At 36.3% G+C, this 72089-nt stretch overlaps 2 protein-coding genes and 1 pseudogene across 2 annotated transcripts; all 3 read left to right on the top strand.

Moving 5' to 3' along the window:
• The first annotated feature begins 5602 nt into the window (after positions 1–5602).
• On the top strand, positions 5603–6837 carry LOC145964826 (uncharacterized; annotated as a pseudogene).
• A 26168-nt stretch (positions 6838–33005) lies between these two features.
• Positions 33006–34394, top strand: LOC145964825 (uncharacterized). Its single transcript, XM_083087986.1, has 2 exons — positions 33006–33533; positions 33630–34394. The coding sequence occupies exons 1-2, from the start codon at positions 33006–33008 to the stop codon at positions 34392–34394; spliced, it is 1293 nt and encodes a 430-aa protein (XP_082944112.1).
• Positions 34395–48368: 13974 nt separating this feature from the next.
• On the top strand, positions 48369–56642 carry LOC145964824 (uncharacterized). The gene is made up of 2 exons (XM_083087985.1): positions 48369–48904; positions 56579–56642. The coding sequence occupies exons 1-2, from the start codon at positions 48369–48371 to the stop codon at positions 56640–56642; spliced, it is 600 nt and encodes a 199-aa protein (XP_082944111.1).
• Positions 56643–72089: the final 15447 nt, after the last annotated feature.

Here is a 72089-nt window from a genome sequence, read left to right as displayed (position 1 = left end):
GACATCTAAATAAATTACGCGAATTTAGAATAAAGAGAAATAACAAATTTATTCAGGAAAAGAAACATAAAAAAAAGAATATAAAATAAAAGAAATAACGAATTCAAGAAAAAAATAATAATAATATAAATTAACAAATCTGAATTAACGAAATATAACTGCGGTTAACATAACTTCGAAAATTTGAAATCACGAAATATATAACGGATAATTCCTCGATAGAGGTGATAAGAATAACAACACGAAATCGAGATCCTAAGAAAGCGCTGATATATGTAGTTCTCCCGGCTCGTTTTTATGGCCGGACTTTGCGAGGCCGAACGGCGTTTCGAAAACGTAACGGAAATTTCGATGATCTCATCGACGACTCAATTTTCCAGATCTTTTTACATTATTCCTTCACTCGCTCTTTTAGTCAACGACAATATGTTCGAAAAGAGGCTTAATAATTGAGCGCGAATAACTCAACAATTTGCGAAGACAGGAAATCTCGCTTGCGACGAACACGGTCGATGCGATCGATATTCGATAGCCGTCGGACGCTGCTTACTTTCCTTTCGGCGTAACGCCTTTTTACTCACGCGCAGTTCTCGAATTTCGGCGATTTCTTAATTTATCGTAATTTATCTCACACCGCGGCACATTCACACGCACGACAAATATCTTGACATAAGCGCAAATCATACACGTAACGAGCGCGACAAGGACAGCACGACATTCGCAACGTCACGATACGCACACAGTCACACACTCACGTACACGCTAATTAATAATACCGAAAGTCGCACGCAGACCGATTGCGGGGATGTCTTACGCGGCGTCGACAATTCCTTTCGACCGCACGGAAAGCGAATGCAATCCCCCGCGATTTACCGCGCACTGGTCGATATACGAGAGCCGGTCGCTACGCGTTTTACAACACCCCGAATTCCGAAGAGAGACGAATCGACTACGGCCGACGTTACGATCGTCCTTGATGCCTCGGTCACTTGTCTCCGGTCGCTCGAAATCCACGAAAATTGAAAGCTCGGTACAAAGACCGAGCGACAACAAAACACGAAAATGGCGACGGCGACAGAGCGGCCGGTCCGAGGACGGAATCGCGTACGTGGCTCACAAATTAGCAATGGGCAACTCTTAGAACATATAGATATGGAAGGAGAATGCCTTTTTTCTCGACCAGAAAAAGATGTCCGCAGGAAGTGAGAAAGAAAATCATCGTTGCCTCTCTCTCATGAGTTACTGCTCGAAAGTGCGCACACGCGGCTTACGTTTGCGCCGGTCCCTTGCCGGTCCGGGTCTGAGAAAAATAAGGTTATATTATTAACCGCATGTTGAAACGTATTCATTTCGTAGATAGATTTTACAGTTTATTTAAAAACGTGCTCATTCGCGAACATACATACATACAGTGTCAAAATTCAAGCAAGATGGGCTTATATTGTATTTTATGTGGTAAAAAGGACAAATCAGTTTCCTATTTACGGTGAGTAAAAATATACTTAATTTATTGATGTCAGTAATCTCAGCAATGGATATAATTATTGAACTATTTAAACTAATTACTATTGAAACTATTTTTTTCTATATTTTAATTACTTAAATGTATTTTATTTGTCAACAGATTTCCATCAAATAAGCACATCAGGAAGCAGTGGCTGAAATTCTGTAAGAAAAGTGAGAAAAATTTGTATGTCTCACACAGATTGTGTACAGATCACTTCAAACCCGAAGATCTGAGGAAGCATTTAAAATGTGTTGTTGTACATGAAAAAGCTATTCCTTGTATACAGGGTGATCCAGAACAAACGTTTGTCTTTAAAAAAGTAAATTGTCGAGTCTATTCTAAGACGATTTTCCCTTTACCAAAATTGTCTACGAGGCTTAGTTTTTAAATTATTAAATAAAATAGTTTGCGAATTACGGAACGAGTACAAGAGGTAGACAGGGACGGCGCAACTCACCGTCCGATACAGGCGATCATGTGGGGCGCTCGACGCGATCAGCTGATTGCTATACACGATGAGTGTAACAATCAGTGTGTGCATGTGTGTGTGTGTGTGTGTGTGTGGTGTATTTATGCACGCGTATCCACACATGCACCGTACTCTCTCTCTTTCTCTCTCTCTCTCCCTCTTTCTCTCTCACTCTCTCACTCATTCACTCACTCACTTATTCTTACCTTAATAATTAGATTCTTCATATTGCTGATAAATAGCAGTGCCCAGTGTGTTGCACGATAATAATCGTCGTCGACGAGACGTCGTTTCTTCAACACGCAGTCTGACACATCGTCAAATAAGCGAAGTTTTTTCTTTCATCACTTTCGACACTTTTACAAATTTACTCGCGCACTTAATCACTCACGATTGATAAAAGGAGGAATTTACCAACGGTTACGGTACGAATTTAATAAACGGTTAACGCATTTAATTATTAATTACACACTCGATTAAAGAAACGCGTTAACAGAACGCGATACTCGATGCAAAGCGCGCGACGCGACGACCGACGACAAGCAGGTCAGGTTAGTACTAGCGCCTTTAGCCGCTAGAGGCGCTAGTACTAACCTGACCTGCTTGTCGTCGGTCGTCGCGTCGCGCGCTTTGCATCGAGTATCGCGTTCTGTTAACGCGTTTCTTTAATCGAGTGTGTAATTAATAATTAAATGCGTTAACCGTTTATTAAATTCGTACCGTAACCGTTGGTAAATTCCTCCTTTTATCAATCGTGAGTGATTAAGTGCGCGAGTAAATTTGTAAAAGTGTCGAAAGTGATGAAAGAAGAAACTTCGCTTATTTGACGATGTGTCAGACTGCGTATTGAAGAAACGACGTCTCGTCGACGACAATTATTATCGTGCAACACACTGGGCACTGCTATTTATCAGCAATATGAAGAATCTAATTATTAAGGTAAGAATAAGTGAGTGAGTGAATGAGTGAGAGAGTGAGAGAGAAAGAGGGAGAGAGAGAGAGAAAGAGAGAGAGTACGGTGCATGTGTGGATACGCGTGCATAAATACACCACACACACACACACACACACACATGCACACACTGATTGTTACACTCATCGTGTACAGCAATCAGCTGATCGCGTCGAGCGCCCCACATGATCGCCTGTATCGGACGGTGAGTTGCGCCGTCCCTGTCTACCTCTTGTACTCGTTCCGTAATTCGCAAACTATTTTATTTAATAATTTAAAAACTAAGCCTCGTAGACAATTTTGGTAAAGGGAAAATCGTCTTAGAATAGACTCGACAATTTACTTTTTTAAAGATAAACGTTTGTTCTGGATCACCCTGTGTATATATATATATATGTATATATATATATATATATATATATATATATATATATATAAAATTATATATTTATATTTAAGAGAGTTGTACTATTACAAATATTATATTAATATAATGTATAATATTGTAAACACTGCAAGAAATCCTTTTTAGTTACCTCATTGAATTTGATTATAAAATATTTTGTTGCAAATCTAACAAAGTAGAATAAATAGTAGAGAAGATTTGTCTTTAGAAATTGCTAATATTTCTATTACTTGCAAATATATAGTATATGCAATATTGTTCTTGATGTTACAAATGATCAATAATAGAATATTACAAAATTATCAATAATAATAGAACTTATATTTTAATTTACATACATTACGCGCACACGCGTGGGTGTGTGTGTGTGTGAGATTTGGATAGTAAGAGGAGATATCAATAATCATTGAATTCATCAACTGAAGACATCAAAGAAGACAGAAATTATTGTCTGATTTATATTTGCTTAATGATTTATATTTGCTTATTCAAATTACATTACAAAGTATGTAATAAATTATATAGGAGAAGGATCTAAACCAATATTCGATAGAGAAGAAATAAAAATAGCTGCTAAGATTAATGAAGTAGAGGAACGGTCTACAGTTGCAGTTATAGATGAAGAATATCAATCAGGTATGCATTATAGAGATAATTTTGCTACATTATTTGAATTGTTATTTAAATTTAAAATGTTATTGTTTTTATAAATTTGTAAATTTGTAAAATTGCGATTGCAACTTTTCTCAGATTCCAAATTTTCTAGAAAAATATTGAAAAACCAGAGTATGTTACATGTTGTGCATAGAATGCCAGACCAAACTGGATGCATATCTCATTTATAAATCTTTATTTAATTTGAGCAAAATAATAGTTGTGTATCGATTTTAGTGTTCAACTTTGATATTTTTTAAGTCTTCGATATATTAATATGTAACATATTTGAAAAATTCTTGTATTTTAACAATATTACAGATTCAACCGATAAATCGCAAACTTCCAAGGAACGTTCTTCATCATCGAGTCCTATTATATTTTATGGTTCTGAATATCTATCTTCCCACCAGTCTTCACGTAAGTCACATACCAGGTATGGAATTAAATTATTGATATTTGTTACTATTAACAAATTTTATAGTTCGTTATCATTAATACACTTCGATCGTCATCATTAACATTTTTATTATTGCAAAAATATTATTATTAACACTTACAAAAATATTTAACATTAAATATATTATTAGATTAATTGAATTATACTTGCAAGAGAAATGTGCAAAAACACTATATTTTCTTTAAAAATATGTGGTCATTATTTATTTTATTATAATTATTATTTCTATTACTATTGTGTTATGGTCCACCATAACTATGTAAGTATATATAAATATGTAGGACATATATAAAATAAAGCACTAGCGTCAGCAGATTGTAATATGTAAAATGCAACCTGTACGCAAAACGTAGAACACTATTGTCAGCAAATTGCGAAATAAGTAAGACGCGTACGACAAAATGTTAACGTCGACGCATTACTCCATACCTCGATACGAAGTATAAAAAGGACTCGCCGACATCGAGAGTCAGTCTCAATGATAGACAGTGTGTGATTACAACGAAACTCTGTAACCCGGACCCTGGGACCACAACAAAACTGGTGGCAGCGGTGGGATCCGGCAAGCTCTCAAAGGGATCCAGCAAAATCTCAGACGAGATTGAGAAGACTCTTAGGAAGATTCAAGACCAGGAAGGTCGAAAAGGATTTCAGGAGAATCCGGGAGAAACGAGTGGAACACACCGTCATTGGACTCACAACAAGCCAAGGCGCTACAGGAAGAAAACCAAGGCAACAGCCGCCACAACCAACGAGTGCAGAAACAACACCTCCCCGTTGACAACGACCCGTTACATTGACAGCAGCAGCGACTGAGCGACCCAATCATGCGAACCGTCTTAGTACTGTAGTAAGTTAACTTTTCTCAATGTCGGAACCGCTGAAAGGTGTAAAATTTAATAGCCCGCGATTTTGGAGCGTGCCAGCGCGATTGACAAGTAGGTTCGGTTTAGTAACGCCCGTACAGGTGGTAGAAGAAGCCGCCAACGATATTCGCGAAAGTGTACGAAGAAATTTAGAGGCAGACTACTCAGATTCATCCGAAACATAAGAGCGACCCGTTAGCGATAATTTAAATCAAAATAGGTCAGGCATTAGTCGAGTCACATTCAAGAGAAATTATTCACCTTTGTCAGTTGATAATAGTATGTTCGATGCCAAATACCGGCAGAAATATGGAAAATATTCCGCCCGAACTCGTAAATAGGGAAATCGAGCGTTTACGTACACATACCGGAAATAACACCGCCGCGCAATACGAGGACGCAGGACAACCAGTGGAAAGCACGAGCAATGCATTATTAGCCGAAGTCGTACACAGTTTCCGCGAAATACAAGAAGAGTTAAAGCATCTACGCGAGCAAGTGCACGATTTACAGTTTAATCAAGGAAACATAAACCCCGACAATGCGCCACTACGTTACGGACGAACGATAAATGATGTACGTAATCAATCGGCACACTTAGGTGGTTATTTAAGGCTAAAGGAAGTTCGAGACATGATACCCGAGTTCGACGGGAACTCACAAACTAAACTTAAGGGGTTTTTGTGTGCATGTTCATATGCTATAAAAAATATTAATCCTGCCGACGAAAGAACACTGTTAGAAGCGATACTATGTACAAAGCTAAAAGGGAAGTCTATGACAGACTTCGAAACTCGAGATATAAATAGCTTTGGACAACTAAAACGAGAATTAGAAACTTGTTATTTAAGCAAGAAAAGTATTACGCATCTACAAATCGAGTTTAACTCATTAAAACAAAAGTCTGGCGAAAGCGCTAGGACGTACGAACTTCGCGTCGACAATCCAGCAATGGAATTATATGAATCCATGATCGAAGGTCAAGATTATAGTAGCGAACGAAGACGCATTATACTTGATACCATACAGCAGCAAGCTCTGCAAAATTTTCAAATCGGACTCCACGATGATATTAAATTGTTAGTACAAGCATAGCATTATGCAATGCTGCAAGAAGCCATCGCAGGAGCTAGCGCCGAGGAGAAGGTTAAGGGACCAACGGAATATACCCCGCGACACAAGTCCAATCAAAATTTTGCACAATCAACACGAAATAAACCATTGCAGTGCCACAAATGTGGGAAAGTAGGACATCTGGGCCGAGAATGCCGAACAAGCAGATATGCAACTCGATTTCCATTGCCCAAACCCCAAGGAAATTCTAGAGTTAACATTCTCCAAAAACATTGCACCCATTGCAAAAATCAGGTCATGACCACAAGGAGTGCTGGTCACTAAATGGCCGACCGACAACTTCGGACCGCAACAGAAGGGACGAAGAAAAGAAACCGCGAAATAAATATAAAGGCGACGACAGAAGAAAAGATAAAACACGAAAAAAAAATTCTGACAGAAGGCAGTAGCGAAGAAGAAGGTCAATCAGAAGAAGGAGGTAGGACTACTCATGCGCGCCATTATCAGGTAACACACGTCCCCCCCGAGGGCACCACCTTGTCGTGGTGGAGGGGCTTAAGCCGTTCCCGGTCCCCTGGGGCGATTCAGTCTGCCTTTGGCGGCTGTCTCGGCCTGGGGGGGCGGGGCGGTGAACTAAAAGTGCCCAATGCGTGCGACGGGCGTCGAGCCCTATCGAGGCGCACGCAACAACACGCGCGGTGGGTGTTGCCCAGCCATGAGGAGCGCGTGTTTGGAGAGAGCGTTACGCTCATAGCGGGAGTGGCGGCCCCTCGCTCCTCCCCGTGGGGGTGGGGGTGGAGACATTCCTTCTCCCTGCGGAGGGTGCGGGGGGGTTGCCTCGTGTGATAGCGGTACAATATCGCGAAGGGTGAGAGGGTGCCCTCTCGCCGCCCCCTGCTGCTAGGGGGGGCGTGGTGTCCCTGGTCCTGGTCTTCTTGAGAGGAGGGGGGTGAGCGGCCGTTAAGGGCCGGCGATTTTCCCGGTAGTAACCCCAGCCTTGGGCTCTGTCGCGGGGGTGGTGGACTGGGGGAGACACAGGACACCGCCCATTAACCGCGACATTCCTTGGCGAGTCTCCGTCGGGGGACGTACCACCCCTGACGTCTTAAGGCGTCCAGGGGCGAACCCGGGTTAATTCACGGAGGGACGCCGGCCTGGTCGTAAGCTCCTTTCGGGGGGGCTGGGTCTGGGGACCCTGCGTCCCGCCTGCGGTGGTGGGCGGGGGGCGGGCTCGCTCTCTGGGAGCGAGGGATTTGCTTGGGGGGGAGGGAGGATTTTCCTCCCTCTCGGGCACTCCCCGTCGCTGTAGTCGCGGGGCCCCGTGTGAGAAGCGGGGCCCATTTGCGCGGCCTGTGGTTTGGGGGTGGCAGGGTTAAGTGACTCGCCCTGTCACCCGTCTAACACCAGCCCCAACTCGGAGGGGACATCTCTCTTCATTTATGAAGGGAGGTCTCGCGTGCCCGGGGGGGGGTCGCGGCCGAATGCGAAAGCGATCCCGTGGCCCCCTCCCTTGTGCGCTAAGGAGACAACCAAAGGGTTTTAGCGGGTAGTCGGGTACTTATACCCGGAGTCCCGCATACCCCCTGTCAGACCCAAACTGGCGGAGGGATGCGTAAATGCATTTCCCCTTGTAAAAGAAAAAAAAGGTAACACACGTCAGACATAAGCAACATAAAACAATCGGACTAGACCAAGTGAGGTTACCGATACGCGAAACTAAAGAAGGCAAGTTCAACATGCTTTACGACTCAGGAGCTACTATCTCACTTATAAAGGTAAAACATCTAAAGGGAGAAACAGTAATTCATAAAGACAGGATTACATTGGTAGGAATAACCGGGCACCAGGCACGAACGATAGGGAAAATATATGCAACAATTAATCTAGCGGACCGAAAAATAGAACATGAGATACACGTTGTTAAGGACGACTTCCCCATGGAAAGCGAGAACCTCATAGGCCTCGATTTTATTCGCAAGCATCGAGTTCTATGCGATCAGGAAAAACGCATAATTAAGATAGGAAAAAACGTACTAAAACTCCAGCCATATGATAGAATCGTGCTAAAATCGCGCAGCGAAACCATCGTGCAAGCCGCCACAAATCGGAATAAAACAGGAGTAATACGAGCGGTAGAAATGACGCCAGGAATAGGTATTGGAAGATATCTCGTAAAACCGAAAAATAATCTTTGCCCTGTCAGCGTAATTAATACTACAGACGAAGCAGTTGAAATACGCACACCATTAGTAACCGTGGAAAAAATAAACGAAAATAACATGTACGGAATATATACAGTACAAGAAAGTCACCTTCGAAAACATCCAACAAAATGTACTAGGCAAATTTGACAGTTATTGCGAACACAGCATCTTAATGCCGAAGAAAAACAAGCACTTATGAGGGTATGCACTGACATATTTCATCTGGAGGAAGAACCACTGACTTGCACCGCAACAGTGGAACACGAGATAATCACTCGTGCTGACACAGCGCCGGTAAATATAAAACCATATCGTCTGCCAGAAAAACATAAGACGGAAGTAAATAGACAAGTTCAAGACATGCTGAAACATAAAATAATAAGAACAAGCACAAAGCCAATGGAATGCACCCTTGTTAGTGGTACCTAAAAAGGCCGACGCATCCGGAACACCAAAGCTTAGGGTAGTTGTAGACTTTCGAAAATTAAACGAATTAACAATAGGCGACTCATTCCCACTACCCAACATAACGGATATACTGGACCAGTTGGGAAATGCCAAATATTTTTCCATCCTAGACTTAGCATCCGGATATCATCAGATACCAATAGCCGAACAGAGCAAACAAAAAGCAGCATTCTCAACGCCTTACGGACATTATGAATTTAATAGAATACCGTTTGGATTGAAGAACGCCCCCGCAACATTCCAGCGACTGATGAATTCAGTACTAACTGGATTACAAGGGATCAAATTTCTAGTTTACTTAGATGACATTGTCATATATGGAGCAAGCCTGGAAGACCATAACCAGCGACTTAAGGAAGTTTTTCAACGATTTCGAGAACATAATTTAAAATTACAGCCAGATAAGTATGAATTTCTACGCAAAGAGGTTATTTATCTAGGGCACATAATCTCGGAGAACGGAATATCTCCGGATCCGTCTAAATTGACTGCCGTAAAAGAATTTCCTCCGACACCTAAAAGGATTAAGGATATTCAATCCTTCATAGGATTAGCCGGGTATTATCGCAAGTTCATAAAAGACTTCTCGAAAATTGCAAAACCATTAACGAAACTAACAAGAAAAATGGTAAAGTTCGAATGGACAGCGGAACAGCAAATAGCATTTGATACATTAAAATTAATAACTACGCCAGTGTTAGCATATCCAGATTTTACACAAAAATTTATAGTAACCACGGATGCCTCCGACTATGCAATCGGAGCGGTATTGTCGCAAGGCGAAGTAGGCAATAACCGACCCATTGCTTACGCCAGCAGAATTTTATCGCGAGCGGAACAAAATTACAACACGACAGAGAAGGAATTATTAGCGATCGTATGGGCCGTAAAACATTTTAGGTCATATGTATACGGTACGAAATTCAAAATCGTAACCGATCACAAGCTGCTAATATGGTTATTTAATATTAACGACCCCGGATCTAGATTAATCCGATGGAGACTGAAATTAGAGGAATACGACTACGAGGTAGTACACAAAGCAGGCAGAACTAATGCCAACGCCGACGCATTAAGCCGTAATGCAATACGAGAGAAACACGATATCACCGAAGAACGAGAAGTCTTCACGATAGAAGAAGAAGAACAAAATTCGAAAAGCGAAAAAACATACACGGAGGAAGAAAAGAAACAAATACTATACGAATATCACGACGCACCCACAGGAGGACATCAGGGGGTAGAGCGGACAATCAAAAGAATCCGTTTAACTCACAATTGGCCCGGCATAACAAGAGATGTAGAAAATTATGTAGCAAGATGCGAGTCTTGCCAGAGAAATAAATTGTCACGAAAAAATAAAGCGCCATTAATAATTACTGACACACCTACAAAACCTTTCGAAAAATGCGCATTAGATATAGTAGGACCACTCACAGTAACTAACAACGGAAACAAATACCTATTAACCTTCCAGGACAGCCTTACAAAATTTAGTAAAGCGATACCAATCGCTAACCAGGAAGCTAATACTGTAAGTAAGGAATTTGTCACAAAAATTGTTTTAGAACACGGAATACCCGATAAAATTTTAACTGATCAAGGCACTAACTTTATAAATGAAGTATTCAGAAACACATGTAAACTATTAAAAATAAATAAGATACAGACCACGGCTTATCATCCTGAAAGTAACGGTGCATTGGAACGGTCACACAGAATTTTGGCAGAATATTTACGCCACTATATTAACAAAGACCAAACAGACTGGGATGAATGGATACCATTCGCCATGTTCACATACAATACCACACCACACACAGCCACAGGGTACACCATTTGAATTAGTATATGGACATCAACTTGAACTGCCAACTGCTTTAACAAAACCACCTAGGCCAACATATAGTTATGACAACTACGCGCAGGAATTGAGAGAAAGATTACGAGCAACCAATCAGCTCGTAAATGAACACATAAAACCAGAAAAAATTAAAGCCAAGCAACAGTACGATAAAAATACAAAAATGACACAATTCAGAGTAGGCGACAAAGTCCTCATGTATGACGATACTTTACGCCGAGGTCGAGCCAAAAAACTGGAATCCTTATGGACCGAACCGTATTCCATTCTTGAAAGAAATTCTAATGTAAATTATACAATTAAAAAGGGCAGAAAAATAGCGCGTGTGCATATAAATAAGTTAAAGCCTTTCATAGAAGCTTAAAAAATAAAAATAATAAGAGGAGACTGTTAAATTACAGGATGACCATCTACTGGACGTATGCGGTCCCAAAGACATAAACTCCTCTTTTGAGATCACGGAATTCCAATATAATCCAGGGTTACATTTCGAAAAAATTGGAAGCCTCCATTACACAAAGGAAACATGGAGGTTGGTAATAAAGCTGGATTTAACCGTACTAAACCAGAGGTACGAGCAATTAGATAACTACTTACGAATCACCGAAACAATGTGCGAAGCCATGAGCTTCCAAAGCAAATATCATAGACAGATATGCGACAACCTGGACAGAATTGCTAAAAAGGAAGCTACATATTTGGAAAATATGAATCAAATACGAACAATTTATCTACCGCCAATTAACAAACGTCGAGGATTAGTAGACGGAATAGGTTCATTAGTAAAATCGCTGTTTGGAACAATGGACGCAAATGACGAGAAGCACATTAACGAACAATTAAAACTATTAAGTAATAAACAGCAAGTATTGCAACATGCCGTGCAAAACCAAATAAAAGTATTAAATACAACGATAGCGCACATAGATAACGTAGAAAATATCATTAGGCATAATGAAAATCTTTTACAAAATCGATTAACGAATTATCTTAACCGTGAAGGAGTAAAGGAACACTTCATAATAATAATCGCCGTAATGACTGATTTAATACGCGATGCGGAAAATACGATAGAATATCTAACATATATTCGAAAGGGAGCGATGCACCCTAAATTAATGCCTATTGATAATATAATCGCACAATTAAAGGAAGCGACACAACAATTACCACAGGGATCATACTTTCCATTTAAAATCCATGCGGAGGACTGGTTAACAATTAAAGAATATACCACGATAAGTGCGTTTTGCGATAAAACGTCTATCTACACAATCCTACGCTTCCCTTTAACTACACAACCCATCTATGATCTAATAAAAATACTTGCATTCCCTGTACCCGATCACAATAACATATTTTCTATAACCGAAACAGATAATCAGATGATCGCGATAGATAAGGAGCAGCTTACATACCTTAAAATCATGGAAAATGATTTAAAAAATTGTAATAATATTGATTCACATTATATTTGTTAAATATCGGACATTCCCACCTATCGCATAAATACAAATGCACCATGTGAGGTACAACTATACACACAGCGACGACAAAAATATGATGGCTGTAATACTAAACACATTATTTCCAAACATGTAATATGGATCGCGTTACAGCAGCCATATACTTAGTTACATTCAACCGCCGACGAATAACAGATAGCAATATGATGCGACGAACGGTGAGAACACAGAATCACAATAAAAAACAAGGGAAAAATTACATTTAAGGGTAAGTGCAAATTAACGACATCCAACATGACGATACAAACAAAAGGAACAGCTTACGAGACGGAATTAGAAATATATTTACCTGAAATCAACATGACACTCTTACGAGACCGAAAAATGCTGACCAACAATAATAACGAAACATTAGAAGACATGATAATACATCGGACAGAACTCGTAGAGTTAAGAGCTAAATTACAAAAAATTAACACTAACTTACAAAATAGCGAAGAAAGATTTTTTACACAAAAACACTTTGTATACCCAACAATAACTAGCGGAATAGTTATAGTAATTGTAATAATCATCGCGATATATATAATAATAAAACACAAGCGCAGCCGTAGCATATGACTCTTATAAAATATTCGTTATCAAAAACTTTGTATATAATTTTGTTATCATTTTTATATGGAATGTAAATATTCAATTGATGTAATGCGAAAAACTGCGTTTTTCTTCCCCAGCGGGGTAGGGATGTTATGGTCCACCATAACTATGTAAGTATATGTAAGTATATATAAGTATATATAAGTATGTAGGACATATATAAATAAAACACTAGCGCGTCAGCAGATTGTAATATGTAAAATGCAACCTGTACGCAAAACGTAGAACACTATTGTCAGTAAATTGCGAAATAAGTAAGACGCGTATGACAAAATGTTAACGTCGACTCCATACCTCGATACGAAGTATAAAAAGGACTCGCCGACATCGAGAGTCAGTCTCAATGATAGACAGTGTGTGATTACAACAAAACTCTGCAAACCGGACCCCGGGACCACAACACTATTGTGTTATAGATCACTTATGGAAGAATGATCTTACCGCGACAGATATCGTGATAGATTGAGTGAACATTTTCGTAAAAGAAGAGACAGAGATAGAGATCGAGACAGATCCAGAGAACGAAAAGATATAGGACCGCATTATATCGTGCCACCAATAATGCCTATTTATTATGTGAGTTATATAATTCCATATAAGTCTAATAGCGTTTTCGACTTGTCAGGTTCAATCGCTTCAGAGTAGTTTACTAGACGTTATTGACCAATCACAGCCATTCTTTTGAAGAATGTAACCATATATTCTTCAGAAGAATGACTGGTCAATAACATCTAGTAAACTACCCCGGAGCGATTGATCCCGACAAGTCGAAAACGCTATAATTTTCAATCTAACGAGTCTTTATACAGACCTCCATAATATCTTAATTTGACTTGTAATTGGTTTGTTTTTCAACTTCTAGAATCTTCCTCCAAGACCAATTGTAAGCCCTATAGTTCCATTTAGAGGACAAATCCCTCCTATGGGAAGAGGCCGACATTCTGCTCCAATAGCACTGGTTAGACCATTACCTCCACGGTTTATTCCTCCGGATAAGTGGAGATTGGGACCTCCACTATCAAACCCAAGTAAATATAGATATTATATAAATGTAATATAAGGTATATTATATATGTTTCGTATATGTATAATATGATATTTTGCAGGATATGGACTGTTTCAAAAATAAAATATACAGTCTTTATGCTTATTATATTTTGTAACTCTATATGTTGAAAAATATGGAATTGTGATGAAGAGAAAAATCACAAATTATTCAGCTAATCTTACTAATTTCAAGATTGAACAAAGAACAAGAAAAACTTTACAAATTTTAAAGATCAAAGTTAGTTATTTGATACGATTAAAGCGATTTATTAAATTTCAATCAAATCATATTCTATTAATACTAAGTAGTACAAGAACATATTTTAAGAATGGACATTTTCAAAGAGCTTACACATCATAAAAAAGTTATTAATGTCACTGTTCTTGATGAAAGTTTAATACTAAAAATTATTTAAGAAAAATTAAAGTAACAATTTCTTACCCCTATTAAGTTAGCCCCCCCCACCAGCTCAAAATACGTTCTAACCTAACTTAAAATTAGGTGCTAATTAGGTGCTAGTTAGGTGCCAAAGTCAAAAATTAGGTGCTCATACCGTTTAGCAGAAATTAAATTTACAATGGGTGGGGCTGACTTAACATTAAGTTGGCCCCCCCATATAAAAAAATATATAAATAATAAAGTTATAAAAAAAACAAATACGTAATAATTAGGTGCTAATTAGGTGCTCTCAGAAACTGTTAAGATATTTTTAAAATATATTTTCTTTATACCACTTTATTCTTGTACAGCAATAAACGCGATTGACATTCAAATCGAAAATTGTGTAAAATGGTACGAGCACCTAATTCGGCGTTTATATATCTTAACGTAATATTAAATAACGAATATTTTAATACCAATAACTTTCGAGCACCTAATTTTTTAACAGGGCTTTACTCTTGTACCGAGCATACCCGTGACCGACATTTAAGTTCGAATATCTATCAAACCGAACGAGCACCTAATTCGGCGTATTGATATCCTAACATAATATTAATTAACGAGTATTTTAATACTAATAACTTTCGAGCACCTAATTTTTTAACAGGACTTTACTCTTGTATGGCGGTAGGCGCGACCGACGTTTCAGTCCGAATATCTGTCAAATAGAGCACCTAATTCGACGTTTAGACATCCTAACATAATATTAAGTAACGAATATTTCCATACCATTAACTTTCGAGCACCTAATTTTTTAACAGGACTTTACTCTTGTATGGCGGTAGGCGCGACCAACGTTTAAGTCCGAATATCTATCAAACCGAACGAGCACCTAATTCGGCGTATTGATATCCTAACATAATATTAAATAACGAATATTTCCATACCAATAACTTTCGAGCACCTAATTTTTTAACAGGACTTTACTCTTGTACCGAGCATACCCGTGAACGACATTTAAGTCCGAATATCTATCAAACCGAACGAGCACCTAATTCGGCGTTTAGATATCCTAACATAATATTAATTAACGAGTATTTTGATACCAATAACTTTCGAGCACCTAATTTTTTAACAGGACTTTACTCTTGTACCGAGCATACCCGTGATCGACATTTAAGTCCGAATATCTATCAAACCGAACGAGCACCTAATTCGGCGTTTAGATATCCTAACATAATATTAAATACCGAATATTTTCATACCAATAACTTTCGAGCACCTAATTTTTTAACAGGACTTTACTCTTGTACCGAGCATACCCGTGACCGACATTTAAGTCCGAATATCTATCAAACCGAACGAGCACCTAATTCGGCGTTTAGATATCCTAACATAATATTAAATAACGAATATTTCCATACCATTAACTTTCGAGCACCTAATTTTTTAACAGGACTTTACTCTTGTACCGAGCATACCCGTGAACGACATTTAAGTCCGAATATCTATCAAACCGAACGAGCACCTAATTCGGCGTCTAGATATTCTAACATAATATTAATTAACGAGTATTTTGATACCAATAACTTTCGAGCACCTAATTTTTTAACAGGACTTTACTCTTGTACCGAGCATACCCGTGACCGACATTTAAGTCCGAATATCTATCAAACCGAACGAGCACCTAATTCGGCGTTTAGATATCCTAATATAATATTAAATAACAAATATTTCCATACCATTAACTTTCGAGCACCTAATTTTTTAACAGGACTTTACTCTTGGTCCGACCATACCCGTGACCGACATTTAAGTACGAATATCTGTCAAATAGAGCGAGCACCTAATTCGTCGTTTATATATCTTAACGTAATATTAAATAACGAATATTTTCGTATCAATAAGTTTCGAACGAGCACCTAATTTTTTTAACAAGATTTTACTGTTTTACGGGACATTTGGGACCGACCGTAGAATTGTGAAAATTTGTTATAATCTATAAGATGCGTCGCTTGTGCGCAGTGAATTAGAAAGTATGTAGTTTCTTTCTTATCATTTTGCAACTGTATATATTTATATATTTAAATCTATCTCGGAAATAATGCGGATTAGGGCACTTCATATGAACAGTTTTATTTTAAATTATGGATATTTTGTAGAATATTGTCCTTTCTTTGTAGGACACCTTATATTACATTTCATTTTCTATACGCACATTTTATTTATACATATACAATCAATTGTGGTCGACATATTCGCTGCCACTGCGCGCGATAGCTTTATAAAAAATGTTGACTTTTGTGATCCCTAAAAGCGGCGGCTTGCTCGCGAGACGCGACACGCTATTGTATTGTAGTGGCGCGGTTTACTGTAGATAGGGAAAGCAGCCGATGATCCGAAGATCTGACGATTTTGGAAAATTTCGCTCGTCAGTCTCAGTGCGAACACGGTAGCGTGAAGATCGTAATTGAGTGTGCTTTTAGAAAACGTTTTCATTATACACATATTTTACTTTTAAATAATTGTGTACGTGTATGTGTGTGTGTTAAACAGTGAAAAGTGAATTAAATAAGTGAATAAAATAGTAATAAGTGAAATAAGATAAAATAATATTTCAAAATGAGACGCGTAGGAAGACCAGATAAAGTGGATAAAATAGTTCTGAAAGAAACTAATAAAATATAAGAAGGAAATTATAAAAGAAAACTTTCAAGTAATATCGAAGAATCAATCGATATGGATCCAAATCGCGCTAGAATTAAATAATGTTATGACGTCCAATGCGTTATATACATTTGTGACGTGCAATAAATTTGGAATAAGAGATCAATTATGTGACCGTTCTCCTATGCAATATGAAGATATTCGAAATGAAGACAGAGAAGAAGATGAGAATGCAGATGAGAATGAACAAGAAGATATAAGTAAAACTAAATCTACAACAATGTCCGATTCATCATTAAATCAATCAAGTGTACGTTTTAGTAATGCGGATGGTCTACTTTTATTATCAGTGTACCTAAGGAAGATTATACTTCAATGATTATTCACAAAAAATATCGAAGAGCAGAGAAGAATCGACCTGTGTCTACGCGAGAATATTCTGTATTAAAACCTGGATTATGGCAGCATTTCTTAGTTGAAAAGATATGGCAAGCTACAAAAATACCTTGTGGATTTAATTTTAAACGCCATAAATTGTTGCGTAATGCAGAATCTGGGTATGCATATGGCACATGCAAATGTGGATCTGTAATTAAATGTGTAATTGATAATTCCGAGGAGCTTGCTACAAAAATAAAATGTACTTATATCGAAGGACAAGGACGTTGTGGAAAACGATATCTAAGAAATCCAGTAAGACGAACTGTTGTTGAGAAATTTCAAGAAACAAGTGCAACAAAATATAGAACAGAAATAGCAGAAGAGTTAATGGAACAAGATGATATAGAACCTCCACATTTATACAGTGCTAATGTCTTGAGAGTTGCAAAACATGAAATTATGCAGGAAAATTATATCGACAAGGATCCACTAGAAGCAATACATTTAATGAAATTAGGTTCATTGCAAAATCTAATACATAATATTGGATTAAATCCTTTTTTTGTACACTATTGCACCAATCATCAATTAAATGTATATCGGACATACACAACAGGCGAAACATCTTGTGTAAATATAAATGCAACTGGAAGCATCATAAGAAAAATTAAGAGGTCCGATAAAACAAAAACAAAACATATTTTCTTATATAACTATATTGTAAATTCTAAAACAAATGGTCTGTTTCCAGTGTGTCAATTGCTTTGGAAAATTAACATACAAATGCAATTCAATATTGGTTGATGGAATGGATTCGATCTGGTGCACCTTGCCCTCGTGAAGCAGTATGTGATGCCAGTCGTGCATTATTAACAGCTGTTGTTCGAAGTTTTACAGGATATTTTACTATAGAAGAATATTCAGATGCTTGCAAAGCTAATAATTTACCTTTATGTTATATACGCATAGATGTGGCACACTTTATAAAAACATATGCAAATTTTTTAAAAGATGCAGTACCACGTGTAAAAGTTTTTTATCTCTCATTATTAGGACAATTAATTTTGTGTTGCAATATTTATGCAGCTGAAGAAATATTAAAAGGAATATTGATTATTGCAAGGAGTGAAACAGAAGGAATGACAAGAAACAACGAAAGAACATTATGTGAAACATATAAAATAAAAATGAAAAATTTATTAGTATCATCAAATCAAGAAATACCCATTGATGATAAAGCGGAATTCAATAATATGTTAGATATTGAAGAAACTAATATCAATTTTAATAAGTGGAATCAATGGGCAAAAGATATAGACGAAGATATACAAAAACAAATTGCTGATAGTGAAGGAGATCGTGAAAATGCGCATTTTATGCCAGCATTTGCAAATCGTCTAATAAAAGATATGAAATTGATTCCTATGTGGTTTGGCATATGCAGAGATAAATTCGGCTATGGAAGAGTTCCAGCTAGTAGTGCCTCAGTGGAAAGCGATTTCAATATTATTAAAAACATTTTTCTAAAAACAGAACAAACACCGATGCGGGCAGATGAATTTCTCATGAAACATATAAAATTTATAAGTGGCCGTATAAAACTAATGAATGTCAATTTGCAGAAAAAAGGACAAGGCAAAGAAGATACAAGAGATATACCTGAGCCAATAGAATCTAATGTAGAAATTATACCAGAAACTATATCAGACGAGATTATTGATAAAAATCTAGAAGATGATTGTCCAGTATGCAAAAATGGAGATCAACCAAGCGGTGCGCACGTATGTTATATATGCCAAAAAAATGTGCATGCAATTGATTCATGTTCTGTCCCAGTTGGAGAAGAGGGATATGGACAGAAAAGAATGTGTAAAATCTGTCAAAAAACAAATAATATACAAAATATAATCGCATCAAGAGAAGTGGAAGATTGGCGTGGCCTTGCAACAACCCAGGAAACACAATCTAGAGGCAGATATTTATAGGGAAAGTGTATTGAAAATGAATTTTTATTAGAAAAAAATATACGTAAGATACCAATAATTAAAAATGGTGGTAATATAAATATAAAAGCAGTTACGTTTGGTAAAGTTAAATATTCTTTTACAAATACATGTGCTTTTGATAGTATTTTGCAACTTTTCATCGCTGCATATTTTGATAAAGATAACATTAAAGAATTGATTAATACTCACTCTAATAACATCTTTTTTAAAATAATTTATGATATGGTATCTTACGGTGTACGTAAATCTTATAGATTACGTGCTGAAATCTTAAGACAATTATTTTCAGGTACTAATTTATCAAATAATTGTATTTTAATAGATTGTCAAGTAACTGTTGGCTTTTTGTGTAGAAAATTATTCGCAGAGTATCCAACGTTCCGAGAAATATCAAGATGTTCGAATTGTGGCACAGAAAGATTGAAAGTGCTTCCAGTAGTCAACGTTGATTTTAATACATTAATACGCAAAGACTTTGCACAACTGGAAAAGGATATTATTATACCACCACAACAATGCAATCAAACGAACTATGATGGTCTCGCAATTACATCTATTTCGCATACAGGTATTTTTTATTTATTAATTTTATTAATATAATTAATTATATATTTATTTTGTTTAATTTTATAAAATTTATGCACAATTATATTTTTTGTTTATTAAAAAAATTTGTAAGAATTATAAGTCATTTATAATTATTCAAATGATTAAAATAACGATTATTTTATTTTTAGGATACTTTCTCATATTTGAGATTTATTCAAAAGATGAGGAGTCGCTCGATGTCAGATTGGACGATATTCCTAAAAAGATCAACTTCTCATTTATAACAGAAGAACATTCTCTAGTAGGCATAGTAAATTATAAATCACCTGTAAAATATACAAGACAATCAAATGAAGACATTGGACATTATACCGCACTATGCCATAGAAAAAATAAGAAATGGATACAATATGACGATTGTAAGGACTCAGAAACTATTTTAAATGATAAATATATTGCATGTCCACACCTCATTTTATATTCATTATAGATATGCTCATATGTTTGTAAAATATAAAATACGACATACACATATATGCATATACACACACATACATACATGTATATACCTACATACATGCATATGTATGTAGGTATATATATGTATATATGTATGTATATGAGTATGGGTATATGTGTGTGTCGTATTATATGTACACACATTTTTTTATATAACAAATTATTTATATTTTTTATTTAAATCTACATAATTATTTATATAATTATTTATATATATAAATCATTATATCTGTGATATTATGTATTTTGTTGTTAAAAAGAAATTTTACAGAGATCAAACGTAGATTCAAATGTAGAGTCAAATATAAAAAGAAATAATTTTAAGATATAAACATTGCTATGGAGAAGATTGCATAATAAACATTGATAGTATCTGAAAGTAATCTTTCTTAAAATTTGTATTAATTTATTAATTTAATCTTATATTTTGTATTTACTGCTTAGTAACTTACATTCATGAATTCTAATTTCTAATTGTCTTTCAGGTATTAGTCGCGCATAATGTCGTGAACTGCTTTTTCCTTATTTATATTATGCAGAGTTTCATGCAATTATCATCAAAATTATTTACATAATAAGCATTGATTATATTTGAAGGTTACAAAATTATTATACTATTATACTATTATTTAGATATATAAATAAATAAATAAATAAATATATATATATATATATATATATATATATATAAATTAGAACACAATTCTGATTATGTGTGCGTAATATTTATACTTATTATATTTTAAAAAGATATATGTAATTATTTATATAACAGAGATATATATATATATATCCTTCAAATATAAGTCGCGACTATACATGAACTGCCTTTCATGTTATGTAAATAAGATGATTAATTATTAAATAAAGTTATATGTGTATTGATAACAAATAAAGGATACATAATTTTAGTGTGTGTGTGTGTTTGTATGTGCACATAACAATTAATCTTAAGTACATATTTTTGCATTTTTGATTAAACATTATAATATTGATCACACACACAAATTATATATAAGATAATTTACTACAAAGTTTTAAATCACGTACAGAGAAATATATAAAAATTTACACAATATATTAACATAATATATTATAAAAAGAAATACATCTTTTACTGATATACATCTTTTTTCATTGAATTTTGTAGTTTATGAGAAGAAAAGCATTTGCATTTTCAAAGTGAGAAGAAATATTTTTTTTTTATTTCAACGCAACTTTGCGTACTAAATATTTTCAAAAATAAGTATTCAATAATAATAAATAACATTTAATTAATTAAAATAAATATTTTGATATTTTTCTACAAAAAAGTTTTATTTTAAATAATTATGTAAATATATATCCTTCAAATGTTAGTCGCGAATAATGAACGTGAACTGCACTACTTATAACTTTATTGTATATACAAAAAAAGATTGAGCTTTCCCTACAAATATATTCCAAAGTTAACTATGGTTAAATTGATTCCTCATTATTTTTCAATTATAAATTAAAATACAAGGAGTCAATTAAACTTTAGTTTATTTGTACGAAATGTTTGTAGATGTAACCACAAATCGCAGAATACAGTATAATATTCTCCATACATTTTGCAAGTTTAGTATAATATTAATTGTAATATAAATACAATTATATATAATATTAATTGTAATCATAAGTAATGCATAGTAATGATAAGTAATATTAATTGTAATGATAAGTATATGTGATAAATAGATAAGAATAGTGTATTAAAAGAAAACATTTTATTAAAATTTATGTTAATTATATCAAGTTTTCTTTATTTTTACCTCATTTTATCTCTTCAATAATTTTGTAAATAATTAATGTGTAATAATAATAACTAGAGAAAAATTAATTATTATTGAAACTTATGCACTATCATCCGTTTGTGTCTTACTACGGTTAATATTTAAATTTGTATTTCAGAGAGTTTAATTTCTTAAGTCAAAAAAAAAGTTGAAAAGTGATGAGATATCTGTGTCACAGACATTGTTATTAAAGTGATGTATACATTTTTTTAGCATAAATAGACGTTAAAACTTTAGTATGGTAGATCAAAATATAAGAATCAAACAATAATAATAGAAAAATCAAACAATATAGAATAAATATTAGTGACCTAGCTAACTTTAGCTAGCGCAGAGAAGCAGGATTTAACGAAATATTGCTCACTTTCCTTCTTGCTGTGTTAGAGTGCGGATCACAAAAAATTTAAAAACTGTTAAAATGAGTGAAAATAAAGATTCAAGAAACATGGAAATTGAAGGTAAATTTTATATCTATTATATGTTATATTCTTTTTTTATGTATATATTCCTGTATACATAAGGTGCTGGCCAAAAGCTTTTGAAATTTAAATACTGCTAAGGAATCACGTTTAGCAGCGACACATGACATTAAATACTGTATATTTTATGGATTAATATTCCAAGACTGTAAGATGTAAGACTGCATAGAGTCAGTGAAGATTTATATGAAGTTATTTGGCAATAAATTTAATATAATCGACAATCGTCACACGCAATTGAGTTGCTTTCTCATATTCGGTTATTACGACAATCTAATTATGTGAAACACATTGTCAAATATTGCATGTAAAATTTCAATGACTTAATACAGCACGTCACTCGATATACACTGATTAAAAAAAGATATATATATCTAAGCAATATTAACAAATCGAGCAAATTATCTAGGAATCATAAGTCGCTACTATACATGATTTCCATGTTTAACGGAATATATTATATAGAAATGTTAACACAATTAGAAAAAAATAAAAAAAGGATTAGGCGAAGTCAATTATGGCGTTCTCGTCAAAAAACAAAACTCAGACGCAGACAAAAATTATTAAATGTAGCAGAACCAGGAAAAGAAAATTGCCCACAATCCTCCGAAACAAAGGACGCAAGCATCCCTGGCCAAAAGACTGCACAGCAAACTATACAAGAACAACAACCAGAGACAAGCAGATTTTTTTTAAAGGTAACATGCAAATATATAAATTTAAGGAAAATTATATAATAAAAGTTAATATATAGTTTCTTTGCGTTTAATTATAAATATAGTTCACCCATTATCACATGTACACACAATTACATAATTATAATTTATATAAATTCAGCTTTTATATATATATATATATATATATATATATATACAGGGTGACCCATTTTAACTTAGGCAGCCAAATAACTCGAAAAATAAGCACACTACGAAAAAATGTTTAGAATCAAAATTTTGTCATTTCGAGGGGGACGTACAATGACGTTAAAATGAGCCCCCCACCCCTCCCCCTGGGCGGTGAGGGGGGGCAAGTTTGAAATCTTAAATGGGAACCCCTATTTTTTATTGCATATTCGGAATCTTTGGCTAAAAACACATACAATTTGTCTGAAACATTTTTCTCGATTCATGATAGATGGCGCTGTAATCGACGAAATTCAATTTCTTCGATTTCTCTTACTGAGAACCCATGCTTACGATTCTGCAATAAATTAACAATAAAAATACCACGTTTTCATTGTTAATACTCGAAATTAGTCTTAAAACAAACTTCTCATTATTTTTTATTACTCATTAATTACTTCTCAAGAAACTGCTTTTAGCGTAACCTGCCCTTTAGGCAACTTGAATGGTCCAAAGTACCGAGACATTTTGGACTTTCCATCTGATGGAGTTCCTCTAAGTATCCCTCCAAAATTTTGTCCATTTAGTGCCAAAGTCACAAGTGTTTATGTATTTTTTTAACATTTGTACTCTGATAAAATTCTGGTAAAATGGCAAATTATACGCCTACAGAAGTAGTCGATATTCTTATAACCTTTGGCGAATGTGGTAGAAATTACAGACTTACTGCCCGTACTTATGCGGAGCGATTCCCAAATCGCCGCCATCCTACTGATCAACAAATTATAAACATTGAAAGGAGATCTCGTAATAATCCACTTCATCGCGAAAGGCGAAGGAATAGACTTCATAATAATAATGACCCTAGATTGCTCGCAGTTTTGGCTATGGTTCATCAAAATCCCCATATTAGTACCCGTCAAATAGAACGAGAACTGGGAATCCCTCAAACTACGGCACATAGATTGTTACGATCAGTCAATTACCATCCGTATCATATTACTCTGGTACAGGAATTAAGTGAGGCCGACTACGTACTCAGAGTACAATTTTGTAGATGGGCTCTTGAGATGTTAGATCAGAATCCAGATTTTTTTAGTAATGTTTGTTTCAGTGATGAAGCAACATTCATCAGCAATGGTAGTCTCAATAGGCATAATTGCCACTATTGGTCACCAGAAAATCCACATTGGTATCGTGAGGTGCTTAATCAACATCGTTGGAGTTTATATGTATGGGTAGGCATTTGCAATGGCCAAGTCATTGGACCTCATTTTTTTGAACGTCCAATTAATAGTCCAATGTATTTAGAATTCCTCGAAAATGATTTGCCAGCATACCTAGAGAATGTTCCCCTTGCAGTTAGACTAAATTTATGGTATCAACAAGATGGTGCTCCTGCTCATTATGCTCGTATTGTACGGATGTTTTTGAATCAAAGGTTTCCAAATCGGTGGATAGGGCGGGGTGGACCAGTTCTGTGGCCTCCGAGATCACCGGATTTGAACCCCCTTGATTTCTTTTTATGGGGATACGTTAAAGATGCAGTGTATAGTAAAGCTCCAACGACAAGATTGAATATGATGGAAAGAATAAGAAGAGCTTGTGAAGCTATAACTCCTTTAATGCTAGAAAATGTACAACGTAACTTTCGCTGTCGATTACTGTTATCCTTAGAAAATAATGGTGCACACTTTGAGCATCTCCTCCATGCGGAGAGAGCTGATAACAATGCAATCTTGCCTTAACTGGTTGGGTCACCACACGACCTTGCCTTCACTGGCTGGGTCACTACTTGACCTTGCCTTAACTGGTTGGGTCACCACACGACCTTGCCTTCACTGGCTGGGTCACTACTTGACCTTGCCTTAACTGGTTGGGTCACCACACGACCTTGCCTTCACTGGCTGGGTCACTACTTGACCTTGCCTTAACTGGTTGGGTCACCACACGACCTTGCCTTCACTGGCTGGGTCACTACTTGACCTTGCCTTAACTGGTTGGGTCACCACACGACCTTGCCTTCACTGGCTGGGTCACCACACGACCTTGCCTTCACTGGCTGGGTTACCACACGTTCAAGCACCCCGAATTGTGAGAGGCGAGGGGACTCACGTTAATCAAGCACCCCGAAGGGAACAGAAAACTGCTACGTCCACGACGTTGTTCCTGGGTTACGCTAAAAGCAGTTTCTTGAGAATTAATTAATGAGTAATAAAAAATAATGAGAAGTTTGTTTTAAGACTAATTTCGAGTATTAACAATGAAAACGTGGTATTTTTATTGTTAATTTATTGCAGAATCGTAAGCATGGGTTCTCAGTAAGAGAAATCGAAGAAATTGAATTTCGTCGATTACAGCGCCATCTATCATGAATCGAGAAAAATGTTTCAGACAAATTGTATGTGTTTTTAGCCAAAGAAGATTCCGAATATGCAATAAAAAATAGGGGTTCCCATTTAAGATTTCAAACTTGCCCCCCCTCACCGCCCAGGGGGAGGGGTGGGGGGGCTCATTTTAACGTCATTGTACGTCCCCCTCGAAATGACAAAATTTTGATTCTAAACATTTTTTCGTAGTGTGCTTATTTTTCGAGTTATTTGGCTGCCTAAGTTAAAATGGGTCACCCTGTATATTTATATATTATTTACTTTGTTTGCTTTTCTCAGCCTCCAACACTTCTACAGTCGCTAGAACCAGTGCCGTCTACCTCAACACAGTCTGCCATCTCAACACCATCTACATCATCGACGCGGTCTGTTCAAGGAGAAATGCCATCCATATAAGAAATGTATGAGGAATTGCAGATGCTACGCAATGCAATAAATGAGGAAAGAAATCCTCAAGTTACTAATATTGACAGAGGAATCCAGCGCCTACATTTTGGCGGACGTGGATGGAGAGGACGTGGTTGGAGAGGAAGAAGAGGAGCACGAAGGCAAGGACGTAATGTTCATATACATAAGGGAAATGTGTACATATATTATAAATAAACAAACTGTGTATCGTGTATATTTATATTCTATATGTATTTATATTCTATATATATTTTATAACTGTTTAATTTATTTTGCCAGAGATTTTCATTTATATTTTTTTATACCAATTTTATAAGTTTATATTTCTTTTAATTAATTTATGTATATTAATTCATATATATTAATTTATATATAACGAGTTATAAATATAACGAATTTTAAAAACATAAGCATTACAAGTTTTGGATAAATGACACTAATATTATGTTACGTCCCGCAACAAAATTTTTATTTCTTATTTAAACACGCAAAAATTGCCTCTATAATCTTTAAACTGTAATTCCACCGACGAACATATAAATCTTAATCCCACCGCGTAGCATATTATTGTTAATATAATTAATATTGTTAATTAAAATTCCACCGCGCCATCTATTATCATCAGTATTTCTTATTATAAAATGTCACCGCGCAATGCATTATCACCAATACTTATAGTACATCAATATCATTCCGCCGCGCGATATACTATTGTCAATGTCTCCGAAAATAATCTTTCTTTATTAAGAAGCTAGATATACATAACATAACCTCACTTAAGAATGATAGAAATAATTTTAAGTATTTACCCGCACAAAAGTTACCAACAGATGGTAAAGTAATTTCCTACTTTACCGACGGAGTAAAAGTTACCGACACAAAAGTTACCGACGGAAGATAAAGTAATTTCCTACCTTACCGACAGAGTAAAAGTTACCGACACAAAAGTTACCGACACATGATAACACAGTTACCGACGTTACCGACTGAAGATAATATCATTTCCTACTTTACCAACTGAGGATAAGGCTACTTCCTACTTTACCGACTGAGGATAATAATGTTGCTAACCTTACCGACATATAAGAGTACACCTCTTTTATTGGTATATTATCCTGATACTAAAAAAGTTAAAAACTTAAATTCAAAGGATTTTTATTAAGTTATAAATAATGAGATATATGTATAGTCGGTGCTGAGACGTGTACAAATATATATATACAGGGTGACCCATTTTAACTTAGGCAGCCAAATAACTCGAAAAATAAGCAAGATAGAGAAAAATGTTTTAGACAAAAGTTGTATGGTTTCGAGGGGGCCATAAGATGGTATCATTGGTTTGACCTTGAAGAGTCATTTGAAGGTCACGTGAAGGTCACTTCAATTTTTTTAAATGGAACATCCTATATATTTTTGTACATTCTTGTAGCTCATCTCGAGAGCTTTCCAAAACACTATAATTAAGTACATTTTCGTTAAGTACTTTTTGAGTTATGAGGCTTGAAATAATTTCTTAATTTTACATAAACCGTAAAATATCTTGTAAAATATTCATTTTTCGATTACCTTACCTTAATAGTTTTATGTACAAAATAATGAGAGGAATCAATTGGTGTAAAGAAAACACATAGTTGTTTCGAAGAAAAAATATGTAATTTGCAATTAACAATTCCATATTTTTTCTTAAGAACAACTATGTGTTTTCTTTACACCAATTGATTTCTCTCATTATTTTGTACATAAAAGTATTAAGGTAAGATAATCGAAAAATGAATATTTTACAAGATATTTTACGGTTTATGTAAAATTAAGAAATTATTTCAAGCATCATAACTCAAAAAGTACTTAACGGAAAGGTACTTAATTATAGTGTTTTGGAAAGCTCTCGAAATAAGCTACAAGAATGTACAAAAATATATAGGGTATTCCATTTAAAAAAATTGAAGTGACCTTCACGTGACCTTCAAATGACTCTTCAAGGTCAAACCAATGATACCATCTTATGGCCCCCTCGAAACCATACAACTTTTGTCTAAAACATTTTTCTCTATCTTGTTTATTTTTCGAGTTATTTGGCTGCCTAAGTTAAAATGGGTCACCCTGTATATACATATATATACACATATATATACATATATATATACATATATATACACATATATATATATATATTTGTACACATCTCAGCACCGACTATACATATATCTCATTATTTTAAGGCATAGACTATATCAAAAATCTTTGATTCCTTATTAACTCAAAAAATAATATAGATATAAATCTCGTTATAATTTTTACTTAAAGAGCACAAAAAGCTGAGTCGATACATATATGCATAATTAAAAAAACTTCAATATTACTAATTTTATAAGTAAAGTTTTAAATATGATTTTACGTATGCAATATTATAAGTCGCTAAAAGGTGCTCAAGGTTAAATGCAATGCATTTCGCAGAAGCACCGATCGATCGCAATTCTCAGAAATGCCTAGCTCACCGAATTCCAAGCTCTGGAATATTCTGGAATATTCCGTTCGAATATTATTGCGCAACATGATGAAATAATTAATTATTATTAAAAGACAAACGAAATTATTGTTAAATGTTAATATTAAGCATATGCAATAATTTTTATTAATTCATTAATTCAAAAACCTAACGGTTATAATTATTAAAAGTTAAATCCAAAGAATATTCCGTTCATTATTGCGCAACATGATGCAACATGATGAAATAATTAATTATTATCAAGAGACAAACGAAATTATTGTTCAATATTAATATTAAGCATATACAATAATTTTTATTTATTCAAAAACCTAACGGTTATAAATCCTCTCCGTGGTGTGTCACCTTGTCGTGGTGGAGAGGCTCCCGCTCCGGTTTTGGGGCGGGTCTAAGAGCACACCATTGCACTTCCTCATCTCTCGGAGATGGGTACGTGGCTTGCCACGGGCCTGTCGATGGGAGATGAGAAGGGGGGTTCTGCTCCTTCCGGGCACTCTGGCCTGATGCGGATAGGGGATGGCAAACCCTGACTTCAAATGCCCGACCCACCGAGTGCCGTTAGGGGCGGGAAAACGCCCCGACTCATTCTTCTCTTTCTTCTCTCTCTCTATTCTTTCTTCTTTGGTCCCATCAACCCTACCCCATATCCCTTCTAACTCCTGGTGTGTGAATGTGGGTGTGGATGTGTGAATGGCGCACCTGGCGCATGTGTTCCTGACCCTATATCCCATCCTTGTTCCCTCCCATTGTCCCACGATCCCCCTCTATCTCTTCGTAAGGGTGGCTCCCTTCTTTCAAATAGCCATGTGTGTGTGTGTGAATGGGACACGGCCGGCCCTGGTGGATATTCCCGGTAGACTAACCAAGGGGGGAGTAGTAGCCCCCCGACCGCGGTGGAGAGGTGAAGTCTGTACCTGACCTCTGGCCTGGAAGATGCATAAGCCCCGGACTTGTCCGGGGTGAGGTGCCTGAAGGGCCATGTTTAACGTGGGAAAACCGCTCCTTCTCTGCTGCCGAGCCTATGCCGGAGTTGAAGCCGGGTAACCGGGCGTGTATATGGAGGATTACTTGGCCAGTATTTCCTCATACCCGGAGCCGGGTAGGGTAAATCCCGGCACCGTCTAGTCCGAGGTCTGGGTTACTCGTGGTTCGGATCCACGGAGCCCATTCGATAGGGGTGACGTTAAACCTTTAACATTATTTGTGGACCTGGCCCTCTCCAGGAACCTTTTTGTAGAGTCACTGTGTACGACTAGGGTTGGCCACCCGAAAGCCGCTTCTCGGTTGTCGTTCACTTTAATTAGGGTTGATTACCGGCGGGGAAGTAACCCTACTGCGGTAGGGTTCCCATGATAGGCGAACCGTCGTAAAAAGATTATGTACAATAATTATGGACACCTCCTCACAACAAAACAAAAATGAAACTGATGTATCCGAGGGAGAGAGGCAACCTAGTGTTGCGTCGACGATTTTGATGCCCGACTGTCGTGCTTCGTACGACAGAGACATCGACGTCGAGAGTGAGAGAACCACGAGCCCTGTCCAACCGAGCCGTGCGGTGAGCGAACCACTGCCGGAAAGACCTCCGATCAGTGATTTAACAGAGGAAGTACAATACGATACAGTCGTATGCTCGGTGCATCCATCTGATCCCCTAGCAGAGCCTCTTGATATGGAGATTGACGTTGACGTCGCATTGGCTGGAGGTGTCACACTCCCTGACGATGTGCAGTTGGTCGCTGAGTCTGTCAAGCCTGTAACAGGAAAACGGCGTCGTCGTGAGGTCTTAACTGACTCAAACGAAGAAGAATCGGACATTGGAGGCGGCCGCAAGCTCCGATGCAGAAGAACGAAGATCCTCGATACAACTGTCGAGGAGAATAAAGAAGATCACTCTTCTCGTACGGGAGTTCTCTACTCTTGTATCGAGTCCACATCTGGTGAGACAGACGGTTCGATGCAATCCGAACCAGACTGTGGAGCTGAACCTGGAAGTAAAAGAAAAAAGAAATACGCTAAAATAAGACCATCACCCATCGCTAACAAAATGCATCCGGTGTTGGATACTGAAGAGCTGACTGACCATACTGCAGCTAATCTTGCAGCTCTGGCAATGGACTGGATAGATAATGTTCAGCTTATCAGAATAAGAAGTGCAAGTATTCGAGGAGTGATTGGCAAGTATGTTAAAGAACGCCTTGAATTGATCAAGGAGTGTATCCGGGCCATGCACAATTTTTCACTTGGTGCGGATGATCCTGGACAACTTAAACTTCGAAACGCGAGACTGGCTGCTGATTATCACGCTGACCAAAAAGAAAATCAGCAGTTAAGACAAGCCATTATTAGTCTTGAAGCAACAGCTGAAAATCTTAAAGTTACTACAGAAACACAGAAAATACTCACCAGGCATTCTAAGGTGATGCGTAGCGTTGGAACATCCCCCATCCGTGATGGAAGACCTGGCGAGAACAAAGATGATGTACCTAAAAAGATATTAGAAGAGATTATTAATATTAAAAGTAGAATCTCACTACTCGAATCTGGTGCACACAAACCTGATGAACTTGATGGCTCTCTCACGATGGATCCTCTCCCTCAACGGCAGCCTAGAGCTAAGCCCATAATCAAGAGTATTGTCGAGCTTAACTCTCTGGAAAAAGTAATGATTAGAACTAAAACCAATACCGACTTATCTGGTTTGTCTCGTGGTCCTGCTCCTCCTGGTGGTCCTGTGGGTCCGCGGGATCCTGGCATCCCTGGCGATAACCGCGGTCCTGGTCCTGGTCCTGGCCGTTCTGGTGGTCCTGCTACTGGAATTCTCCGTAGTCCTCGTCCATCTGCTGCGCCGGTACCTGAAAAAGAGGAAAAAGAAAAGATTAAAAATAGAAGTGGTGATCAGAATAAAGATGAAGATTCGGAACACTGGTCGGTGATTACGAAAAAGAAGAAGAAAAATAAAAAGGAGGATAAAAAGGATGGAGAAGGAAAAGGAGCTACTATAAGCGGGAAGAAGGCGGCTCCTGCACAAATAGCACCCTCTCCTAAGGAGAAAAACGCCATACAAATCCTGCAAAAGAAACTTCCCAAGACATCCGTGGTTGTAATCAAAGGGAAGTCTGAGAACTTCTCTTACGCGGATGCTCTGATTAAATTAAGAAAGCAGATTCCACTCGAGGAAATTGGAATCAACTCCACGAAGATTAAGAAAACTGCCAATGGGGCAGTTCTTATAGAAGTCCCCGGCGCTGACAGCAAGGGCTTGGCGGAAGAACTCCGTTCCCGCGCTGCATCTGTCCTGGGTGAAGAGGCTGCTGTATCACGCCCTGAAATCAAAGGAGAGATTCGTATAGTTGGCTTCGATGAGTCTGTAGGTGTATCTGACATTACTGCAGGAATTGCAAAGGCAGGAGAGTGCAAAGTATCCGAGGTCTCGGTCACTCCTATCATGCCTATGAGAAATGGTCTGTTTATGACGTGGATCCGATGCCCTCTCACGGCGGCTCTTCTGGCCTCGAAACGTGGCAAAATTCCCCTTGGATGGACGATGGCCAGACTGGAGTTGCAAAAACCTCGCACTCCAAGATGCTTCCGCTGTTGGGAACCTGGTCACCATAAGGAGATATGCAAGTCGGAGATTGATAGATCTCATGCATGCTTCCGCTGCCGTGGACACGGCCACTCGTCGGCCCTTTGCAAGCGGGAGATGCGCTGCGCTCTTTGCGAGGCCAAAGGCCTAAATGCCAGACACAGAGCTGGATCTTACAACTGCGGTAAGGATGTCAAATCTAAAATAGAGAAATCCAAAGAGAAATCCATGACGGAAAAATCGGTTCGGAAGCCGACACTTAATTCTGCTCCTGATGATAAGAGTGATCCAATGCAATCTTAATAGAAGTAGGCCTGCATTGGACCTCTTATTCCAGTATACTCTGGACGAGGATATCGCGGTCTGTCTTGTGTCGGAGATGCCCAGACTTCGGAATCCCAGTAAACAGTGGGTCATCAGCGAGGATGGCTTATCTGGGATCTTCTATCATCCCGAAATGACTACTGGATCCCTAATGATACCTGGGGAGTGTTCATTGGGAATAGCTGTGGCAAATCTCGGCAAAGTTATGGTAGTATCATGCTATCTGTCCCCTAATGGGAATAGGGCGGATGCACTTGAATTTTTTGACCGCCTATCCGACGTGGTGGACGCAATAGATAGGACAGTGGTGATCGCTGGCGATTTTAACTCTAAATCGCCAATGTGGGGATCCGCTGCCTTCAACTGGCGTGGTCGCTTGCTGGAAGACTGGATTGCGGAAAGAGATCTATGTGTAGTAAACATTGGATCCACTCCGACATGCGTTCGTCCTCAGGGCAGCTCGGTAATAGATATAACGATATCTTCTCCGGAATTGTTCTCACGTATTGTATCCTGGAAGGTGCTTGAAGAAGTGGCATCTCTCTCGGATCATTGCTACGTCTATTATGAAATAGTAAATCATGTAAATAATGTAAATAGTAGTAATAATAGCAATAATAATTATATCGAATCTCGAAACGTATCGCGCTTTCCGAGTTGGTCGTGGGTTGCATTTGAGGAGAAAAGCTTCTGTTCTGCCCTCGCGTGGTACACTCCGGAGGCTCTGGGCATGCTGTTCGATGATGCTATTGATCCTGATACGATATCCTGCAAAATTAAGCAGGTTTTAGCAGACGCGGCTGACTTCTCTGCCAAAAGAAAGAGAGGCAACCGCAGGATGAAATCAACTTACTGGTGGAATCCTGATATTGCCAATCTTCGGTCGGAGGTTCTGCATGCTCGAAGGAAATGGATGAGATACATCAGGAGGTGTAATGACTACGATACTAGCTTTAGCGAAAGCAGACTGCTCATATTGCAGGACGAATATAAAACGGCTAAAAAGAACTTGCGTCGTAGCATCACGGAAGCGAAAGCCAGAGCATGGAGCGAGCTGCTTCTTCTCATTGACGAAGATCCTTGGGGTCTTCCATTTAAAATTGTTACTGGGAAGCTGAGGAGGTCTTCTCCATCCTTGACTGAGCTTCTTGACCGCTCTAATAGAGAGAAAGTACTATCCGGGCTCTTCCCCCCGGGTAATACTCATGATCTGGATATTCTTTGGCACAATTTCCAGTGGAAGGATCAATGGAAAGTCCCACTTGCTGAGATCAACTTTGAACTCCGACGGAGACCGTTGAAAGATGCCGCTCCTGGACCGGACGGTATACCGGACAAGATTGTGAAAGTCTTTCCTGATTGCTTTGTGGAGTTTCTGGCAGCATTCTACAACCGCTGCATTCGGGATGGTGTCTTCCCTACTGGTGGAAGAAGGGACGCTTAGTTCTGATCCCGAAACAAGACAAGGCTACAGTCAATAGAATACCGAAGTCGCGTCCGATCTGTGTTCTCGACGAACTTGGTAAGGCGTTTGAAAGAGTCATATGTAGGAAGATTAACGAATGGCTCAATGATAATCCCTGCTATGCTCTGTCCGATAATCAGTTTGGTTTCGTGGAGGGAAGGTCTACCGTCGATGCGCTATGTCGTGTCGTCGGTATTGTTGAGGATGCGCTCTCGAATGGCCTGGTAGTAGTAGCTATCAGCCTGGATATCGAGAACGCTTTCAACTCTCTTCCATGGAGAACGATCCGATCTGCCTTAAAGGAAAAACACATTCCTGATTATATAAGACGACTCATAGATTCCTATCGCTATAATAGATTCATTATGTTCCCGACTAAAGAAGGCATCGAGTCTCGTTAGATCCAATCAGGCATTCCTCAAGGTTCCGTACTGGGACCTTTACTTTGGAACATCGGATATGATTCTGTCCTGCACAAGCGTTTAGAAGAGTACTCCAACATCACGTGCTACGCCGACGACACGCTCCTGCTAACGGCTGCTGAAGATGTGGAAACGGCACTTGCTAGGGCTTCTCTCCAGGTGCATATCATCCTGGGACAGATCCGGAGACTGGGTCTCAAGGTGGCCACACAGAAGACCGAGGTTATGGTCTTCTCCAGGAAACCCCGTGGTACATCCAAAGAAACGTTTGTTAGATAGAGACAAGGTCCAAGTTGTAGACTCCTTCAAATATCTGGGGATAATCTTAGATCGGAGACTTACTTTTGTCCCGCATTTCGATTATGTGACTGCCAAAACCTCCAGGGTTACAGGCGCACTAACCGGACTGATGCCTAACTTGAGAGGCCCTGTGAGTCCAAGAGAAAGTTGTACGGGAACGTCATCCTCTCCGTTCTTCTATATGGTGCTCCAGTGTGGTACTCTTATCTAAATAGAAACAAGAAAAATATTAGTAAAATGAATCAGAGTATAAGATCGGTAGCTAATAGAATCTGCTGCGCTTATCGCACAGTATCTTTAGATGCGGCGTCTCTTCTAGCTCGGATGCCTCCTGTCATCCTTCTCGTGGGATGCAGAAAACGCATCTATGAACGCGTACACGATCTATACAAAAACGGAGAATGTACGACAAAGGGTGTTAACGAAATTAGAAAAGAGGAAAATCTACTCTTGCTCAGGCAATGGGAAATCTACTTGAGTAACTCTAAATATGGTACACGCACCATCGACGCTATACTACCTTCTTTTAGCCGATGGTTAGACCGGAAGCATGGCAGGCTAGAATTCCATGCTACACAGATTCTAACCGGCCATGAATGTTTTGGGTCCTATCTGGAAAGAATCCAGAAAGTGGACTCTCCACTATGTATGGCGTGTAATAAAAATGTTGTCGACACGGTGGAACACACGCTCACCCAATGCTCCAGATGGGACGAGGAACGAAACGCCCTTACCGATGTTATCGGTCCTGACCTGCAAATGAATGTACTCATAAGTAAGATATTGGAGACAAAAGAAAAATGGGTGGCTTTTGCCACATTCTGCAGACGTGTAATGTTGACGAAGGAAAACGAAGAGAGAGCTAGACAAGCTCGCAGATCCCGTTCTCTTTCGCTAACAATAAGAAACAGTTCCGATAACACCTAAATGTAGATACTTACCTATAGCTGCGATATGCCTGTATATATATGCGTATATGGGTGTGTGTGTGTGTGTGTGTGTGTGTGGGTGTGGGTGTGAATGTGTGTATATGTGTATATGTGTAGGTTAAGTGATGTAAATATGTATATATAATATACGTACCTGTAGTGATGCGTCGTCTCTCTTCTGCTCCGTCCTCCTGGTCGTAGTCATGACTTGATGCGTGACAGTCGGTTGAAGCTTTCTCGCTGATCCGTGGGACTTAAAACAGAGAAAAGTAAAACTAGAATTAGCCAGCATATGATGTGCACGTTCGCGTGCTGATGTCCTCAGTCCCCAGGGAAGTAATGGTTCCCGGTTCCCCTGGGGCAGATCATAGGACAACTAGAAGAAGTTTGCCGCTTGGGTTCTTTATGGACCCCGTCGGGCAGGGGTTTTAGTGGGTAGGCCTGTCGCAGGAGATGGGAGAGCCCCACACTACCCCCCCGAGCTGGTTTTGGGGGGTGTGCATAAGGATGGATCCTGGTCCTCTCTCTGTATGAGGAGATGGCCGGGATTCTGCATTTCCCCTGCCCTCCGTAAGGTAAAACAAAAAAAAGAAAAAAAAACGGTTATAAATATTAAAAGTAAAATCAAAGAATAAAAATTGTTGCATAACATGTTGAAATAGTTAATTAATAGTCTTTATTCCGCAGTATATTAAAATTATATTATTTATATTCCACCGCGTGAAATAGCTGCAATAATTTATTAAAAACAATTAATTTACATTATTTTATTCCACCGTGAATTAATTATATTCATATATAAAATAGCCGCAATACTTTATTGCGCCACGAAATGAAATTAATTTATATTACTCTTTTAATTATATCCCACCGCGACATAAAATAAATTATTGCACGCTAAAACAAGAATTTGTTAACAATAATTATATTCATATAGATATATCTATATATATACATATATCTATATCCCACTGCGTAATCATAAATATATATATATTTTCAGATGTTAAAAGAATTGTAATTATAATAATTATGATATCAGAATTTATTAATAATATTTAAAAGCATTTTTATATAATAATACATAAAGAAAAGAATGAACTTTGGAACGGAGCATGCTAGAAACTCCGTTGACATTTCTACAGTTAGAGCTTAAAATTCTACATTAGAAAATATATGCATGTGAACTGCAAAGAAATTCTGATAGTCAAATAATTATTATAAAAATTATATGTCAAAAGACAATGTAACCAGTATAGCCGATTCTATATTGACCGCTCCGTCACCCCCACTCTAAATCAGAAGAGTCGCGCCATCTAGAACTCAAGTTACGCCCAATTCCTGCGGCAACGCCCAGCAGCGCGCGCATCTTCCCCACGCTTGCACCAGCGGCGCGCGCAACCAGCCCGGAGAAGGGAACCAATGAGCGATCGCGCCGCCCACGCTTGAGGCGCACATCCTCCACCATCAGACCCCGGACGAAAAGTAGGGACGCCTATATAAACCCGTGCAGAGCGGTCCTCCTCGCATTTTTGCCCAACGTTTTCAACACTTAACAACTCTGGCACTTTGCCCAACGATCTACTACAGTTAACAACTACTGGCATTTGGCCCAACGATTTCAACAGTCAACACCTTCCGGCATTTGGTTCAACAGTCTTGGACTTTGACATCTGTACTTACCACTGTACTTAGACTTATCCAATAAACTCAGTAATTATTATACGACGACTTCATGGACTGCAACTCTCTTCCTGAGCCATCACCGAGGTAGACGGCATCCAGTGGAAGGAAGTAGTTTCCACTCATCAACGTACAGCAGATCATTAGTGAGTACACAGCCGAATGTCACTCATCTAAATTCCTAATTCAATTCAACTCAATACTAACATTAATTTTAATTTGGGAATCTATACCTTCAACAATCCACATTTCCGCATTCCTACTCTCCATTGATTTAAATCTTAAAACTTTATTTCAAATATAATTATCTTTTGATTTTATTGAATTATTAAGTGTTCAACCGGTCTTTGGTTTAAACCACAAGAGTGAAATGTCGCCTTAGAGTAGTCAATTGATGTATGGTGAGGATAACTCCTTGCGGCACAGTGAAAGGCAATTATCCTGAGGGAAGTTTCCTTTTACTTGGAGCTGTTGATGAAACTAGTGTGTCTCGTACTTGACGTACGGTGAGGATAACTCCTTGCGGCACAGTGAAAGGGCAATTATCCTGAGGGAAGTTTCCTTTTTACTTGGAGCTGTTGACGATTTCTGAAAAAGAAACTAGTTCATCTTGTACATCGACACTATTCGAAAGAGCACGGGACGCACTCTTTAAAGACAGGTCGAATCATAGAATTTGAGCTCTGATTTAGTATTACATAAAGAATGAATACTAACTTAATAAACTAAATCAGCAGACAGATAGACACTGACTCATAAGCAAATCCTTCCTAGCCCTCAATTAATTTAATTTCGAACTTGAATGACTTTTACTGGGACTTGTCTTCTCGATAAGACGACTCGATTGACAGTGAGTGAGTGCGAAACTGCTTCGGCAGGGCGAACCCGACGTGCGGCACAGTGAAAGGGCAATTATCTTGAGGGAAGTTTCCTTTTTACTCGGAGCTGTTGACGAATCTAGTGTGTCTCGTACTTGATGTACGGTGAGGATAACTCCTTGCGGCACAGTGAAAGGGCAATTATCCTCAGGGAAATTTCCTTTTCACTTGGAGCTGTTGACGATTTCTGAAAAAGAAACTAGAGCGTCCTGTCAATCGACGTTTGATTAGGCGAAGATACAATTTCGGCCCGGTTAATTGGCAATTTTTATGAAATTGTCTTTTAATTTTGGAGCTGGTTGACGCAACCGTCAGATTGAATCTTGCCTTGATTTCAAGACACGAGATACATCCCAGAAATTAGTGATGATACGCTGGCTTAGCTTTTGATAATTTCAATTATTATTTTAGTACATTTCATTTATTATAACCTGACATTATAAGGTTAATACTAAGCCAAACGTTTGACAGGTGGATACATTATTAAAGTATCCAATCTCCTTATTCCTCCTCAAGCCTCTTCGATATTCAGTAAACCGACTTTAGATATTCAAATCGCAATTTAAAAACAAAACTAACCTAAAAATTTAACAAAATTATATAATTTACCATTGGTCGGTAAAACTAACGTTACCATCGGTCGGTAAACCCGAAATCTACATTACCGACGGTCGGTAAAACTAACGTTACCATCGGTCGGTAAAACCGAAACCTAAATTACCGACGGTCGGTAAAACTAAAGTTACCATCGGTCGGTAATCCCGAAATCTACATCACCAACGGCCGGTAAACCCGAAATCTACATTACCGACGGCCGGTAAAAAACAGGAATCTACATTACCGGCGGTCGGCAAAACTGATGTTACCATCGGTCGGTAAAACAGAAAACTGCATTACCATCGGTCGGTAATTTTCGTGAGTCGATAATTACCCCGGGTCGGTAATCCATTATTACTATTATAATTTATTCTTCTCCGATTATATTCTCGCCGCGATCTAAACCCTTATGAAGCTTCAATGACTAGATCTGACTATTCCTTTCTTTACCTTTTTGGTTAATAATTATTTTAACTGAACGGATAGTCACGCAAGACCTTTTCTTTTTATTTAACAGGTGTTGGTCAACGTAAGTAACATCGAATCCCTATACCATATTATTACATCTTCACTTAATTAAATAAATTGTTACCAAACTATATAATTAATAGATGGTCCGCGTACGACGTGCCAACCAGGGTACTCGACGAACGCCTTCCATTCGCGAAACCTCTCGCCGTATACGCCGAAACAGACGTACACGACGCTTACCCCATATTATTGTTTCGCTGGATAAAGGAATCATAGAGCCTACCCCATCTACGATAAATCAGTCTTCTCCTTCCATCCCAGAGATCGCAGAAACAAATGTTTCAACGTCAAACGATCTGTCTCCCCCTCTAACTGAAGAAAATACAGAAATCCAAAAACCCCTCGACACTCAGGTAAATACTTTCGCTTCAACGACACCACCTACGGGAAATAACTACACCTCCTTAGAAACAACAGAGGAACTACCTGAAGAACTGAGCGACTTTATCTTGGAAGCCGAAGAGCGAAACGCTGAGATAGCGCCCAACGCAGTAATACCAGACCAACATAATTATTCGCCGGAAGAAGACGATTTCTATTCTCCCCCAAGCTATTCACCAGTAACCTACGAGAATCCAAACCCTTTCGCACCCTTAGAGATTCCCCAAATAGAAACCGCGATACCTATTGCAAATATCGATAGCGAATATTCATATATTTTCCCAGAAATATACGGTTACTCTCCGGAGGAATAAATTCACATTTATTCAAGTTATAAAAGAAAAGAAACAAAAGGTGAAACAAATAAAGAAATCTTAAATCTATATAAACCATTTATTTATTCGCATTCCCTCCGGAATCCTCTCTCTACGAGCACAACAGACCTTCAATCTCTCGGCGTCCCAGGATATAGCCGGCCTAGCAGGTTGCCCTAAAACAAATTGAGAGATTAATTGCGTCCAACTGGGAAAGTAAGACTTCCAGACCAGTCCTGAGGAACTGGGGACGTAACAATTAATAAAATATATTACACTTTAATTCAATAATAAGCTAGTAATATTATTTTAATATCCCTCTTCTTTCTTCCCTGTAATATTCCTCATTTATCCTTAAGTAAAAAATAAGAATCATATACGCAGTATATACATATATACAGTATATACAGGGTGTCCTAGACCACCCGTACACCCCTTTTCTTCCAAGAACTAAGCATTTTAGAGAAAAACGTTTTCGACAAAAATTGTATGGTTTTGAGGGGAACATAAGATGGTGTCATTGGTTTGACCTTGGATGGCATCGTTAAGGTGAGGTCAAGCACACCTTTAATTTCTAAATGGAACCACCTATTTGTTATTGCATATTCTTATAGCTTATGTCGAGAGCTTTCCAAAACACTATAATAAAGTATTTCTTCATCAAGTACTTTTCGAGTTATAAGGGTTGAAATAATTTCTTAATTTTACATAAACCATAAAATATCTAGTAAAATATTCATTTTTCGATTATCTTACCTTAATACTTTTATGTACATTTAATTTGCAATTAACAATTACATTTTTTTTTTCGAAACAATTATGTGTTTTCTTTAATCAATCAATCCCTCTCATTATTTTGTACATAAAAGTATTAAGGTAAGATAATCGAATAATGAATATTTTACTAGATATTTTATGGTCTATGTAAAATTAAGAAATTATTTCAAGCCTTATAACTCGAAAAGTACTTGATGAAAAAATACTTTATTATAGTGTTTTAGAAAGCTCTCGACATAAGCTATAAGAATATGCAATAACAAATAGGTGGTTCAATTTAAGAAATTAAAGGTGTGCTTGACCTCACCTTAACGATGCCATCCAAGGTCAAACCAATGACACCATCTTATGTTCCCCTCAAAACCATACAATTTTTGTCGAAAACGTTTTTCTCTAAAATGCTTAGTTCTTGGAAGGAAAAGGGTGTACGTGTGGTCTAGGACACCCTGTATATAAAAATCATATAGACATTATATATATTAATTAATTCAAAAATTAATAATACAAACACAATAATCAATAATATATTAAGATATATAAACATCGAATTAGGTCCCCGTTTCGTTTGATAGATATTCGGACTTAGATGTCGGTCACGGGTATGCTTGGTACAAGAGTAAAGTCCTGTTAAAAAATTAGGTGCTCGAATGTTATTGGTATGGAAATATTCGTTATTTAATATTATGTTAGGATATCTAAACGCCGAATTAGGTGCTCGTTCGGTTTGACAGATATTCGGACTTAAATGTTGGTCGCGCCTACCGCCATACAAGAGTAAAGTCCTATTAAAAAATTAGGTGCTCGAAAGTTATTGGTATGAAAATATTTGTTTTTTAATATTATGTTAGGATATCTGAACGCCGAATTAGGTGCTCGTTCGGTTTGATAGATATTCGGACTTAAATGTCGATCACGGGTATGGTCGGTACAAGAGTAAAGTCCTGTTAAAAAATTAGGTGCTCGAAAGTTATTGGTATTAAAATACTCGTTAATTAATATTATGTTAGGATATTTAAACGTCGAATTAGGTGCTCGTTCGGTTTGATAGATGTTCGGACTTAAATGTCGGTCACGGGTATGCTCGGTACAAGAGTAAAGTCCTGTTAAAAAATTAGGTGCTCGAAAGTTATTGGTATGGAAATATTCGCTTTTTAATATTATGTTAGGATATCTAAACGCCGAATTAGGTGTTCGTTCGGTTTGACAGATATTCGGACTTAAACGTCGTTCGCGCTTACCGCCATACAAGAGTAAAGTCCTGTTAAAAAATTAGGTGCTCGAAAGTTATTGGTATGAAAATATTCGTTTTTTAATATTACATTAAGATATATAAACGCCGAATTAGGTGCTCGTACCATTTTACACAATTTTCGATTTGAATGTCAATCGCGTTTATTGCTGTACAAGAATAAAGTGGTATAAAAAAATATATTTTAAAAATATCTTAACAGTTTCTGAGAGCACCTAATTAGCACCTAATTATTACGTATTTGTTTTTTTTATAACTTTATTATTTATATATTTTTTTATATGAGGGGGGCCAACTTAATGTTAAGTCAGCCCCACCCATTGTAAATTTAATTTTCTGCTAAACGGTATGAGCACCTAATTTTTGACTTTGGCACCTAATTAGCACCTAATTAGCACCTAATTTTAAGTTAGGTTAGAGTTTATTTTGAGCTGGTGGGGGAGCTAACTTAATAGTGGTCAATTTCTTGCCATTCGCATAGGTTATATCCAATTTTCACTTTGTTTCTCTAATAGATTTTTCAAGAAATTTGCAAAACTAGAGAAAAACACGCAAGTAATGTAAAAGATTGCAGTCTTAAACATCAAATGTGATATTTTAACTATCCAGAAAGCTGTTTCAAAGAGTTTTCAGATTATTATTCTTGGCTTAATTTGGATATTGTTTATGAAAGAAAGTTTTTGCTTTTAATACTGAGAAAAATTGAATAAACATATTTTTAGAAAGAGATAAAGAAAAATGAAAAAAGAGAAAGAAACAATTATCACCGATATCAGTGTTTCCCTTGATAGAAATAAAAACTACCAAGACCATTACTGAAAAGAAATTCATTAATTCCGTGTCTTCCGCTCTAGTTCTATATATATTATCTTATACTATATATTATCTTTCTTATTAATATATTAGAACTTTTATGTTTAAAATATATTAAACATATTATACATTTGATAATGATTATACTAACACTTGTGAGAGAGTAGAGCGTAATAAACTAAACAAAAGTCTCATTTTGAAATTTTCGCAATAATTATTGAAATATTAATTAAAAAGATTTAAATAAGCGCGCGTTTCACGCGCCTAAACTATGGGATGGATGTGTGTTCTAAGTTATCATCGGCGAGTGTCACAAGCAACGAAAAGTTTGGTCGTACAGTCGTAATTCTCTGATTCTTGTCTCTTTATTGCCATGTGACATTAGCTGCGCGAAAGGCGTACTCATGTTTTTCTTTAAATATATATATATATATATATATAAAATAAATGTCGCGCTTTGTAGTGTCTAGTTATTGTAAAAATTGCAAAATAGTAAATGATTTTTCGATTCAGTTTACTGCTTTCTAGCCACTTACGAGCGTTAATACAATCTTTATCAAACATTCTGTATAATTAAGACTAATATTTTTTTAGATTATTAAGACTAATATTATTATTATATAATTAAGACTAATATTTTTTCCTCATAATAAAAGATATAATTTTTGAATGTATTTGCCAATTTAAAAAATGTAAAAATTAAAAACTTTTTAAAAAACTGCCATCTATTTTATTATTTATTTATTTCTTTGACAAGTTACTATGATTTATCTTTTTTTAGAACATAGAAATCGATTTAGAATTTATAAAATAAGAATTGCATGTAGAAGAATTAATAGGGCAAGTATAAATGTCTTCCTAATAAAAACATAGTTCAATTAAATAATTATTTTAAATTTTTAATATCATATGTGTCTGTTAGATAATGGTGCTATTAAGAATATTTTAAATAATTAAATATCTTTTTGATTTTATTAATTGAAAAAATATATATATATTTTTTTTTTCTTTTTTAAAAAAATCGCTTTTTAAAATTTATCTTATGTCGATGATGTTATATTCTATCCTGTTGACACATCTGAATATTATTTAGAAGTCAATATTCTCTTCAGTATTCAGTGTTGTTTTCAAAGAGCGCATTGAATCAAATTCGCAAGAAAAAAAGAGACACTTTAAGGCCCAGTTCAACAGTGGCCAGTTAGCTTAACTAGTAGTTAAGTAGTGATGCCAACCACTGAAACAAAATTCGGTAAGCTATTTACAAAGTTAGATTTTGACAAGTTTACTCGTCCAATATCTTCAAGCCTCTTCTTTGTCTCTAACACTCACAGCATCAGTCCGCTTATTTTCTATTATCAATTTGTATTTTTTTTATTAATGATACAAGTACCAGTTTTTCCTCATAACAAAAATTTGGTGTTCGTATACGATTTGTTTTGATATCCATTTCCGTTTTACGATGAGGTATCGTAATGAGAACGAAGCTGAATATTAATTAAAATGGCTTGTAAATAGCTTACCGAATTTTGTTTCAGTGGTTGGCATCACTACTTAACTACTAGTTAAGCTAACTGGCCACTGTTGAACTGGGCCTTAGAAATTTTTAAAAATCTTATCTTTTATTCTTAGAAATAATTTGAAAGTGCTATAAAGATTATAGTAAAAGAAAATGTAGATTAAAATATATTGAGATAATTATAAACATTTTTTTGACTTCCGCTCCCGGTGCAATAACGGTTGACACGTGGAAAGTAGGCAAGTGTGTTAGTGAGAAATAGTGAGAATGGCAGAAGGGTGGTGATAGTGAGAGTGGTGGAGTGTGAGAGCGGAGGTGAGAAAGAGTGTGAGAGAGTATAGAGGGAATAAGAGGAGGGCCGGATTAGGGAAAAAACATGTATTAAAGGGAAGTGAGGTGACAGAGTAAAAGGCATAGAATAGGGGAATAGTAGATAGAGACATAGGAAAACGGGCGGTAGGCATAGACAGTGAGTAGATAGGTAGGAAACAACGAGGCGCACGAGGGGCATAGAGTATATAGTAGGGATAGAAGGGAGAACAGAGAAGCGCGCGTGGCTCAAATGGAGACAGTGTCAAAGGAGAGAGTAGGTGTATTAGGAAGGAAGGAGAGGGAGAGGGGGGAGTATAGGGAGTTTAGACGAGTTGTGGAAAAGGAAGAGGGAGGAATTGGAGAGGAGTGAAGGAGGAGAGGAGGAGATATTTAAGAAAAGTAAAATAATAAATCGATCGCCGGTTAAGAATATAGAGATGAGTGAGCTGGGAGAGTGGATGAGGGAAATGAAAGAGAGCTTTGAGAGAATGGCAGAAAGAACGGAGAGAGCGATGGAGGAAGTAAGAAGAGAATATAGAGAACAGGGAAGGGGGTTGAACGAGAAGATGGAGGAAATAAGGAGGGAGTTCAGAGAGCAACAGAAGGAATGGAGGGAGGAGAGGGGGCAGTTGAGGAGGAAGCTAGAGGAGATGAAGGAAAGAATAGGAAAATTGGAGGAGGGAGAGAGGAAGGAGGATAACGTGATACAAAGCAGGACAGGGGGCAATAAGATAATAGACAAGGTAGATGAGTTAGAAAGAAGGTTAGACATCAGAGAGAAAGAAGAGAGGAGGAGAAATGTGGTAATAAGAGATGTAGAAGTAAAGGAGGGAGGAAGAAGAAAGGCAGTGGAGGAGATATTAGGGATAGTGGGAGTGAGGGTGGAAGTAGGGGAAGTTAAAAGGATAGAAGTGAAAGAAAAAGGGCGGGAGATGCTATTAGTCAGGCTAGGAAGTGAGGAGCAAAAATGGGAGGTAATGGAGAAAAAGAAGAATTTAAGAGGTAGAAAGGAGAGAATTCTGGAGGACCTGTCGTGGAGGGAGAGGAGGGTTAGATGGAGGTTGGGAGAGATAGCAAAAATGGAGGAGGCGAAGGGAAGAAGAGTTTGGGTAAGAGGAGGGAGAATAAGAATAGGGGACCAATTGTGGAGGTAGGATGACGAAAGAGAGGTATTGAGAGATGAAAGAAGTGAGATAAGAGGAGAAATACAGGGGGAGGAAGATAAGTGGAGAAGAGAATGGGGGATAACGGGGAAGGAGAAGAGAGGGGAGATTGGTAGGGAAGAATGGAGGGTGGCATTCTGGAATGTAGCGGGGTTGAGGAATAAGGACAGAGAGTTTTGGAAGGGGTTGGAAAATTGGGACGTAATTGTGTTGTCAGAGACATGGATGGATGAGAAGGGATGGGATAGGATAAAAGGAAAATTGCCAAAAGGATATAAATGGGGGACACAAATAGCAAAAAGGAGAAGTAGGAAGGGGAGAGCAATAGGAGGAATGGTTATGGGGATAAGAAAAGAAGTAATGGAGAAAGGACAGGATATAAAATCAGAAAGGGAGGGAATGATTGAAGGAAGAGTGAGAGTGGGGGGGGAAAGGTGGAAAATAATAGGAGTGTATGTGAAGGGGAATTTAGAGGAAGTGTTAAAGGATATGGGGGGATGGATGGAAGAAAAGGAAGTGGGAAGTAGAATACTGATAGGTGGGGACTTTAACGCGAGAACAGGAAGAGAGGGAGGAGCGGTGGGAGAGGAAGAGGAGGGGGAATCAGGAGGTGAGAAAAGAAGGAGATCAAAGGACGGATAGATAAATAGAGACGGAAGAAAGTTAGTGGAATTGGTTGAAGAAAAAGAATGGAGTATTTTTAATGGAAATATGAGGGGGGATGAGGAAGGCGAATTTACGTTTACGGGGGGTAAGGGATATACAGTAATAGATTATGTGATTGGAGATGATGATGTGAGAGGGAGAATCAAAAGAATGAGAATAGGAGATAGAATAGAATCAGATCATCATCCGATGGAAGTATGGGTGGAAGGGAAAGTGGAGAGGAAGAGGAGAGGGGAAAGGATAGAAGGAGTGGGAAGAGTGATATGGGATGAGGAGGGTAGAGAAATGTTTAGGGAAAAGATGGCATTAGAGAAAACAATGGAGAGGGATTGGAGGAAGCATGGGGGGATATGGAAGTGAGAATAAAAAAGGCGATGAAGGTGACAGAGGAAGAACAGGGAAAGGGAAAAATAATAAGAAGGGGATAGTGGGATGAAGAATATAAGGATAAGAAAAGAGAGGTGAGAGAGGAATTGAGGAAATGGAGGAGGGAGGAAGATGATAAAGAAGAGTATAGGGAAAAGAAAAGAGAATATAGGGAGTTATGCGAGCGAAAGAAAAGGGAGGAAAGTGAGAGATGGGAAAAAGAAGCGGATCAGGTAAAGAAAGAGAAGGATGTGTGGGAGATTGTGAATAGAGGTAGGAGAAAGAGGAGGAGGGTAAATGAGAATATAGAGGAGAGAGAATGGAAAGATTATTTTATGAGGCTACTGGGAGGGGTGGAGCATAGAGTAGTGAGAGAAAATGGGGATAGGAGAAAGGAAGACGGAGAAGGGGAAATAAGCAAGGAGGAAATTAGGGGAGCAATCAGAAGGTTGAAGGATGGGAAGGCAGCCGGGTACGATGGAATACCAGGAGAGGTTTGGAAATATGGAGGGGAAGATTTGGTAGACTGGGGATGGAAATTTTGCAAGGAGGTGTGGAGGGGAGAAGGGTGGCCGGAGGGATGGAAGGAGGGGGTAATTGTACCAATTGTGAAGAAAGGAGAAGGAAAGACAGTGGAGGAATATAGGGGGGTGACACTGATGACGGTATTATATAAGGTGTATATGATGGGGCTAGCGGAAAGACTGAGGGAGGAATGTGAGGCTAAAAGGGTGATTCCGCAGAATCAGACGATTTAGGAAGGGAATGGATAACATATATGTGGTAAATTATCTAATAAATAGGTAATTGGGAAAGGGAAAGAGAGTAGTGGCATTATTTGTAGACTTGAAGGCAGCATTTGACACGGTGGACAGAGAGATATTATATGAGACAATGAGGATGAGAGGGATAAGAGAGGGTTTAGTGGAGAGAGTGAAAGAAACACTGAGAGAGACGAAAAGTAGGGTAAGAACAGGAGAGGAAACGGGGGAGAGTTTTTGGACGGTAAGGGGGGTAAGACAGGGATGTCCATTGAGTCTGTTGTTATTTAGTATAATGATTGCGGACTTGGAGGAGGAGATGGGAAAGGTGAAGTGGGGAAGGATCAAGATGAGTGGGGGAGAAAGGATATATACCCTAGCTTATGCGGATGATATAGTGCTATTGACGGAGGAGGAAGATGAAATGAGGAGCATGATTGGTAGATTGGAGGAATATATAGAGAGGAAAGGTTTAGAGTTGAATGTAGGTAAGACGAAGGTAATGAGGTTTAAGAAGGGAGGAGGTAGAATGAAGAAGAAAGAATGGAGGTGGAGAGGGAAAAGGATGGAGGAGGTAAGGGAATTTAGGTACCTGGAATATACGTTGCAGAGGAATGGAGGACAAGAAGCGCATATTAGGGAAAGGATTAAGAGGGCGGCGGCGGTAATGGGAGAAGAATGGGGAATAGGGAGGAGAAAGTTTGGCAAGGATTGGAGTAGAAGGCTATGGCTGTTTGACAGGCTAATATGGACAGTATTGAGCTATGGAGTTGAGATATGGGGTTGGAAAGAAAGGGAAGGAATAGAAAGACTGGAGGAAAGATATATGAGGTGGGTAATGGGCCTAGAGAGAAGAACACCAGGATATTTGATAAGGGAAGAAATTAAGAGGGGAAAGTTAAGAGAGAGAGCGGGAAGGAGAGCTTGGGGATTTGAGGAAAGGCTGAAGGAAGGGAAAGGTAGTGAGTTGACGAAACTATGTTGGGAGGAATTGAGGGAGGGGGCGAGGGAGGGAAAGGTAGGATCAGAGTGGGAGGAGGAGAGAAAGAGGTTTTTTGAAAGCAGGGGATGGGGGATTGGAGAGGTAGAGAGGAAGAGAGAGGAAGGGGATGAATGGTTTGGAGAATTGATTAAGAAGGACAAAAAGGAGCAAAGGTTGGAGAGGGAAGGAAGGATAAGAGACTCAAGATATAACAGATGGTATAAGATGATAAAGGAAGAAGGAATACCAGAATATCTAAAGAAGGGATGGGGAGAGAGCAGGTGGAGGAGGGTATTGAGGTTTAGATTGGGGAATGAGATAGGGGAGAGTAATTATTGGGAAGAGGAAGATAAAAGGATGTGTAGGTTATGTGAAGGGGAGACGGAGACTTGGGAATACGTATGGGAGGGTAGAGTGTGGAGGACTGGGGGGGAAAGCTGGCAGGAAATGGCAGGGTGGATATTGGTGGGAGGAAGGGAGGGAGAATGGTGGATGAGAGAGATAGAGAAAGAAAGAGAAGTAGGAAAAGATAGAGGAGGGAGAAGAGAGGAAGAGGAAGAGAGAGAGTGAGAGTGAGAGAGAGAGAGAGAGAGAGAGAGAGAGAGAGAGAGAGAGAGAGAGAGAGAGAGAGAGAGAGAGAGAGAGAGAGAGAGAGAGAGAGAGAGAGAGAGGGTAGAGGGAGGGACGACGGAGTTGGGAGATTGAAGGAAAAAGCAAGAGGAAGCGGAAGTTGAGGGCGTGTGTATGTGTGTAAAGGAGAGAGGGGGAGCGAAGAGATTCGCGATCCCTCAAGTAGTTAATAAGTATAGGTTAAGTTTTAGGATAAAAGTAGTTTTAAGAGTTTTTTGTAATAGATTGTAACCCTGAGGGGAACAATAAAGATATTATTATTATAAACATTTTTTTTAGATTTATAATATATGTGTTATTGTCTATATTAAATTTAAAGTAAAATTTTAAAAATATTATGATTTTCGCGCTTATTTGCATACACATTTTGGGATTTCACTGCCATTATGTTGCGCATGCGCAAAAAAGTTTTTCCCCAAACAACACTAATTTTTTACAAAGAGAGGTTTGAGATCTAGAACAAATTACGTGACAATAGCTTTTCGACTTGTCGGGTTCAATCGCTCCGGGGTAGTTTACTAGACGTTATTGACCAATCACAGTCATTGGCTGCATTCAGCAGACTCAACAGTTGGGCAACATTACTAGATTTTCCGATGTAATTCGACGCTGATTGGTCGGACCTGATAGTAGAAACCAATCATGTTCGATTGCTACTTAGCGGCCCTAACAGCACATGTAGATACTGAGAATGTTCGGAGAACATCGCAAAAGTATATTGCGTACATTCTCAAAACATTCGATATACGTACTACGATATACTGAGTACATGCTACGAACATTCCTATGCCCCACTTATTATAATTCGTAGTATATGTTATGAATATCCCGCAGTATATTCACAAGATATCGTCAGTAAACGTGTAGTATGTTGTCGGTATATCTATAGAATGTCGTATGTTATTAATACATCATTATCAGTATGTTATTAGTATATTGATTAGGACAGGTTATACTACTTTTTACTCTGTGTTCAGTAAATAAATAAATATGTTTATTTATTTGTTAATTATAACAAATTTATATATATACTTTAATACAGAGCTCGGCAAGAACTGCACATTTCGGCCGATTTTCAGCTGGCTCCGCCTAGCGCGTCCCCCCTTACCTCGCGGTCCCGCGCAAAGCCAACGAGCTGCTCGGCGCTCAGAAGCGGGCGTATGGCAATAGCTTTCCACGTCACCCATGAGGTACTATTGTTGACGCGTTTTTTTTTTAAGTGATATCCCCAGTCTAATCCACTGATGACAAAACGACCCTTTAACTAATTGCACGGAATTATAAATAATAATTGATATGATGAATATTTATGACTTTCGGGATTTTTTACAAGCGAGATCAGGAACATCAATTTGCATATTGCATGTAGCAAGTCGCATAAGACGTGATAAAGAATCGTCGCTTAAAGAAGAACGTTTCTCATTTGTTACGTCCCCAGTTCCTCAGGACTGGTCTGGAAGTCTTACTTTCCCAGTTGGACGCAATTAATCTCTCAATTTGTTTTAGGGCAACCTGCTAGGCCGGCTATACCCTGGGACGCCGAGAGATTGAAGGTCTATTGTGCTTGTAGAGAGGATTCAGGAGGGAGTGAGAATAAATATATGTATTTGTAAGCAAAATCTTTATTTATTTTCCTTCTTTATTTATTTCCTTTCTTATTTTCTTCTTTCCTTTACAAGCTGGATAAATGTTGGTATTTATTTATTAATTAAATTGAGGTTATCCCAAGATCCCTCGAGTGAGGGGATCGTTGAAGTCGAAAGAAACGGTTGAAATTTCAGCTAAAGTATAGTTTGAGAAGAATAAATTGTATTAGTATTATATTAATAATGGATTACCGACCCAAGGTAATTATCGACTCACGAAAATTACCGACCGATGGTAATGTAGATTTCTGTTTTACCGACCGATGGTAACTTTAGTTTTACCGACCGATGGTAACTTTAGTTTTACCGACCGTCGGTAATGTAGATTTCGGGTTTACCGACCGATGGTAACTTTATCGACCGACGGTAATTTATATAATTTTGTTAAATTATTAGGTTAGTTTTGTTTTTAAAACTGCGATTTAAATATCTAAAGTCGGTTTACTGAAAATCGAAGAGGCTTGAGGAGGAATAAGGAGATTCGATACTTTAACAATGTATCCACCTGTCAAACGTCTGGCTTAGTATTAACCTTACAATGTCAGGTTATAATAAATGAAGTGTACTAAAATAATAATTGAAATTATTAAAACCTAAGCCAGCGTATCATCACTAATTCCTGGGATGTATCTCGTGTCTTGAAATCAAGGCAAGATTCAATCTGACGGTTGCGTCAACCAGCTCCAAAATTAAAAGACAATCTCATGAAAATTGCCAATTAACCGGGCCGAAATTGTATCTTCGCCTAATCAAACGTCGATTGACAGGACACTCTAGTTCCGCTTTCCATGAATGGTCAATAGCTCCAAGAAAAAAAGGAAATTTCCCTGAGGATAATTGCCTTTTTCACTGCGCCGCGCCTTGGGCAATGTTCTGCCGAAGCAGCCTCGCCTTATTCACTGTCAATCGAGTCGTCTTATCAAAGAGATAAGTCCCAGTAAAAGTCTTCCAATTTGAAGTAATATTTAAATAAATTGAGTGTATGGATGAGGGAATATGGATAGTCGAAGGTATAGATTCCCGAATTAAAATTAATGTTGTTAGTATTGAATTGAATTGAATTAAGAATTTAGATGAATGGCAATTTGGCTGAGTACTTACTTAGATCTGCTGTACATTGATGAGTGGAAACTACTTCCTTCCACTGGATGCCGTCTACCTCGGTGATTGCTCTAGAAGAGGGTTGCAGTCCAAGGAGTCAAGAGAATTCGTCGTATAATAGTTGAGTTTATTATTTGAGTATAAGTACAAAAGAGCTGAAGGTAAGTACTAATTAAAGTTGTTGACTGTAGTAGATCGTTGGGCTAAATGCGAGGAGGACCGCTCTGCACGGGTTTATATAGGCGTCGGTCCCTACTTTTCGTCCGGGGTCTGATGGTGGAGGATGTGCGCCTCAGGCGTGGGCGGCGCGATCGCTCATTGGTTCCCTTCTCCGGGCTGGGATGCGCGCGCCGCTGGGCGTTGCCGCAGGGAGTGGGCGTAACTTGAGTTGTAGATGGCGCGACCCTTCTGATTTAGAGTGGGGACGACGGAGCGGTCAGTATAGAATCGTCTGTACTGGTTACATTGTCTTTTGACATATAATTTTTATAATAATTATTTGACTATCAGAATTTCTTTGCAGTTCACATGCATATATTTTCTAATGTAGAATTTTAAGCTCTAACTGTAGAAATGTCAACGGAGTTTCTAGCATGCTCCGTTCAAAAGTTCATTTTCATCTTTATGTATTATTATGGAAAATGCTTTTAAATATTGTTAATAAATTCTGATATCATAATTATTATAATTACAATTATTCTAACATATGAGAATTTACGATTACGTAGTGGGATATAGATATATGTATATATACAGGGTGAGCCATTTTAATTAACGCACGCAATTATTTCGGAAACAAAGCATTTTAGAGAAAAATGTTTCAGACAAAAGTTGTTTGGTTTCGAGGGGGCTATAAGATGGTATCATTGGTTTGACCTTGAAGAGTTATTTGAAGGTCACATGAAGGTCACCTTCAATTTCTTAAATGGAACCTGCTATTTGTCATTGCATATTCTTGTAGCTTATCTCGATAGCTTTCCAAAACACTATAATTAAGTACCTTTTCGTTAAGTACTTTTTGAGTTATGAGGCTTGAAATAATTTCTTAATTTTACATAAACCGTAAAATATCTTGTAAAATATTCATTTTTCGATTATCTTACCTTAATACTTTTACGTACAAAATAATGAGAGGAATCAACTGGTGTAAAAAAAACACATAGTTGTTTTGAAGAAAAAATATGTAATTTGCAATTAACAATTCCATATTTTTTCTTAAAAACAACTATGTGTTTTCTTTACACCAATTGATTCCTCTCATTATTTTGTACATAAAAGTATTAAGGTAAGATAATCGAAAAATGAATATTTTACAAGATATTTTACGGTTTATGTAAAATTAAGAAATTATTTCAAGCCTCATAACTCAAAAAGTACTTAACAAAAAAGTACTTAATTATAGTGTTTTGGAAAGCTCTCGAGATAAGCTACAAGAATATGCAATGACAAATAGTAGGTTCCATTTAAGAAATTGAAGGTGACCTTCATGTGACCTTCAAATAACTCTTCAAGGTCAAACCAATGATACCATCTTATGGCCCCCTCGAAACCATAAAACTTTTGTCTGAAACATTTTTCTCTAAAATGCTTTGTTTCCGAAATAATTGCGTGCGTTAATTAAAATGGCTCACCCTGTATATAGATATATCTATATGAATATAATTATTGTTAACAAATTCTTGTTTTAGCGTGCAATAATTTATTTTATGTCGCGGTGGGATATAATTAAAAGAGTAATATAAATTAATTTCATTTCATGACGCAATAGAGTATTGCGGCTATTTTATATATGAATATAATTAATTCACGGTGGAATAAAATAATATAAATTAATTGTTTTTAATAAATTATTGCAGCTATTTCACGCGGTGGAATATAAATAATATAACTTTAATTTACTGCGGAATAAAGACTATTAATTAACTATTTCAACATGTTATGCAACAATTTTTATTCTTTTGATTTAACTTTTAATATTTATAACCGTTAGGTTTTTGAATTAATAAATTAATAAAAATTATTGTATATGCTTAATATTAATATTTAACAATAATTTCGTTTGTCTCTTAATAATAATTAACTATTTCATCATGTTGCATTATGTTGCGCAATAATATTCGAACGGAATATTCCATAGCCTTTAGCTTGGAATGCGACGAGCTCGGCATTTCTGAGAATTGCGATCGATTGGCGCTTCTGAGAAATGCATTGCATTTAACCTTGAGTACTTTATAGCGACTTATAATATTGCATACGTAAAATCATATTTAAAACTTTACTTATAAAATTAGTAATATTGAAGTTTTCATAATTATCCATATATGTATCAACTCAGCTTTTTATGCTCTTTAAGTAAAAATTATAACGAGATTTATATCTATATTATTTTTTGAGTTAATAAGGAATCAAAGATTTTTGATATAGTCTATGCCTTAAAATAATGAGATATATGTATAGTCGGTGCTGAGACGTGTACAAATATATATATATATGTATATATAACTTAATAAAAGTCCTTTGAATTTTAGTTTTTAACTTTTTTATTATCAGGATAATATACCAATAAAAGAGGTATACTCTTATATGTCGGTAGGGTTAGCAACATTATTATCCTCAGTCGGGAAAGTAGGAAGTAGCTTTATCCTCAGTCGGAAAAGTAGGAAATGATATTATCTTCAGTCGGTAACGTCGGTAACTGTGTTATCATGTGTCGGTTACTTTTGTGTTGGTAACTTTTACTCTGTCGGTAAGGTAGGAAATTATTTTATCTTCCGTCGGTAACTTTTGTGTCGGTAACTTTTACTCTGTCGGTAAGGTAGGAAATTACTTTATCTTCCGTCGGTAACTTTTGTGCGGGTGACTTTACCTACTGTCGGTAAGGTAGGAAACTATTGTCGGTAATTTTTATACGGACGATATTATATGCGGGTAAATACTTAAAATTATTTCTATCATTCTTAAGGGGATCCTAAAGCGACTTTTTTACCGATATAACATTATATTTCTCTTGTTCCGAAATCTTTTTATTAATTGCACAGAATAGTAAATGCTTCTCCACGATTAAAGTACACACAGAAACAAACCGGGAACCTCCCGATTTTATGTTAAAAATCAAAAAGAATTGAAAAATTACAATTTTTTTATCGGCTTCTGTAACAATATTTGCTTTGTATGTACAAAATAAGATAGGTCCCCGCTAGATATTGCATGAAGGAATATAAATAAACTTTTAGAAATGAGTTTAGAAGCATAATGAAAAAGATTTCGGTTTAGAAACCGAATCGTGCGGTGTCGAATCGTGCGTGTCGAATCGTGCGGTGTCGAATCGTGCGTGTCGAATCGTGCGGTGTCGAATCGTGCCTGTCGAATTGTGCGGTGTCCAATCGTGCGGTTTCGAATCGTGCGGTGTTGAATCTTGCGTGTCGAATCGTGCGGTGTCCAATCGTGCGGTGTCCAACCGTGCGGTGTCCAATTGTTCGGTGTCCAATCATGCGGTGTCCAACCGTGCGGTGTCGAATCGTGCGGTGTCGAATCGTGCTGTGTCCAATCGTGCGGTGTCCAATGCTGCCGTGTCCAATCGTGCAGTGTCCAATGCTGCCGTGTCCAATCGTGCGATGTGCGTGTCCAATCGTGCAGTGTCGAATCGTGCGGTGTCGAATCGTGCGGTGTCCAATCGAGCGGTGTCCAATAAAACGTGTCCAATAATGCGTGTCCAATCGAGCGGTGTCGAATAGTTACGTGTCCAAAAGGAGGTCACCCTGAATTATATAACAAAAACTCACCTTGAGTCTATACCATACATCTTCATCTAATTGCAACTGACAAGCTATATGTTGTATAGGTGTCAATATACATTGACTAGTAGTCGAAGAAGTATTGCAGATTTAAGCAAATCATGGAATCCATTGTAATTATCATGTGCTTAGACATATTCTTCGAATCTCAGCACCACGAACAATTTTCCATCCAATTAGACAAATGTTTGTGTTCCTTAATTGCATGCGAACGATCTCGCTTATCTTGCTTCTCTTCAGAATCTTCGTGCAATTTGTTAATCAAATATATCAATTTATTTGAAATATCATTTGGAATCAAAAATTCCATGTTTACAAGATGAGCTATTTAATAAAATTTTGAGATATGTAGATGGGCGACAACCGATGGAACTTTGGGAACAGTAGCGATCTCTTCTTTGAATATGAATAACTAAAAATCTATATTTCGGCTAGTTACTGAGTTTATAAATATTTAATTAAAGTTATCTGGGTGACTCACAAACCTTTTTAATCACATTTCATAACTCTTCATACAAAATACAAACGATTTTAAATAGGGATTCTTTAAAAAGACGTTCATTTCCAGCCAAATACATACAAATCCATATATGCATATTATTTATCATATATATGAAATACTATATAGTATTTGGATGGGATGTGTTCGACTCAAAAATGCCAAATCCGGAAGTGAACGCATTAATTGAGAACGTCTTCTGTACATATTTATATAATGTCGTGGAAAACATCGATCTGTAGTTAATTGCTTATACATTCTTATCGACTTATTTTTTTTAATATTTCCGATAATATATACGTCACGGCATTCTGGGACACGAATTGTATATTGTAAAAGTGAACGTATGGAAATGTCGTTAAAATAATCGTTTTATAAAAAGTAAGTGTCGTTATACTAGCCAAATAATGTATTATTGTACATAGTACATTTGTACATTTGTACTGTCGTCAAACTCAACGATTTATAGTTAATGTCTCATACATATTTATTAAACATACCAAAAAAAACCTTACAAAGGTAAAAAAAATACGCCAAGTACATAAAAATATTCTACCTTGTATGCAACAAAACGTTTAATGAAAAAATATCCCTAAAAATAATTTATCCCTCAAAAAATATATACAGGGTGAGTCATTTTAATTAACGCACGCAATTATTTCGGAAACAAAGCATTTTAGAGAAAAATATTTCAGACAAAAGTTGTTTGGTTTTGAGGGGGCCATAAGATGGTATCATTGGTTTGACCTTGAAGAGTTATTTGAAGATCACATGAAGGTCACCTTCAATTTCTTAAATGGAACCTACTATTTGTCATTGCATATTCTTGTAGCTTATCTCGATAGCTTTCCAAAACACTATAATTAAGTACCTTTTCGTTAAGTACTTTTTGAGTTATGAGGCTTGAAATAATTTCTTAATTTTACATAAACCGTAAAATATCTTGTAAAATATTCATTTTTCGATTATCTTACCTTAATACTTTTACGTACAAAATAATGAGAGGAATCAACTGGTGTAAAAAAAAACACAGTTGTTTTGAAGAAAAAATATGTAATTTGCAATTAACAATTCCATATTTTTTCTTAACATTATAATACACATATTTACAAATTTACAAATATATATAATTTTACAAAGTTTGCGAATTATGTACATGTAATTAATTTCAATTATAGAAATATGTGAATGATACGACCCGAGCACGCCAAGTTTTTCTAAGTTGTTTTGGTCTTAATTTTTTTAGTTCCAAATTTACTTGGCAAAGCTTATGATTAATTTCAAAATTAAATATTTCCTAATAATAAAAAAATAAAAATGTGTAATTTATAATACGACTCGGGTCAAATTTTTGTAATTTTACGTAATTTCTTAAATCTTTAGTTCCAGGTCTACTTAATAAAACTTATGATCTTAAAACAAGTCGATTAGTTTTTCTCTTTTAAATTTAAAATTGGCGATTAATGCAATCGATGTTATTGCAGTACCCATACAGCACCGAATATTGCAGTAATATTATTAATATTGTTGTAACATTGCAGCAACATTGCAATATTGCTGCAATATTACTGCAATGTTCTGTGCTCTATGGGGTAAGTATTAAATAGCTTTATGAGTTTGTAATCTGCAATATAAAACCCGCAATATATTAATGCTATTTCATATATTGTACAAATATTTATTTGGATCACACATAATAATGTATTTTTATATATCATACAAAGTATGGAATTTATTTTGAAAATCATTTTCATTTTGTTCAGAATCTATAATACATAAATGCAAGATTGAATTTGTGACAAATATTTTAAATTATCAATTGCTTCAATGTACTTGGCTAATTAATTATTGATTTCATATTTAGTTTTGATTTTTTTTTAGGAAAATTATATATATTTTTTGAGGGATAAATTATTTTTAGGGATATTTTTTCATTAAACGTTTTGTTGCATACAAGGTAGAATATTTTTTATGTACTTGGCGTATTTTTTTTACCTTTGTAAGGTTTTTTTTGGAGGGATTTCACACCTTTTTGTTAAAATTTATTTATATCTTTTCTGCAAAAAATATATACCTGTATGCATTTTTAGCATTTCGAGGCCAACTACACTTTTGTATTACTAAATCATTTATTAATTGCCATTCAGTACCTTTAGCACGTACAATGTTTGTGTAATGTCCATCGAGTATATTTTTACCTTCATGAAAAATTCCACTAATGACTTTATATGTATTTCCACCAATACATATCTTTTCCGTAGGTACAGCTTTAATTTTTAAATCTGTTATTTTAATAATTTTTATATCATTGATTTTAAATAATAGTAACTGTAAGATAATAATACTTTTTGTCTCTATTATATTAGTCTTTTCAAGCAAAAAAATAGCACTACAATTGGTACATATTTTTTCAACATTATTCCAACATGAAAAACTATATTGTATTAATTCTTGTAGAGTGTATGATTTCTTTAAATTTTCAGGTAATTGAAGTAATAATATATAATTTGTATGCCTTTTTATATTTGTATAATTGCATACCTTACATCGTGAAGTTATGTTCAATTGATTTTCAACTACATTCTTTATATTATCTATGCTATTAATTAGATCTATAATAAACTCACTAACATCTTGCTGAATCGTTTCAATATATTTATGTCCTGCCAATTTACGTATTGCCATTATATTAATAGTTTTATCGTCTGATACGTAAGAATTAATAAATTTTTTTATAATATTTGAATGTTCAAGATGAAGTAACAATTTTCTGAAAATAGGAGAATGAAGCATACATTGAATTGAAACATTAGCATAACAAGATATGTTATCGACATTTGGTAGTCCTTTTACATACCATAAAGTACAATCATTAATATTCTTATCATCAATTTGACATTCTAAAACATTTTTTGATAATATCGAAATTATATCACGAACCTTGCGGACACGTTGTTTCGAAATATTAATATTTAAAAGATCTGGCCGGTATTGTGTTCGCAATCTATTATATTCTATTATAGCTAATTCATTTGCTTTGACAGAGAAAGGGTCAAAATTTATAAGATGCAACCCACTCAGCGTAGTTACTCGTGAAAGAGCGACATATATTTGTCCACAACTAAATATAGAATTTCCAGCTTCTACAACAGCATGTTTTAAACTCAGGCCTTGACTTTTGTAAATAGTCATACCATAACTTAGACATATAGGAAATTGTTTTCTTATAATAAATGCTCTATCCATTACCTCAAATTTAACGCTTATGCGTTCTATAATATGCTCTATTCCTGATGACACTGTTATCTTTATTTTTTCTACTTCATTGTCTATTGCATTACGCATAATTGATGTAATTGTACCAATCGTACCATTTACAAGACCTAAACTAACATCGATATTTCTTCTAACCATTATACGTGCTCCTAATTTTATAGTTATAATTCTCGCTAAGCCAGCTGTTCGAGAACTATCTTCATCACCTTTATTTAATATCTTCATAACTTTTTTTTTTAAATATGGTGCACATTCTGCTAAATCTTGAGCAACGAGTTCTATCTCATCCGAAGAAATACGACTTAACATTGCAGTATTCAAAACATCACATAATGCACAAGTTGGAATTAAACAAACTGTATCCATCGGTAAGCTTTGCAAATAATCACATAATTCTTGTAATCGACCATCACAATTAATTTCTTTAAAATTTATTTTCCTTGTTTCTAAAATAGTTATATCTGAATCTGTTACTGTTCCAACACGAATTCTCGTTAATATATCCCGATAAGAATTATCACCTTGTCGCACGTTAATTTGTAATTCATCATAACTAAATAAAGACCATAAATTTACAGCTCCCATTGCACCAATATATTTCTCAATTTTTAGTTTAGATAATTCAATAAATGGCGGATCCTCATGCACAGGTGGAAGTTGTAATAAATCTCCAAAAAGAAGTATGTTTTTTGCCGAACCATCCATTATCACAATCGATGGTATTAAATATTTCTGTTAATCGAAGATGTATATACATTAAAGTGATATTTGAAATCATTGAAACTTCATCGATAATTATTAACACAACATTTTTAAGTTCATCTCGTATAATTTTAAGCACTATATCAGAAAGTTGTTTATACTTGGCAGTATGACCATGTTCTACCGGTAATTGAAACAATCTGTGAATAGTAAGTCCATCAATATTAAAAGCTGTTATACCAGTTGGTGCAGTTACTGCCGTGTCCTTTCCCATATACTTTTTGATCCAAAATCTAATAGTTTTTATCAAGAAACTCTTTCCAGTACCATCCTCACCGCTTACATAAAGTCTAAGAACTTCATTATTTTCATCAGATATATCACTAATAATTGTATCAAAGATTCGTTTTTGATCAGTATTTAATTGCATTATCATTCCTTCGACGTTAACTTCAAATTTATTGCCAATATCTTTAAAGTCTTTCATAGCTCCTTCGACTTCGACAGGAACACATTCTAATGTATTATCAAGACAGTTGTTTTCATCTCCATCTTTTGTAATTTCTGATATTTTTTTTTCAATTAATTCTTGAATATTATCCATACTTTGCTGAATGTCGGTTATTCTTTCATGATATTGAAGAGCATCTTTCAATTTAAATTGTATTAAAGAAAAAGCTTCTGCATAACTATCACATTTATTCTTTAATTCACTAATATCTCTCCAAGGCTGAAATAATAACAATAATGAAAAATAATAACGTTCTGGTTGAGTATGAACATTGTATTTGTAATGATTGATAAGATATCCACGTTTACGTTTCGTTAAATATAGAGATTCACCAAGCATGTAATACTTTCTTGTCTTAGAAATTGGTTTAATTTTCGTAATATTATACCATTTTGCATAATCATATAAATTAGTAGATTCTAATTCTTTAGGTCTGTTTGGATAATATGTATCAATTAAAGAAGGGTAAAAAATATCCACAGATTCAGAATCTAACATTTTAATCTCTTTGTGAGATTTAAGTTTTCTACTCCTAATCATATTTACATCTAACCATCTTATAATCGTTTCCTTGTCAGTACCATATAATGATGTTCCTAACAAAGTATCAGCAGCTTCAAGAGTTCCACATTCTCTATGATTCAACATACGCATTCCAATATTCCAAAGACAACTTCTTAATTTTGTTGAATTTATCTTTTCAAATGTATTTTCTGCGTTATTACTCTTCTCTGCTTTAGAAACATATTTCGTAGTATACCAAGTCAATAACGTAGATTTTTCACTTACAAACTGAATATCCATGTTTCCTTCCCAAGCAGTAAGAATAGCTGGATTATAATCATTAATATTAATTTCCTCTTTAGATCGTGGCAAATCGTACAGTCTGCTTTTTGTTTTCAATCTTTTTCTATCCGCTATTGAAACAACAACGTCTCTAAGTTTCAAAGTGTCTGTTACGGGTCGTGAAAAGCCAAATCTGCATACTTTCGAAAAACCTATTTTAGTTTTTTTGGTACGCAAACAGTAATTATTATGTTTATGTCGTTGATGTGTATTTACACGTCGATATATAATTCAGGTGATAACTCTTCATTTGGCATTCTACAAGTGGCATATTTTAAGATAAAAGATGAAATATCCTCATTAGATGATGTACCAATTATTGGAGCATCTTTTATCCAAATTAACAAATGAAAATGTTGCATACCTCTACCTTGATATTCACGGCGCCAAAAGTAATGAGTGACCTCTCTGATTGGATTATCAGGTGAACAAATAAAATCAAGCATAGCTTTAAATTTATTATCCACGAATCTCGAAGTTGATACAGGATCAAAAGCAATAAGCTCGTTTGCAGATTTTTGATTGGCAATTGGTTCATTTATTTCTCGAAGATATTCTATCAAATCTGTCCATAGCCACTCACATGGACTGAAGGTAAGAAACCAAGTAGCAGGTCCATAATAACATATCATGCAATGCAAATTACTTCTAGGTATTTTCCAATATTGTTCTGTATTCCGTAACTTGGAAAATATAGTATTTAAGTTAGACTCAAGCTGCTGATTAGATAATTGCACTAAATAAGAGGCTCTATCAGGACATTGAATTTTCCATGATTCGCGTGATTGATATTCTGAGCAATTTTTCAATAATAAATTAAAATAGTCAATATGAATATCTTCTAACCACTCACCTCTAAGAATAATCTGTATATATTGCATACTTAGAGGTAAAATATCTGCAACAAAATTAGTATATTTGTATTCATTAACTTTTGTTATACAAGAACTGTCATCCCTTAATAACTTGTTTTCCTGAATACATGTAGTAAAATTATTTGTATAATTCTTTTCATTATTTTGCGTTTCATCTGTAGCAATATATAGTAATGAAAAGGAATTCTTAAATGTGCCATGAATAGAATGCTTAACATCATTACATTTATTTAAAACATTATTTTTTTTTATTATACAACGATCAAATTGATCTAACATTTTATCATATTTCTTTTCTCCTTTCTCCAGTGTCATTTCAGTTATATCGTTTTTTAATTTTATTAAATCTATAGAATTTTCCTGTTTAGCTTTCTTTTGTCGACGTTCTCGTTTTTTTCTAGCTAAAGTTTCCCTTTTTTGTATTTCATCCAAACTAAATAATTTTTTTGGATCATTAGATCTTATAATTCGAGGAAAATGTTCTATTTTTTCTGATTGAAACATGTATGCCAAATGTCGACGCATCAAAGTGTGATCATACATAACTGTATCTGGTCGAAGGCCAAATAAAAGTGATACTGCAAATGCAATTGCAAAAACACCACAATCGTAAGCATTAGATTGATTTTGAACTGTCGGAAATCGTACTGGTTTTTTATTAAAAGGATAAAATGGATATAACTTGTCAAGATATATCTTATGATGTGCATACAAACGTTTTAAGTTCAATGAATCATAAATATAAATAGTCTTAGTATCATAATAGCTACAAATCCAATGTCCATTTTCATTAGTAATTATATCGCTACAACTATGTAATATTTGAATATGTTTCTGATCTTTACAAACAGATTCGATCGTATCAGGATATTGTATTCTCCACGTTTCACGTGGTCGATACTCTGAACAAGATTTTAATAATAATCCAAAATGATCAATGTGAATATCTTCTAACCATTCATCTTCAAATATTATCTGCATCGCGTAAGCATTCAGGGATTGGTTATTATCATTTACTTTATTAGCAGACATAATAAATCGACACAATAAAATTACACAATAAAAATTTTATTATTTATTTATTATTATTATTTAATACTTTAAAAGCAAACAAATCTTCTAATCGTCAATGCTTATATATAGCAATACAATTCTTATTGTTAAGATAAGACAAGACTTAGTGCCAATGCAACTGAGTCCTTTATTCAGCGCTTATAGCAGCCGATTTTTTAATGCAGCGCTTATGGCAGCCGAAACCCAGCGCCAGAGAGCAGCCGCTATAACAACCTATCTTAGTATTTAATGTCACCTACAAGTAAAGATATTTTGTTCATTATTAATTGTAATCCATAATATTACATATAATTCTATATTTATTTAGACATATCTTTTTTTATACAATGTCAAACGAATATTTACTACTGTCGAAAGCCAGTGGTAACTTCTTTTTTTATAGTAGCTGCAGTAATAACGGTTATAATAAATAAATAAAATTGTGATGTACATACATATACTCAGCAACAGAAGTGCCTTAATGCACGAATTTATGCACATATCAGAACATATGCATTTTCCATACATATTTCTCATATATGTATATAAAAAATACCATGGACGTAGTATACATGGACTCCGCATATGGCTAAAAAAGTGAAGCCAACATATAGAAAAAGATAGTTAATCTAACCCCTCTGTTCTTCGTCTCTCTCTGTTCAGAAAAAAATAAAAAGAAAGAGAGAGAGGAAACGAGCCCCTCTATTCTAGCTCTCTTTCTATACGTTAGCTTCACTCTTTACATAGCAAAACAAAGAGCATTCGGAGTCCATGTATACTACGTCCATGGAAAATACATATGTTGTTACGTCCCGGGATGTCGCGGCTCTAAAAGAGAATTCGGACGTCGCGGGGCTCGATCGCTTTTTCGGGTCAAGCGAACCTATGCGGTTCTTCCCGGGGATACATGCGATCTGAAGCGCTCGGAATTATTGTTCGGGCTCGGAGTCGGTGGACTCTTCGTCGGGGTACACGATAGGGATAACTATATTACCGTCTTGAGTTACTGGATGATTGGCAGGGTGTAGCCAATAGTCTAGAAGTCGCTCAGGGCATTCGGGGCATTCGTCGCTAATTCTGACGCTGCTTAATCTATTTCCACAGGAGTGACACCCGAATCCGATGGGTTCGCCAATTATAAGTCTATGTTTCGTCACGTAATTATACTGTAGACGCTCTTCGGCGGGCAGGGAATAATAACAGAATGCGCACAGAGCGGCTCTAGTATGATTATTCGCGAATCCGCAAGCCTTCTGGCAAAAGCTCAGGGAGAGATCGGGGGTATTAAGGGGGGCCTGAGTGGTCCGATCACGAAACACGCGGGATCGCATCGGGGAAGAGCGATTTCATCGAGTTAAATCCGATTTTCCAGGGATTTTCTTGAAAGTAGGTCTCGGCTGGGACTAAGTCCCTTTAACGCAGCGTCGGTTTAAAGGGATTCGGGAAAGTAGGTCACGGGGTAATTGGGTCAATTTATATAGGTCACTGGGTCATCGCATTAAATCCCAAAATAAAAATTAGGTCACTGGGTCAGTGGGTCATTGCGTTAAATCCCAAAATCGAAATTAGGTCAGTGGGTTAGTAGGTCGTTGCGTTAAATCCTAAAGTTGAAAATAGGTTAGTAGGTCGTTGCGTTAAATCCCAAAGTTGAAAATAGGTTAGTAGGTCGTTGCGTTAAATCCCAAGCGTCGGATTAAATCCCAATTCATAATTTCGTTAATTACAGCTTAAGGAGAGGACCGCGGTCATTTATCGCTACGAATTCGAATTGTTGTTATTATTATTATTAATATTTGGCTATAATTCGCGGGATAGAGCCGGTATTCGCGGTAATTCGCGGAGATAAGGCCGGGGATTTAATACAGAGAGACTCGATTGACCACTGGAATGTACCGCGGCGCCGAAGGGTCGGGCTAAGATCGTAAAAGTGAAACCTTATACAAAAACACGATGGGCTTAGCAAAAAAGTCGTGACTTGCACAAACAGGAATTTTCAACCGTCACTTACCTCCAAGATGGCTTCGCTTCATTTCCTTTCAAAGATTAATTTCCACGTGGCCTGGCCGCGTTGATTAATCAGGCTGCACTGGTAGGCGGGGATCGCGGCGCTCCACGCGGGTCTCCGGGATGAATGGAAGCGGGTTGATGTGGCTGGTTATCAACGTCGATGGGGATGAGTCGTTCTGGCCACTTTATTAAGCACGTGGTTTTATTTGCACTCGCGAATAACTGTTCGTATTCTTTATCGTAGTGGTTTATTTCTACGATATCGATATAATTGGTGGACGCGGCGTAGTAATGTCTCGCTATCATCCGACGGAGTTGATTTTTCCTACCGGCACGGCGTGTTTTAGGCATTGTGGAAAATTAAAGTCATATTCGGATTTTCTGTAGGCGGCGAGCGGCTTGTCCTCTCTGAGCCGTCACTTCAAATCAGAAATGATTAATTATGCTTCGGATTTTCTGTAGACGTCGAGCGGCTTGTCCTCTCTGAGTCGTCACTTTGAATCAGAAGTAATCAATTATGCTTCGTATTTTCTGTAGGCGACGAGCGGCTTGTCCTCTCTGTCGTCACTTCAAATACGAAAACTCGATTTAATTATTATAATTTAGTAGCACGTGCCTGGTTAAGAATATCTGTATATTAACGTCGCGTCGCGTGGGATGTGGATTTATTGAATTAGGATTCTTTTGAATGATCACGAGATTTAGCACACACTAGTATATATTTCTAAATTAATAGACACAATGTAATATATTTAGACTAGCACTTAGATTCGAGAATGAATTTATAATGAACTTGGAATTTGAGTTAAGATTACGATATGGAATTAGAGTTAGAGTCCAGCTTAGGACTTGTCGGTTCGGTGTCGCGAGTTAGACTGCCTGAGTCTGGGCCCGCTCCGAGGTCCCTCGATTTCGGCGGCTCGACTGCTGCGGCGGTCGAAAGTGGGGAGCTTGGAGAGAGAGGGGCCCTAGCTGAGCGCCATCTCTGGGCGCTTGGCGGAGGCTTAAACCTAACGCAGTGCCGCGCTCGGCCGCTAGTCGGAGTTCGGTGTCATAGCGCGCCTTGGCGCGCTTTTCAAATGCGCTGAAAGAAACTTAGGGGTTTTACATGAAAGTTCGTGGAAAAATCAGGCGCGGGATGTAACAATGTCTGGTATGTACATAAATAAATTCGTGTGTTAAGGCATTCTTATTGCCGAGCGTATAATAAATGCTATTTTCATACCTATTACTCAAAATCGCCGTTAAGTAATATACGTGAAGCACGTATATTAATGTATTTATATAAAGTACGTTTATAATCGTAACTAATAACGATGACCGTAACTATGTGCAGAACACAACCATATAACCAGAAGAATGGTTGTGGTTGACCAAACATTAATTGTTCTCAAAGCGATATAGCGCTACCTATAAATTATTAACAACCAATAAGAAACAAGCTTTTCCGCTAAAAGTTACGAATCTATAATAATTTTCAATCGATGATTCAATCGATAAAATCAAACATGGCCGCAGAGAAAGATGTAAGTAAAGTATTATCCTTCATATTTTCTATTTATTCAACAATTTATATAATTATTAATATAATAAATATTCATTTTATTTAAAATTTTAGATGCTCGTAGACGTCGAAAGTTTTTCGAGAGAATTTTTAATTGAGAAGGAGATGGATGATCTCGTTGCTAATGCTGGTCCTGCCAATTCCGTTACTTTTGGTGTCGTCGCTAGATGTAATGCTGCCGCGGCTGCTTCCGTCGCCAGATCCGTCGCCGTTGGTACCAGCGCTAACGCGCAAATAAATTCAGCCAAGTCTGTCGCCGCTGCCCCCGTCGTCAAGTCTGCCGCTGATCCCGTTGCCAATCCCGTTGCCGATGCCGTCGCGGTTGGACCTATTGCCGCTGATCCTGCTATAGACAATAAACGAGGTAATATTTTAATTATATTTTTAATTTATCTATTCATTTTAAACATTATTTTCATACCTATTATACTTTTCATATCTTTTACAGCTCACAGACCAAGGGGGACGGCAGCAGGCATACGAAGACAACAGGACAGATTTATGCGTTTTCTGTACCAACTCTCGTCAGCCCACTACAATTGGGGCAAACGTCCAAGACCGAGGTAAGAAAAAAAACTGTTTACTACAAACATTTTAAAAATTCTTTATTTTATGAATACAACGATATTAATAATATCTTTTTTATTTGGTTTTAGAGCGTGGCAAAATCAGCGGCAGCAGTGAATTTTTTTATATCAGTCTCCAAAAGTAAAAGTAAAAAACTGTATCGTATTACTATGATTGTTTATTTTCATATATTTCGCTTTACTATGATATAATTTTTGTTAATTTTTTTATTTTCATTTTTTTATATTTCGCTTCACTATGATTTCGCTTTACTATAATATAATTTCTGTTAATTTTTTTTATATCAGTCTCCATACCAAAAGTAAAAGTGAAAAACTGTATCGTATTACTATGATTGTTTATTTTCATATATTTTACTTTACTATATGATTTCGCTTTACTATGATATAATTTCTGTTAATTAGTATTAAAAAGATCACCCTTACAACACATGTCCAAAAGATGTCCAGAGGACATTCAGAGGATACCCAAAGGATATGTTGTCCTTTGGATATTGTCTAGATGACTTCTGGCCGTCTTTCGGACATATGTGCTGTTAGGGTAAATATTAAGTACAAAAATTGTGTTCGTAATTATAATTTCTGTTTATTAATTTTAAAGTAATATATAATTCTGTTTATTAATTTTAAAGTAATATATAATGTAATCAGTAGATTTAATATAATCAGTATTAATTTTAAAGTTTTTAATATTATGTTCAATTTTTGCACGATACAATTTTTTTAAAATAAATATATAATTTTATATAATAATCATAATTTCTTATGTTATTATTATCCTATTGTTATCCTACTATCATTATTCCTTTTATTATAAATAAAACAAAAGTATGTAATATATCTTAGTGTAATACCAATACATAATATATCTCAGTATATCGAATCTATCCAGTATACATAATATATCTGTATCTCGTTAGGCTTATATTCTTCTCATAAACTAAGATATTAGCATTCACAAGAAATTAAATTGAACTAGATACATGTTCATGCATACTTTTTCATCATTATATCATGCTACATTAATATTAAGAATTAATATTTTGTAAATACTAATGTATTAGTTTATAAGAAGAGTATAAGTTTAGCGAGATAAAGATATAGTAGCAAAATCGATTATTAAAAATAAAATTGTTTTATTATATTAAAAAATTAAATATTCAGATATTTCGCGGTTACTTAATACGATATTTTTACTCGTCGCTTCTTCCATTCTTTTTTTCAGATCTGCCACCTCAGTCTCGCTTTTACATCTGCTGGTCTTATATGCATTTGAATTTGTTCTTCGCATAATTGTGCAAAAAGACCTTGTACTTCCAGCTTTATAAGTCTGTTAATAATATACAGAAATCTTTATCATACATGAAATTTGCTGTTATTAAATTTATAAAATTTGACTATTCAAAATAGTAGCGAATAAAATTATACCTAGACATGGCATTATAAACTTGAGGTACAAGGCTCAAAACATTGCTGCTTGCGTAAATCAACATGTCTCGCATCATGGGTCGCTGAGACCAATAGCGTTAATCTTTATGATAAATATTTTTCAATTGTTCCTTAAGTGGATTACATGGAGCACCATAATGATCGCACAAGATGTTCAGATTAACATTTTTAACTTTGTACACAGGTTTTTTCCTGTTTCTTGGAATTGAGGCACTGCATGCGATACCTAATATAAAAAATTACAATTTTATATTACATTTCTAACAATATGTTAATTTCTAATAATATGTTTATTTAAAAAAAAACGGAACATTAACATTACCTGTGTATCAAAAACATTCATCAATGTAATCTTAAACTGATCATTTTTATAATCATGAATCACTTGTAAATGTAAGCAAGTGCAATTTTATGTGTTTGAACTAATTATATATTTTTCTTTCTATTATTATTTTAATGATATTTTGATTACCTTAATAACATGAGGATGTTATAACAATTTCTGGCCTCCAGCTTGAATGAGAAGACTCGGACATGTGAATAAATTGAACACATATGCTTGATCACTCATTGTACCAATTTCTACAAGTGTTAATTGACCCTTGACATCAATGTTTATGCCTTCACAGTCAAAAGACACGACCACTTTATCGGAAGGGGGCTTCCGAAGATTTATTATAACCCTTAATATTAATGCAGCATGATATAATGATGAGATGACGGAAAAATCTTCTATAATATAACTTGAAGACTTTCCCGACATCTCATCATTATATCATGCTGCATTAATATTATTAAGGGTTAGTTTCACCATCTCCGATTAATTTAATTAATTTAATATATGCTGTATTCGCTTTGCACGCTCACGCGTTGTGAGCATCATTTTGTCTTTATTGCACATCGAATATCAAACAAAGATAGAACGATGCTTTCAGCACTGAAAGCGTCAAAACGAACGCAGCCATAATGTCTCTCAAGGCGTATTTGCACACTCGACGAATAATCGTACATGTGCGTTGCAAATGCGCCTTGAGGGACAAAATCGCCTTGCATGTGTGCGTGAGAACATACGTACGTGAGCCTGGAGGAGAACAAATAAAATGTCACAATTCTGATATGCGATCATTATTTCTCGAGATTGACTGCACCAATCTTATTCAAACTGATCGCAATCGAAAGTTTATACTCAGATTATATGATAAAAGTGCCGTCAGATTTATGATTAACGGCTTTAGTTCTTGAGATATTTTAATCGAAAGTTTATAGGACCCAAAATTCCGGATAAAGTACTTGGTAGCGCCGCGTCGAGAACAGTGACTCTCAGTCGAAAACAGTGACTCTCAATGCTTGGTCCTGTTTTTTATGTACTTGGCGTCGCGACGCTACCGCGTCGCTTGATCTCAAAATTTCCACTAATATATACGTCAAAAAGTCAATGTACTTCATTGTATGCAATAATATGGGATACTTTTCAAAAGTCATCGAAATAGTCAATTGACATATATATATATATATATATATGTATATATATACAGGGTGTCCTAGACCACCCGTACACCCCTTTTCTTTCAAAAACTAAGCATTTTAGAGAAAAACGTTTTCGACAAATATTGTATGGTTTTGAGAGGAACATAAGATGGTGTCATTGGTTTGACCTTGGATGGCATCGTTAAGGTGAGGTCAAAGACACCTTTAATTTCTTAAATGGAACCACCTATTTTTTATTGCATATTCTTATAGCTTATGTCGAGAGCTTTCCAAAACACTATAATAAAGTATTTTTTCATCAAGTACTTTTCGAGTTATAAGGCTTGAAATAATTTCTTAATTTTACATAAACCATAAAATATCTAGTAAAATATTCATTTTTCGATTATCTTACCTTAATACTTTTATGTACAAAATAATGAGAGGAATCGATTGGTGTAAAGAAAACACATAATTGTTTCGAAAAAAAAAATGTAATTAATTGCAAATTACATTTTTTTTTTCGAAACAATTATGTTTTCTTTACACCAATCGATTCCTCTCATTATTTTGTACATAAAAGTATTAAGGTAAGATAATCGAAAAATGAATATTTTACTAGATATTTTATGGTTTATGTAAAATTAAGAAATTATTTCAAGCCTTATAACTCGAAAAGTACTTGATGAAAAAATACTTTATTATAGTGTTTTGGAAAGCTCTCGACATAAGCTATAAGAATATGCAATAAAAAATAGGTGGTTCCATTTAAGAAATTAAAGGTGTCTTTGACCTCACCTTAACGATGCCATCCAAGGTCAAACCAATGACACCATCTTATGTTCCTCTCAAAACCATACAATATTTGTCGAAAACGTTTTTCTCTAAAATGCTTAGTTTTTGAAAGAAAAGGGGTGTACGGGTGGTCTAGGACACCCTGTATATATATATATATATATATATATATATATATATATATATATATATATACACACACATACATATATACAGGGTGTCGCAGACCACT

The sequence above is a fragment of the Camponotus vicinus genome, unplaced genomic scaffold (genome assembly GCF_025532165.1).
Source record: "Camponotus vicinus isolate PSW18456_S1 unplaced genomic scaffold, iyCamVici1.0 SCAF_14, whole genome shotgun sequence".
In the NCBI taxonomy this organism is placed as follows: Eukaryota; Metazoa; Arthropoda; class Insecta; order Hymenoptera; family Formicidae; genus Camponotus; species Camponotus vicinus.
This window is presented reverse-complemented; position numbering and strand designations above follow the sequence as displayed.

Excerpts from the sequence above, each read along its gene's own strand:
- LOC145964825 (XM_083087986.1), top strand. The coding sequence starts at position 33,006 with ATGCCCAGACTTCGGAATCCCAGTAAACAGTGGGTCATCAGCGAGGAT. Across the intron at positions 33,534-33,629 it reads ATTATGAAATAGTAAATCAT|GAGAAAAGCTTCTGTTCTGC; the intron begins GTAAATAATGTA and ends GTTGCATTTGAG.
- LOC145964824 (XM_083087985.1), top strand. The coding sequence starts at position 48,369 with ATGATTGCGGACTTGGAGGAGGAGATGGGAAAGGTGAAGTGGGGAAGG. Across the intron at positions 48,905-56,578 it reads CTGGAGGAAAGATATATGAG|ATGGGCGACAACCGATGGAA; the intron begins GTGGGTAATGGG and ends TGAGATATGTAG.